The sequence below is a fragment of the Tachypleus tridentatus genome, chromosome 7, assembly GCF_004210375.1.
Source record: "Tachypleus tridentatus isolate NWPU-2018 chromosome 7, ASM421037v1, whole genome shotgun sequence".
Taxonomy (NCBI): Eukaryota; Metazoa; Arthropoda; class Merostomata; order Xiphosura; family Limulidae; genus Tachypleus; species Tachypleus tridentatus.
The window spans coordinates 108,432,604-108,502,328 of record NC_134831.1 but is presented as its reverse complement, the minus strand read 5'-3'; the positions used below and the strand labels follow the sequence as shown (position 1 = coordinate 108,502,328).

General features: G+C 32.6%; 2 long non-coding RNA genes across 9 annotated transcripts; one reads left to right on the top strand and one right to left on the bottom strand.

Annotated features, from left to right (window-relative positions):
- Positions 1 to 4,506: 4,506 nt before the first annotated feature.
- LOC143256365 (uncharacterized) lies at positions 4,507 to 7,861 on the top strand. Of its 2 annotated transcripts, none has more exons than XR_013031328.1 (2): positions 4,507 to 4,872; positions 5,930 to 7,861. It is a non-coding gene; the product is annotated as an uncharacterized LOC143256365 (long non-coding RNA). The 2 variants fall into 2 exon arrangements; XR_013031327.1 differs by having other exon boundaries at positions 5,824 to 7,861.
- Positions 7,862 to 39,747: 31,886 nt separating this feature from the next.
- Positions 39,748 to 58,090, bottom strand: LOC143256364 (uncharacterized). Of its 7 annotated transcripts, none has more exons than XR_013031321.1 (4): positions 57,724 to 58,089; positions 57,490 to 57,538; positions 48,651 to 48,796; positions 39,748 to 40,418 (listed from the first exon to the last, which is right to left on the bottom strand). It is a non-coding gene; the product is annotated as an uncharacterized LOC143256364 (long non-coding RNA). The 7 variants fall into 7 exon arrangements; XR_013031324.1 differs by lacking the exons at positions 39,748 to 40,418; positions 48,651 to 48,796 and adding exons at positions 49,904 to 52,230; positions 54,883 to 54,986 and having other exon boundaries at positions 57,724 to 58,060; XR_013031322.1 differs by lacking the exon at positions 57,490 to 57,538 and having other exon boundaries at positions 48,651 to 48,793; positions 57,724 to 58,090.
- Between the last annotated feature and the right edge of the window lie 11,635 nt (positions 58,091 to 69,725).

Below are 69,725 nucleotides of genomic sequence, written 5' to 3'. Positions count from 1 at the left end.
CAGGAGATTTGTCTTCAGTCATCAACCTGTCTATATCAATGCCTAGATTCTCTAAAGTTTACAAGTTACTCTTTCCTTAATCTGTTTTTTTTATTTTTCATTTCTTCTCTCAGCTGACTTACATCTTGTTTATTGCTATGGAATAGGATGCTTACCTCTCCATCTCCCTTTGCACAGATGATTCTTTCTCTTCTGGGAATGTAAGCATCATGCACATCCCTTACACTTTGGTACAAGAGCAAAGAGATCCTTTTAATGGTCTATATGTGACCTAGAGATCATGAATGTTGATTCAGTGAATTTCCCAGATTCCTTAGTTGAGATTGATCTTAAAGAGTTGTTAAGTCAAGACACTACTGCAAGACGGGTTCCTCTGCTACCATCTCATACAGAATTCCATCTCTTGATGAATAGGATTGGGTGCATATACCCAACAATCAGGAGTTTTGGAGTCTACGCACAGGTGATGAGACTTCTACACATGGCTTTAGTTTTTCTTGCTCTTCAGCATGCAATGGCTTGTGGTCTGAGGTTATTGATGGGTGTCTTATGTTTCTCACCAAGGAGGCATTTGGTCCAGTTCTCCTTGTTTTTAATTTTGTACCTTCTTTCTTAGAACTATTAATGTCTTATCACCCTACTAGCTTGTCATATTCCATGGATGATGCCTGCAGTAGCAGAACCTAAATCAGTTCTCCCAACAGAATAGATGCTGCATCACAAGATTCTCTTGGACTGTTTGATTGGTGAGTTTGCCTCTCATTGGATCATTTAACTACTAGCAAGTTGGTTTATGGTACTTTATCTTCAGGCTTTCACAATGGATGCATTCTGTCAGGACAGGATGAAATTACAACTCTAGGCCTTCCTCCAATTCATATGTTACAGTACCAGACATGATTTGCTCTAACTTACTGTTAGGTCCTGTTGATAGCACCAGATTGGCTGCTACATCTGTTTTCTGCATTTTGTGGTAGTTTTCAGTGTCCATTTTTTTCCTGATCTGGTATGGTTATCCCAGCTACCCAGAATATGAAGTGTCAGGCATGGAAGTTATACAATCTTTCCTACAGCATCAGGTTAAATTTTTAAGGTTTCCATAATATCTGTCTCAGTTTTTACTTATTTCCTACATAGATATTTCTGAATGGAAATGACAAGCACATTAGAAATGATGTATTAAGAGGAGGTTGAACCTGTTTTAATCAGAAGTAACAACCATAACTTGTTTTTTCACCTGGCCTTTTGGCACAGGTTTTTCATCTTCCACAGTTGCCTTGTTTAAGGCTACCATTAAATTATTGCAACTACACATTCTTTGAGTCCCCAGTCATCTCTGGATCCTTGATCCCACATGGCCATTTTGTGTACTATTTAACGTATATTAGGATTACATGCTCTTTCTGAAAACCTGTTTGAGTTCTTACTTTTATATACTGTGTATACTCTTTATGTGAAAGTTTATTTTCATGGGTGCTGATCTACATACATCACTGGTTGGGGAGTATTTCCACTGTTTGTCCAAAGATTGGTTTTTCATATTTTATGCATCCTCACACCAGTTCTTCATACTCAAGATATTGTCAGGAAGAGAAGGAGATTAATCCTTTTTTCACTTATTCATCTGATCACTAATATTTCACTTCTTTTTTTTGTTTGATCACGTTTCAATTGTGGTCATGTTCAGTGAGGGTCTTGAAGGTTTTATTGCCTGCACTAATGAATTTAGAGATGCTAGACAATGACTCTTTTCTGGACTCTCTCTGATAATAAAGAACTCATGAGTCATGTTGCGCGGAGGCTAAGCTTTGAATTATCACAGATTATTCCTATTGTATGTATATGTTTAACCACAACACTAGCTGGTGATTCACCTCCATGTTTACTTGGCTGAAGCCATCAGATCAGTATGTTTAACCACAGCACTAGCTGGTGATTCACGTCCATGTTTACTTGGCTTGAAGCCATCAGATTAGTATGTATAACCACAACTCTAGCTGGTGATTCACCTCCATGTTTACTTGGCTGAAGCCATCAGATTAGTATGTATAACCACAACACTAGCTGGTGATTCACCTCCATGTTTACTTGGCTGAAGCCATCACATTAGTATGTATAACCACAACTCTAGCTGGTGATTCACTTCCATGTTTACTTGGCTGAAGCCATCAGATTAGTATGTATAACCACAACTCTAGCTGGTGATTCACCTCCATGTTTACTTGGCTGAAGCCATCAGATTAGTATGTATAACCACAACTCTAGCTGGTGATTCACCTCCATGTTTACTTGGCTGAAGCCATCAGATTAGTATGTATAACCACAACTCTAGCTGGTGATTCACCTCTATGTTTACTTGGCTGAAGCCATCAGATTAGTATGTATAACCACAACTCTAGCTGGTGATTCACTTCCATGTTTACTTGGCTGAAGCCATCAGATTAGTATGTATAACCACAACTCTAGCTGGTGATTCACATCTATGTTTACTTAGCTGAAGCCATCAGATCAGTATGTATAACCACAATTCCAGCTGGTGATTCACCTCAATGTTTACTTGGCTGAAGCCATCAGATTAGTATGTATAACCACAACTCTAGCTGGTGATTCACCTCCATGTTTACTTGGCTGAAGCCATCAGATTAGTATGTATAACCACAACTCTAGCTGGTGATTCACCTCCATGTTTACTTGGCTGAAGCCATCAGATTAGTATGTATAACCACAACTCTAGCTGGTGATTCACCTCCATGTTTACTTGGCTGAAGCCATCAGATTAGTATGTATAACCACAACACTAGCTGGTGATTCACGTCCATGTTTATTTGGCTGAAGCCATCAGATTAGTATGTATAACCACAAATCTAGCTCGTGATTCACCTCCATGTTTACTTGGCTGAAGCCATCAGATTAGTATGTATAACCACAACTCTAGCTGGTGATTCACTTCCATGTTTACTTGGCTGAAGCCATCAGATTAGTATGTATAACTACAACTCTAGCTGGTGATTCACTTCCATGTTTACTTGGCTGAAGCCATCAGATTAGTATGTATAACCACAACTCTAGCTGGTGAATCACGTCCATGTTTACTTGGCTGAAACCATCAGATTAGTATGTATAACCACAACTCCAGCTGGTGATTCACCTCCATGTTTACTTGGCTGAAGCCATCAGATTAGTATGTATAACCACAACACTAGCTGGTGATTCACCTCCATGTTTACTTGGCTGAAGCCATCAGATTAGTATGTATAACCACAACTCTAGCTGGTGATTCACCTCCATGTTTACTTGGCTGAAGCCATCAGATTAGTATGTATAACCACAACTCTAGCTGGTGATTCATCTCCATGTTTACTTGGCTGAAGCCATCAGATTAGTATGTTTAACCACAACACTAGCTGGTGATTCACCTCCATGTTTACTTGGCTGAAGCCATCATATCAGATTCTTTTTCATGTTCTCTGGGGAGTATTTTTTGAACATTAACTTTTTGATATGTGTATATAATGGTGTAATTATTGTTGTGTAAAACTTTTCATTCTTATCCTTTGATGATATCTCTCTTAACATTTCAGGTTACATCTTTTGATGATATCTCTCTTAACATTTCAGGTTACATCTTTTCATGATATCTCTCTTAACATTTCAGGTTACATCTTTTCATGATATCTCTCTTAACATTTCAGGTTACATCCTTTGATGACATCTCTTAACATTTCAGGTTACATCTTTTGATGACATTAGCATCTTTTGACTTATAACCATAACATTCCACCACAATTTGGTATTACAAACTTTTGTTTTTAAGAGCATCATGTGAATCTCAACCTCACACCTCAAAAGAGAAACAATTTTGTATTTTTAACTCATTGTGATATAATTCAGTTTGGTTTATCTCACTTCAAATGTTCTGTTATGATGTTTTTAAGCAGTTCCAGAGACTTAAGTAAAATTTTTATCTGGTGTTCATTATTTTAGCTGTTGGTCTGGTAAATTATTAGTTGTGACATTCTGTTGTTAACATTTCTCAATGTAAGCTTATATTGTATACAGAAAAACTGTCAGGTCTCAGATTTGAAAAATAAAGTTCTTCAGAACTTGTATTTTCTGTATATTTATTGAACTGAGAAGAAATTGTATAATTTCTTTTCTATTACTATCAGTTTTAGTGACCAGCAGATGTTAGTGTCAAACATGGTAGTTGGAAACTTATAATAATGAGTTTTGTTTTCTTTTTTGTCAGCAGTTTTATCACAGTTTGTGAAGATTTAAACTCTGAGAATTCTTCTTTGATTGTGTTTTTTTTAAAGTCAATTCCTGCAGAATAATTTTAGCAAATATTGTTAGTTCTGTGTGATAAGTTTGTTTCTTTTAGGGAAGTGTTTCCAGGGAAGATACATGTATGTTTGTATATGCAGTCAGAGAAGTTTGCAGCTTCTGTGGTATTTTGAATCAATACACGTGAACATTAAAGAATTCTAATCGTGGTTTGGGATTAGTTTATTTGGTAAGAAATATAGTTCTGGCTTTTATAAAGAGCTTTAATTTCTCATATTTCATTACAGGTTTTTCTAAAGTTAATAATTGTATGGAGAATACTGTAAATTGGAAGAAAACTAGAAACTTTGTTGTTAAAGATCAAAATGTACAGTTCCATCAGAGTCAGACTGATTCTCTTTCTTTCTTTAGAAACAGCTTCTGGCCAGAAATTAACATGCAGAAGGCAATGAAAGCTGTGTTTCCTAACATGCAGAAGGCAATGAAAGCTGTGTTTCATAAACAGATGTCTTTAACAAAAGCTGCCACTACATTTAGGGTTCCTATATCTACACTTTGGTATAGCGTGCATCTGAAAGGAAAGAACTTGTAATTCATGTTATTATTTTTTTAAATAAACAATTAATTTTGTGTCTTATACAGAGCTTTACCTGATATTTTACATTGTTTTAAAAGTTTCAGTTATAAAGTTACAACCAGTTTTACTGCTTCTACTTACAGAATAAGACATTAAATCAAAATAATAAGTGATAGTGCAAATGAAGTTTGGACAGTGGCAACCATATAGAAGGTTAATCTAATATACAGCTAGGGTTAGGGATAGTGGCATCCATACACGAGGTGATCTAATATACAGCAAGGGTTAGTTACAGCTGTACACAAGGCTAATCTAATATACATTTAGGGTTAAGGATACTTATAACCATACAGGGATAAAACTGATTTACATCAAGGTTTGGGATAGTGACAGTTATACATAGGGTCAGTATAAATTTCAGCATACAGCTGATGTAAGTATAATACAAATAATCTAAATTTCACTATATAGCTAAGATTGGAGGTATTGACAACTTAGTAGAGGCTGATCTAAACTTGAATATTCTACTGGATTTGAGATTATAATAGTCATAGATAAGGCTGGTCATAATGTCATTGTATATGTCCTGTTGTCATGGTAGAGGAAATGTAGTAGTTTGGAGGAAATGACGTGGATTTTGATATAAATATTTTGTAACATGTAATTGTGAAAATTGAACTGAAAATTAATATAAGCTTTCTGGAAATGAGTACAATGTAACTGATACGTTTACATATTGTTTCTTACGATATTAAAAGTGTGAACTAGTTATAAAATAAAAAGCATGTTTATAATATTTTGTGTTGTCTGTGTTATTCAAAAGTAACTTGGGAATTTCCATTCCTCTTCTAATTTAATACATTTTTTCTCCTTATGTAAATGTTGTGTGATAAAATCACACCAGTTTTTCAATAAAACAAAGTTGGTTTTACTCCATATTTTATTTATCTGTATAATTCTAGAAGTCAAATAAAAGAATGCTCTTACTAAAAGCTGCAGTATCATTGGTTTTACCATTCAAAGGAATGTGGCGTTGTGCCTAACATCCTGAAAACCTTTCTACCTTAGAATGGCAAAGGAAATCAGCACTTAACCAGAACATGTGAAGAAAAGAACATGAAACTGAATCATCTTTAAAAAAGGAGAGAGAGTAATAATGAAGACAAACATAAATGTTTTCCATTGTTTCAGTAATAATGAAGACACAGATGTTTTCCATTGTTTCAGTAATAATGAAGATAATTATAAATGTTTACCATTGTTTCAATAATAATGAAGACAAACATAGATGTTTTCCATTGTTTCAGTGATATTTATATAAAGAGAAACATAGATGTTTACTATTGTTTCAGTAATAATGAAGACTCGTGACTAATAGGTTATGTGTATATAAAAGTTGCGTACTGGTTCTGTTTTAGTTTAATATTTCTAAACTTCCATGTAATGTTTTTATTTTATATAATTCTTTAATATCTTGAACAAAATGATATTATTATATTATTAAGTGTCATATTCTTGAATACTGTGTAGTAGAATATCCAGCACTTACATATAATGGTTGTTTATAAAGGTTCTTATTAAATTGAGTTCAGAGATCAGCTATATGTAATTATGTATGTGTGTTGAAAACAAGTGGACAAAACCAAGACATTCTGTGTTACTGTACATATGCAAAGTGATTATTGTAGTAAGATAAGAACTGAATTATATGAGACAGGTAGAATAACCAAATAGAATCCTTTTCTAACACACAAAAATATGGTGTTTCACTATCAAATTTAGACCAGATGTTAAAACAATAGAGAATTCTGTGAACTGTATTTACGTAAATATTTTAATATATGTTACTTTGTTTGTGGACCACTATTTGATGTTATTTATGATGGTTGAAAATGTTTAACACTGAAGTCCTTTGTTTTGATTCTAGGTTACTGGCAAAATAAAGATAAGGTCCCGGATGCCAGAGCAAGTCTTCAAGAAATATATAAAGATATTCCTAAAGCTGTAGGAATTTCTAAAGAAAAGTATGGTATGATAATCAAACATTTTTTCATTCAGGGTAAAGAAAGTGAAAATGTGGCAAGAGAATTAAATGTTCCAGAATATACTGTTAAATCTGCTGTTTCTTTCCACCTAAAATATAATCTTCCAAAAACTGGCATTTTTTCAACCCCAAATAAATCTAACTTTATCACTAGCAGCTCAAGGACAAATGCGGTAGTAGGTCAATAGTGTTAACTCCAGAACAGGAAGAAATTTTGGTCCAGTATAAAAGACACAATACATCTGCAACGTTAAAGGAGCTACAAAGTCTAGTTAGAGAAGACAGAGTTAGTTTTCCACAGATAACTAACATTGGTTTATCTACTTTGTATTACATCTTGAAGAGACATGGAATGAATACCAGTAGGAGAAGGTATAAATTTAACACAACTGTTTAGTACCTTACGTTACATGTTGAAGTGACGTGGAATGAGTACCACTAGTAGACAGTAAAACTTCACCCAACTGTTTAATTACTTATATTACATCGTGAAGATGTGGAGTGAATACCAGTATGTTACAGTAGTACATGTGCAGTGAATACCAGTAAGTATGTTACAGTAGTACATGTGGAGTGAATACCAGTAGGTATGTAACAGTTGTACATACCATAATTTAACTTATATATATTTGTATGTACTCCATAGTTTCTTCTGTTCTAAGGTTTTTAACTGTCAAACCTTGGGTAGATTCATGGAAATGTTTTGAACCAGTTCATTTTTTATGTACATCAGTCATACTTCTCTAGAGTGAGAAATACTTTTTGTTTCTCTTTATTTCTAGTCTAGACATTAACATATATTATGTTTTCTTTATCAGTAAAGTGAATTTTGTGATTTATCTTAATAGAAGATAATTGTTTGGATATATAATAATTTTGCATATATTTGGTAATTAATTTTGACATTGTACTCTATTTAAATAAACTGTTGGAAACTCAGTTACAAGAGGTGAAAACTTCTGGTCCATCGCCTGTTGGCCTGAAATACATAACTAAATAAACACTATTTTACTAACAAACAACTTCTGGTACATCCATCGTATGTTTGCCTGAAATATATAACTAAATAAATACTGTTGTACCAACAAACAACTTCTGGTAGATCATATGTTGACCTGAAATATATAACTAAATAAACACCGTTCTACCAACTTGTGATACATCGTATGTTGACCGGAAATATACAAGTAAATAAACACCGTCGTACCAACAAACAACTTCTGGTGCATCCATCGTATGTTGACCTGAAATATATAACTAAATAAACACTGTTGTACCAACTTCTGGCACATTGTATATTGACTTAAAATATATAACTAAATAAACACATCTGGTACATCGTATGTTGACCTGAAATGTGTAAATAAATAAACACTGTTGTACTAAATTATATATTTAAAAACGACTGATATGGATAGAGGAAACACAACTAAAATGAAAAAAAAAGCCAACACAATTTCACAAACACTTTATTTCTCCCTACGTAAAACCAACTCACGCACACCACAAATATAAGGCATCCCCAAACCTCATAAACCAGATTGTCCATTACGACCAATAATGTCCACAAATGAATCGTTTAATTACAATCTTGGTAAATACAAAGCATGAACATTCTCCAAATATGTAACATCAGCCAACTCATTCATCAAAGACTCCTTTAATTTTAAATCTAACCTTAATCAACTTAATCGTAAAGCCTTAATGGCCAGTTTCGATGTCATATCCCCCCTTTATAGAAGTCCCCTGAAACCTGCAAGATAGCCTTAGAACTCTACATCCGAAACCCTAACCCATCAACAAACATTCCCAGCAACGAATTAGTAACCCTTATAGAATTCACCACGATGAAGAGAAATTTCATGTTCAACAATCGCAACTATATACAAACAAATGGCCTAAGCATGGGCAACCCAGTATCACCAGTTCTAGCCAATATTTTTTATGACGCAAGTTGAAATACAAGCAATTAACACAGCATTACATCCACCACTATACTGGTACAGATATGTAGACGTCACGATTACGGGATTCACATCTACAGAACACACACCACTTATTTTTTTAATCACATTTGCTCTATACATCCCAAGATTAACTTCACATGTGAACAGGAAGAAAGCAATCAAATATCATTTCTTAAGCCCAAAATTACAAGAACCGATACACAATTTAAAACAAAAATCTACCGAAAAATAACCCATACTGGACTATACATTCCTTGGGACTCAGCACACTAAGAAACCAAATAAACACAGCCATAAAACTATGCTTACCAGATAAAATTAACGAATTAGACAAAATAAAACAATACATCATCAACATCAATAAATTTCCTCCACAAACCGTAGAAAACATTATATGCACACACCAAGACAGAAAGCAAAAATCAACCAACAAAAGTAAATATATCCCACGATTTAAAAATCATAAAACCATATACTGCTGCACACCATATATTCCCGACATCAGCAGAAAAATAACCAACATTTGGCAAAAACTGGTAAAAAAATAACATTCCAGTTAATATGAAATTTATTCAAAACCAGGCACAAAACTAAGGGTTATACTATGTAAAAACTACACTAACAAACACAACACCAACATATTTATAAAATACAATGTGATAACTGCCACGACTTCTGTATTGGAGAAACAAGTAGAAAATGGAAACCAGATTCAAAAAACACAAAAAGCCACCTTCTCAAGTTTTCGAACACTGGAAGTCAAATAAATACAGCATAACCATAGAAAACGCCCAAATACTAAACAAACGCAGAATTACAGAAGCCTTACTTGTACAACAACTCAAGCCCAAAATATATCAATACAAAGGAACACTTTTTATACCTATATTAATAAATATATCCAACATCTAAGCATATCCTCTACATTCCTACACTCAATTGTACAACCTCCTTCAAACGTGTGGTCAGCTACCGGTCAGTAACCTTTTCTTTCTTTGTGAACCTGACGATGACCGAAAAAGGTCGAAACGTTGTCCGCTCTACTACACAGTGCTTTCTCTAACTATACCAGCCGTTTTTAAATATACAATTCTTTACAAATGGGTTTTCTCGTCATCACGGACTGTTGTACAAGGAAACAAATTCTGGTACATCCATCGTATGTTGACCTGAAGTATACGAGGGCTGTTCAAAAAATACGCGGACTGTTTGAATTGCGCGGCTCCAGTTGGTTCCAGGGGAATCCGCTTGGTGTCGCTAGGTTTGCACAGATCAGCTGATTACGACGCCATTTCCCGATTGCAGATATCTTCATTTGTGTATTAGCTACGCGGTTTTAAGTGAAGTGCGATTTTTTCGTTTGGCGGATTTCAGAATGAATGACCTGAAGGAGCAACGACTTGCTGTGAAATTTTGTGTTAAACTTGGAAAATCTGCGACTGAAACTTTTGCTATGCTTAACACGGTTTACGGTGATGTTGCTATGAAGCGTACGGCATGTTTCAAGTAACATGAACGTTTTAAGGATTGTCGACAGTCCATTGAAGATGATGAGCGTCCTAGACGTCCTTCACGTCAACTGACGACCCACACGTCGACAAAATCAACACCCTGGTGCGGGCAAATCGACGTCTGACTGTCAGGGGAGCTTGCTGAAGAGTGTGGGATATCAGTTGGATCTTGTTACGAGATTTTGACCGAAACATTGAAGATACACCGCGTTGCTGCGAAATTTGTGCCTCAGAACTCGTGAGTTTTTGGCCAAACACTCGATCGCTGTTCTTCCCCACCCCACCCCACCCCCTACTCACCTGACCTTGCAATTTTTTCCTGTTCCCCAAACTCAAAAGACCCTTGAAAGGAAGAAGATTTGAGACGATTCCCGAGATTAAGGCAAATGCGACGAAGGAGCTGGAGGACATTACAAAAGAAGCGTACCAGGACTGTTTCAACAAGTGGAAACACCGTTGGGATAAGTGTGTGCGTTGGGGAGGAGAGTACTTTGAAGGAGTCCCAGACCTGTAACTTCTAAATAAAGTACATTTTGTTTTATGACGTCAGTCCGCGTATTTTTTGAACAGCCCTCGTATAACTAAATAAACACTGCTGTACCAACAAACAACATCTGGTACATTGTATTTTGACCTGAAATAAATAAGTGAATAAATGCTCTTGTAATGATATAATTTTTTAGTACATCATATGCTTACTTGAGCTATATCCGAATGTCATATGAGAACCATTAGATATAGTTTTTGCAAGTGTAGGAAAGTGGGTTGATACTAAATATTCATCCTGTATTTATATTTGTCTGGAATACGATGGTTTTATGTAATATTGTAGACATGATATATAAGCTGGTAGAGTCACGTAGTATTTTGTTTGTAATATCTTGGTTTAGTGTAAAAATATAAACATTAAAAATAATATTTTATATTGTAACTTGTTATATTTCTGTTTGTCTTGATGTCGTAAACATTTAAGTAACAAAACAAAATAGGTTATTATATTTCTGTTTATTTGGGATGTCAATATTTTATGAAGATATTTAAACATAATGAGATGACATTGGTATAATGTCATATTTCCGATACGGTACATTACCTGTAGTCTCTGGTGGGACAGTGGTAAATCTTCGTATTTACAATGCTACAATCAGGGGTTCGATTTCTTTTGGTGGACACACCAGATACCCAACTGTGGCTTTGCTTTAAAAAACACAAATAAACATTACTCCCCCCACCAAAAGATCATGGTAGGTATTTAATTTTGAAAGATTTTACATTTTTTAAACCTGGGTTGTACCACTTCACCATGCACGTGCTAGTGTTACGATCAAGGTGATTAGTAATTATAATTTTAATGATTCTTGATAGTTGTTAATTGAGGGAACGTCTGGCAGAGACAGAATTTGGTTTGGTTTGAATTTCGCTGGTGACTGGGATCTAGAGTCCAAAAGTGCTTGAAAATTTAATGTGGGGGGAAAACGGGAGATCCCAGAAAAGGATGAGTCATCCTTAATTTAGCAGTGAAAGATTAAAGGATGGAAGCTGTATACTCCTACCCCAGAGCTGGAAAAGAAACGACTTAAATATATTAGTAATGCCTTTCACGTGTGTTCGTTTCGTGGCTAGATACTCATTGTATGGCGATATTGCTTTGTAGGATGCACTTGTCATCTTATGGAGAGCAGCAGTTAGGAGATTTCGTATTTATCATAGTATTGAAGTGCAAGGGATGTTAGTCTTTCATTCATTGCTTGAATATTAAACATTTACCTTTATGCATATAAATAGCTCTTATCCTTGAGTGCTGCTCTCTATATGCAAAAACATTTTTTACGCATGCTACAAGCTTTCGATTTCCTCTCCTTCGGAACTGACCAATTCCAATGTATTCCCCGTACAATCATCAAGCAAGAACACTCCACCAGTAAGAGAACACCATACACCCATGACCAAACTATCACGGTGGTACTTGTGCTCGGACGTGTGTAATTTTTCTGTATCGTTATTTTGTTAGTTTAATTTAATTTCTTCATTATTATATTCTTTAAACTTTTGTTTTCACTCTCGCATATTTTACATCAAACACTCTTGTTCGATTTGCAAATTTCCACAATTATTTCTAAGGATTATGCTCCCATTCTGGGTGTTCTAACTTTAGAACTATTTTTACAGGCTGCACAGGAGGCAGTATGGACAGATAGGGCACTCGACTGGCAACCTGAGGATCTCGGGTTCGAATTCCCGTCCCACTAAATATGCTTGCTCTTTCAACCGTGATGGTGTTATAATGTTATGGTCAATTCCACTATTCATTGGTAAAGGATTAGCCCAAGAGTTGGCAATGCGTGGTGATGACTAGTTGCCTTTCCTTTAGACTTTCACTGCTAAATTAAGGATGACTAGTGCAGATAGTCCTTGTGTAGCTTTGTGAGAAAGTCAAAACAAAAGCAGGAGGGAAATGCGAGTACGGCAGTGGTGTTCTGTTGGTGTAAATGACGGGGACAGTACGGCAGTGGTGTTCTGCTGCTGTAAATGACGTGGTGAATGAGAGTATGGCAGTGGTGTTCTGCTGGTGTAAATGACGTGGTGTTATCCAATACGAAACAGAACAACAAATGGGAGTAATCTGTCAAAATTGCAGTTCAACCTTTTAACTGGGATCCCTCATCCTGTGGATGTCATTTCCCTGTGGCTAGATTTTGGATTTATAGTAGAACCAATTAACTTGCAAGTTCTCACACGTGTCTATATTCCTCTCTCATTTATACTCCGTCAGTGCTGTCGATTCCAGGATTAATGTAACAATCTATGAAATTCATTGTGCCCCATTAATGAATGGTACTATATTTCCTCTGGTCTATTAATCTTGAGGTGAAGACAATATGATCTTTCCTCCCTCTGTCAGATGGCTGGTTACTTTGTATGGTCCGTCTCGTTCTAGACACTACCTATGGGTACATCCTTTTCATTTCACCCACTTATATTATAATTTGTTGGATTGAGTTTCATAAATATTGCATCATTCAGATTACTTTCTAGCCGTAGTTCTTTCACAGTTGGATGTGCTCCTCTGTTTTCTGTCCATGTATGCCATAATCTTTCTACAAGTGGAGTATACCTATTTTAGAAGTGGTGCAGTTCCCCACAATAAATCTCACTCTCTCATTCTAGGGATTGTCTTTCAGGTACTTCTTCCTTTTCCTTCCACCAATTTAGTGTGGGATTCAAGCTATTTATATGAAAGTAAGAAATGTACCGGATCAATAGTTTTTTTCTAAACTAGAAATGTATCTCCAATAGCTACTCACTTCCTCTTACATTTTCTCCCCACCGAAAACCAGTGTTTCCATCTGCCAAAACTTGAAGTGATAATTCGATAGAATTGAACAGAGAAAGCCACATGTGTCATTAGACTGTGGAATTTTCATTGGTGGAGGGTTGTCGTATGATGATTTGCATGAGACACATTGGAATCAGTCAATTCGAATGGGAGATAGAAGGTTTGTGGCTTCTTTTTTCTACATACAGAAGGCAACGCTGAATAATAAGTTATTTATGTGAGAGGAAGTGAGTTCCTACTGGAAATACGTTTTCAGGCCAGAAAAACTGTAACCTCTGTTTGTTTCGATATCCTTCTTTTATGTTAAAAATTAAACAACAAAACAAAGTAGCACATACAGTTGCATGTCACATATCTGTTGCACATACAGTTGCATGTCACATATCTGTTCAAGTTTTATTTGAAAGTGTAAACAACAAGAAAGTAGTTCTTATATTCATGTTTTGTTTATTCGTACGTAATAACATTGTTTTATGTAAAATGATAAAGTGATTGGTATGGTCAAATTAATCTTGAATATCAGTGTGTGCGTTTTAAAGAAAAGTCACATCAGCCTATCTGCTGAGAACTCCGACAGGAATTGAAATGCTGATTTTAGCGTTGTAAATCCGTAGATTTACCGTTGTACTAGTGAGAGGTTTGAATATCACTATCAAGTGTCAAAACGTGATACAACAACAGTGATGTTATAATCATATATAACATCACAGCATCGAAGTATCATATGCCAACATTTATATTCGTGTGGTATATAACATGTTTGTTTGTTTTTGAAATTAGGCACAAGGCTACACGATGGGCTATTTGTGCTCTGCCCACTATATGTATAGAAACCAGGTTTCTAGTGGTGTGATTCAGTAGATATACTGTTGTACCGCTGGAGAGCATATAACACGTTATACCGTTGAAGTATCATATAAACACAGATCATGATGATATATAATACCTCAAGCTGTTAAAGAGTGATATACGAACACACATAATGAGGGTGTATAACATATTGTGCTGTTAAAGCATGATATATGAAGACACATTATGATGGTTTATAACACCCCAAACTGTTCAAGCATGATATATGAACACTGATAATTATGGTATGTAACACCTAAAGTTAATAATGTATGATATATTATCACAGATAATGATGGTAGATAATACATGATGCTCTTAAAGCATGATATATAAACGCAGATCGTGAAGGTATATAACACCTAAAGCTGTTAATGCATGATATATATATGAACACAGATCATAATTGTAAATAATTCATGATGCTCTTAAATTATGATATGTAAACACAGATCATGATGGTGTATAACACCTCAAGCTGCTAAAGCATGATATATGAGGGTATATAATATGTAATGCTCTTGAAGCATGATATACGAGTATGAACACGGTTCATGATAGTATATGAAACTTATGCTCTTGAAGCATGATATATGAACACAGATCATGATGATATAAAACCCCTTAAGCTGATAAAGAGCCATATATGAACATACATCATGATCGTATATAATACATGATGCCGTTAAATCATGATTTATGAAGGAATAATGATGGTATATAATATGATGCTGACAAAGCATAATTCATAAACACAGATCATAATGGTAAATAATACATGATGCTGTTAAAGCACGATATATGAACACAGACCATAACGGTATATGATACGTGATGCTGTTAGAGCGTGATATATAAGAAGAGATTATGATAGTATATAACACCTAAGGCTGTTCAAGTATGATATAGTAACACTCATCATGAAGGTATGTAACACATGATGCTGTTAAAGCATGACATCTGAGCAGAGATGATGATGGTATATGACATCTCACGTTGTTAAAGCATGGTATACGAATACAGATCATCATGGTATATAATATATTATGCTATTAAAGCATCTATATAAACAAGATAATGATTGTATCTAACAGATGAAGCTGTTCAAGCATTATATATGAACATAGAACTTGATGGTATATAACAAATGATGCTTTTAAAGCATAATATATGAATCCAGACCATGATGGTATACAATACAAAATGTTGTAAAAACATGATATTAAAACACAGATCATCATAGTGTATAACACTTCAAGCTGTAAAAGCATGATATATGAACACTGATAATGATGGTATATAATAAATGATGCTGTTAAAGCATAATATATGAACTCAGATTATGATGGTATCTAATACATAACACTTTAAAAACATTATATATATACACAGATAATGATGGTATACAACACCACCAGTTGTTAAAGCGTGATATATGGACACTGATAATGATGGTATATAATACATGACACTGTTAAAGCATGATATATAAACAGATTTTGATGGTATATAATATATGATGTTTTTGAAGAAATGATATATGAACAAAATCATGATGGTATATAACACATGATGCTGTTAAAGCATGATATGTGAACATAGATCGTAATGGTATATAACACATAAAGGTGTAAAAGCATGATATATGAACACTCATCATGATGGTATATAATATGCTGTTCGAGCATGATATATAAAAAAGAGATTATGATAGTATATAACACCTCAAGGTGTTAAAATATCATATAGTAACACTCATTATGAATGTATATAACACACTGCTGTTAAAGCATGATATATAAAATCAGATCATATTGGTATATAATACATGATGCTGTTAAAGCATGATATATCCAAACAGATCATGATGGTATATTATACATGATGCTGTTGAAATATTATATATAAATACAGAGCATGATTGTATATAACACCTCAACCTGTTAAAGCATCACTTGTAAGCACAAATCATATTGGTATGTAATACATAAGGCTGTTAAAGCACTATAGAGGAATACAGATTATGATAATAAATAATGCATGATGCTCTCAAACCATAATATATGGACACAGTTCATGATGGTATGTAATACAAGATGCTATTAAAGCATAATACAGGAACACCGATCATGATGGTAGATAGTGCTGTTAAAGCATGATATATGTACACAGATCATGTTGGTATATGACACCTCAAGCTATTACAAGCATAATATATGTACACTCATCATGAGGGTATGTAATACATGATGATGCTAAAGTATTATATATAAACAGATCATGATGGTACATAGCACCTTAAGCTCTTAAAGCATGATATATGAACATACATCATTATGGTATATTACACACGATGCTGTTGAAATATGATATATAGACAGATCATGATGGTAAATAATACATGATGCTGTTAAAGCATGGTTTATAAACACAGATAATGATGGAATATAACATATAAAGGTGTAAAAGCATGATATGTGAATGCACTTCATGATGGTATATAATATATGATGCTGTTAAAACACAAGACATAAACAGATCATAAATTTTATAATACATTATGATGTAAAAGTAGGATATATGAACACAGATCGTCATGATTGATAATACTGATGCTAATAAAGGATGATATATGAACATAGATCATGTTGGTATATAACACCTCAACCTGATAAAACATAATATATTTACACATATCACGAGGGTATATATTACATGATTAGGTTAAAACATTATATATAAACACTGATCATTATTGTATATAACACCTCAAACTCTTAAAGCATGATATATGAACACACATCATTATGTTATATTATACATGATGCTGTTAAAGCATGATATATAAGCACGGAAGATGATGGCATATAATACATAATGCTTTTAAAGAATCATATGTGAACACATATCACGATGGTATAAAATACATGATGCTGTTAAAGCATGATACATAAACACATCATGATGGTATATAATACACTATCATGTTAAAGCATTATACATGAACACAGCCCATGTTGGAATACAACACATCAAGCTGTAAAAACATAATATTTAAACACAGATCATCACAGTATATAACACATGTCAATGTAGAACATTACCACTAATACATACTTTCCCAGCAGAAAAATACCACTTACACATGTCTCTCTGTAAAAATATCCACTGACACATAGTCTCTCTCTACAACACTACCACAAACACCTACATGTGTCTCTGTAGAACACTACCACTAACACATATATATTTCACAGTAGAAAAATACCACTAATACATACATGTCTTGGCAGAACACTACCACTAATGCAGACATGTCTTCTGTAGAACCGTAATACTAACACAAACAGGTCTCTCTGTAGAACACTACACCTAACATATACATGTCTTTGTAGAACACTAAAACGAACACATACATGATACTTATCTCTGTAGAATACTGCCACTAACACACACGTACCTATGTAGAACACGACCACTAGCACTAACACAGGCATGTTTCTGTACAACACTAGCACTAACACATACATGTTTCCCAGAGGATACTACCACTAAAAATACTCGTTTTCTGTAGAAAACTACCACTAACGCATACAGGTCTCTCTGCAGAACACTACAACACATACATGATACTTATCTCTGTAGAATACTGCCACTAACACATACGTACCTATGTAGAACACGACCACTAGCACTAACACAGGCATGTTTCTGTAAACACTAGCACTAACACATACATGTTTCCCAGAGGATACTACCACTAAAAATACTCGTTTTCTGTAGAAAACTACCACTAACGCATACAGGTCTCTCTGCAGAACACTACAACACATACATGTTTCACTGTAGAACACTACAACTAACATATGCATGTCTCTGTAGAACACTACAACTAACACATACTTATCTCTGCAGAACATTAACACCAACACTTACATTTCCCCAGAGAACACTACCACTAACACATACTTATCTCTGCAGAACATTAACACTAACACTTACATTTCCCCAGAGAACACTACCACTAACACATACTTATCTCTGCAGAACATTAACACTAACACTTACATTTCCCCAGAGAACACTACCACTAACACATATGTCTCTATGTATAACACTACCACTAAGACATACATGTTTCTCGGTAGAACATTACCACTAACACATACATGTCTCTTTAGAACACTATCACATACATGTCTCTTTAGAACACTATCACATACATGTCTGCATGACATTACCACTAAAACAAACATGTTTACCCATAGAACACTACTACTATTACACACGTCTCTCTGTATAACACTATCACTGACACATACATTTCCCTGTAACACACTTCCACAAAAACACACGTCTCTCTGTAAAGCACAAGAACTTATACATACATGTTTCCCTGTAGAACACTACTACTAACATATGTATGTCTGTAAAACATTATCACTAACACATACATGTTTCCCTGTAGAACACTATTACTAACATATGCATGTCTCTGTAAAACATTATCACTAACACATACATGTTACTGTGTAGAAAATTACCATTAAAATGTATGTATCTCTGTAGAACACTACCACTAACACATACATATTTCCCAGCAGAAAAATACCACTAACACATACATGTTCCTGTAGAACTCTACCACTAATGCATACATGTCTCTCTGTAGAACACTGCAAGTTATACATACGTTTCCTGTATAACATTACCAATAACGTATACATGTCTCTATAAAACACTACAACTAAAACATGTGTTTCTGTAGAGCACAATCACTAACACATAAGTTTACCAGCAGAATAAAACCAATAACACTTAGATGTTTCTCTACAGAACACTACTATTAGCAGGTACATATTTCTGTAGAACACCACCACTAACACATACATGTTTCTCTGTAGAACACCACCACTAACACATACATAATTCTCTGTAGAATACTATCACTAACACGTACTTCTTTTTTCTATAGCTCACTACAACACTTAATGTCTCTCTTTAGAACACTACCAATAACAAATATGTTTCTGTAGAATACTACCACTAACACAAACATGTTTCCCAGTAGTACACTAACACATACAAGTCTCTCTGTAGAACACTACCACTAACATATACATATTTCTGTAGAACACTAACACAAACATATTTCAGTAGAACACTAACACTAATGTGAAGTAAGATATCCTTGTCTGCTTGTTATTGAGTTGTAGGAGTAGAGAATATACTGTAAGATACATACTCCTACCTTGCTGTATTGAGTTGTAGGAGAACAGAGTATATTACTAGATACATACCCTTACCTTGCTGTAGTGAGTTGTAAGAGTACAGAATATGCAACATAAGTGTTGTTTGACTTCACTCTGTTTTTGCCATAAATAATAGATGATTCAGAGCAAGGGCAGTATCTTTCTTTGTATTAAAAATACCAGATATAAACTACATTTATGTTGACTGAAAGCAATGAATGGCTTGTATAAAGTTGTAGTTGTTTCTGAAATTATAAGAATGATAAGAGTTACCAGTTATTGACCAGTTTGTATCCTGAAGGTGACATATAGAAATGCCAAACAATGGGTATTCTTATATTTTTTATCTGTGAGTTTAGGTTTTTAAAGTGTAGCTCAAGATGTTATGAATTATATCTTCATTCTTTATGAAATTTACAGGATTTATTTTGACATAATCATCAGGAAGTGTTCTAGGGATTGTACGAAAATAAGTTATCACTTGAAGTGACTTTTAAAACGTTTATACCACAATAATAAAGTAGCAAAACATACTTGGTTATGTTTGAAAAGTTAAAGTTTTGATGACAGTGAAATAAAACAGGAGTATTACAGATTTTAAAGTTACCAGTTAATAGATGTTGAGATTTTTATTTAAATTGCTTAGAATATTTCTGATGAAACTGTCTAAAGAGATTGCCACCTGTGGTGTAATTCTGTACAACTTTTGTTAAACTGATTTTTTACTAACAAACCATAAATGGATGAAGTACTAAAACAGTTTCTTATGTAATACAATAACTGTCCAATAATATATACAAATAATTTATCCATTTATTTGTTTTCACTATTATAATAAGACCCATGAGTATTTGGGGTATCACAGCATTATTGGTATAGAATTGTAAAACTTAAACAGAGAACCTCATGCATAAGTGTAGTAACATGATTTTAAACTATCCCTCATCAACTTGAAGTCTGTTGATGTAGTTAAAGTTAACCCCATGACTCTGTACTATCTATCATCAACTTGAAGTCCTGTGATGTAGTAAATGTTAACCTCATGACTCTGTACTATCCATCGCCAACTTGAAGTCTGGTGACTTGGTAAAAGCTAGAGTGGAACTTATTCACAGGAAGTTTGATCAGATATTGTGGACACTGCTGCGGTGGGTCTTTAGATTATCCTTTCTGGAATATTCTCGAAAACAGATGTCACAGGTGAACGTAGATCTTTGAGGATTGTGACACTCCATGTGTCTTCTAAAATTCTTCTGATTAAAGTTCAACTTGCACAAATGGCAATATTTCCGAATGGGGGCATTTTCACCAAGTTCAGCATCTGAAAAGATTATCATCAAAGTGTGGAACTATCATAACACAGGTTTCTTGGTGAGAAAAGATTATTATCAAAGTGTGGAACTATCATAACACAGGTTTCTCGGTGAGAAAAGATTATTATCAAAGTGTGGAACTATCATAACACAGGTTTCTTGGTGAGAAAAGATTATTATCAAAGTGTGGAACTATCATAACACAGGTTTCTTGGTGAGAAAAGATTATTATCAAAGTGTGGAACTATCATAACACAGGTTTCTTGGTGAGAAAAGATTATCATCAAAGTGTGGAACTATCATAACACAGGTTTCTTGGTGAGAAAAGATTATTATCAAAGTGTGGAACTATCATAACACAGGTTTCTTGGTGAGAAAAGATTATTATCAAAGTGTGGAACTATCATAACAGGTTTCTTGGTGAGAAAAGATTATTATCAAAGTGTGGAACTATCATAACACAGGTTTCTTGGTGAGAAAAGATTATTATCAAAGTGTGGAACTATCATAACACAGGTTTCTTGGTGAGAAAAGATTATCATCAAAGTGTGGAACTATCATAACACAGGTTTCTTGGTGAGCACCAAGTGTGGAGGATGTTTGAGAAGATAACTGAAAACATACTAATCTCTAGTATGATAATTTTAAACAATAAAATATTAATTATAATTTTAATATAATTTATTATATTAAAATGGAGAACATATTCTATATTACTCACTCATTTTCATGTTCGCTTGGCAAACAATAAAAAAAATAATTAATAAAAGCTGTGCCCTTTAGTAAATACATTTTAGTCTAGAACACTACATTGACAGTAAACCAGAAGTGTAGCTGGGGTGAAACCAATAAAAAATTACATAAATAATTATTATTCACATGCAAACACATTTACAAAATTTACATTTACATTCAAACAATCTCTTTCTTTACCAGAAGATAACCTAGAAAGGTGAAAACTTTGTTCTCTCCTTATCAATAAAAGTGTTAATACCCGTACCAGCAGATCTGAAATACAAATACACACACAGCCCCCAGTTAACCAAGAGTACACAAATTTACTAACAAACACTGAAGCAGCCCAGAATTGACTAACATTATACCAGTTCACAAACAAATACTAATACAACCCATGTGTGACCAGCATTATACTTGTTTACTCACAAATATGAATAAAGCCTACAGTTGACCAACAGTATACTAGTTTACTAACAAACACTAATACAGTTTAGAGCTGACCAACAATATGTAAGTTTACAAACTAATCCAGACACACTGCAGTTCTGAGATACATAATCAGATATCACATTACTAAGGTTAGAATATCACAAGAGAGCACACTACTAAGGTTAGAATATCACAAGAGAGCACACTACTATGGTTAGAATATCACAAGAGAGCACACTACTATGGTTAGAATAACATATATCATACTGATAAAATTAGAACATCATCAAATGTCACACTACCAATGTTAGAAGATCACTGGATATCACACTACTAAAGTTAGAATATCACAAGAGAGCACATTACTATGGTTAGAATATCATATATCATACTGCTAAAATTAGAACATCATCAAATGTCACACTACCAATGTTAGAAGATCACTGGATATCACACTACTAAAGTTAGAATATCACAAGAGAGCACACTACTATGGTTAGAATATCACAAGAGAGCACACTACTAAAGTTAGAATAACACAAGAGAGCACACTACTAAGGTTAGAATATCACTGGATATCACACTACTAAGGTTAGAATATCACTGGATATCACACTACTAAGGTTAGAATATCACAAGAGAGCACACTACTATGGTTAGAATAACATATATCATACTGCTAAAATTAGAACATCATCAAATGTCACACTACCAATGTTAGAAGATCACTGGATATCACACTACTAAAGTTAGAATATCACAAGAGAGCACACTACTATGGTTAGAATAACATATATCATACTGCTAAAATTAGAACATCATCAAATGTCACACTACCAATGTTAAAAGATCACTGGATATCACACTACCAATGTTAGAATATCACAAGAGAGCACACTACTATGGTTAGAATAACATATATCATACTGCTAAAATTAGAATATCATCAAATGTCACACTACCAATGTTAGAAGATCACTGGATATCACACTACTAAAGTTAGAATATCACAAGAGAGCACACTACTATGGTTAGAATATCACAAGAGAGCACACTACTAAAGTTAGAATAACACAAGAGAGCACACTACTAAGGTTAGAATATCACTGGATATCACACTACTAAGGTTAGAATATCACAAGAGAGCACACTACTATGGTTAGAATAACATATATCATACTGCTAAAATTAGAACATCATCAAATGTCACACTACCAATGTTAGAAGATCACTGGATATCACACTACTAAAGTTAGAATATCACAAGAGAGCACACTACTATGGTTAGAATAACATATATCATACTGCTAAAATTAGAACATCATCAAATGTCACACTACCAATGTTAAAAGATCACTGGATATCACACTACCAATGTTAGAATATCACAAGAGAGCACACTACTATGGTTAGAATAACATATATCATACTGCTAAAATTAGAATATCATCAAATGTCACACTACCAATGTTAGAAGATCACTGGATATCACACTACTAAAGTTAGAATATCACAAGAGCACACTACTATGGTTAGAATATCACAAGAGAGCACACTACTATGGTTAGAATATCACAAGAGAGCACACTACTATGGTTAGAATATCACAAGAGAGCACACTACTATGGTTAGAATAACATATATCATACTGATAAAATTAGAACATCATCAAATGTCACACTACCAATGTTAGAAGATCACTGGATATCACACTACTAAAGTTAGAATATCACAAGAGAGCACATTACTATGGTTAGAATATCATATATCATACTGCTAAAATTAGAACATCATCAAATGTCACACTACCAATGTTAGAAGATCACTGGATATCACACTACTAAAGTTAGAATATCACAGAGAGCACACTACTATGGTTAGAATATCACAAGAGAGCACACTACTAAAGTTAGAATAACACAAGAGAGCACACTACTAAGGTTAGAATATCACTGGATATCACACTACTAAGGTTAGAATATCACAAGAGAGCACACTACTATGGTTAGAATAACATATATCATACTGCTAAAATTAGAACATCATCAAATGTCACACTACCAATGTTAGAAGATCACTGGATATCACACTACTAAAGTTAGAATATCACAAGAGAGCACACTACTATGGTTAGAATAACATATATCATACTGCTAAAATTAGAACATCATCAAATGTCACACTACCAATGTTAAAAGATCACTGGATATCACACTACCAATGTTGGAATATCACAAGAGAGCACACTACTATGGTTAGAATAACATATATCATACTGCTAAAATTAGAATATCATCAAATGTCACACTACCAATGTTAGAAGATCACTGGATATCACACTACTAAAGTTAGAATATCACAAGAGAGCACACTACTATGGTTAGAATATCACAAGAGAGCACACTACTAAAGTTAGAATAACACAAGAGAGCACACTACTAAGGTTAGAATATCACTGGATATCACACTACTAAGGTTAGAATATCACAAGAGAGCACACTACTATGGTTAGAATAACATATATCATACTGCTAAAATTAGAACATCATCAAATGTCACACTACCAATGTTAGAAGATCACTGGATATCACACTACTAAAGTTAGAATATCACAAGAGAGCACACTACTATGGTTAGAATAACATATATCATACTGCTAAAATTAGAACATCATCAAATGTCACACTACCAATGTTAAAAGATCACTGGATATCACACTACCAATGTTAGAATATCACAAGAGAGCACACTACTATGGTTAGAATAACATATATCATACTGCTAAAATTAGAATATCATCAAATGTCACACTACCAATGTTAGAAGATCACTGGATATCACACTACTAAAGTTAGAATATCACAAGAGAGCACACTACTATGGTTAGAATATCACAAGAGAGCACACTACTATGGTTAGAATATCACAAGAGAGCACACTACTATGGTTAGAATATCACAAGAGAGCACACTACTATGGTTAGAATAACATATATCATACTGATAAAATTAGAACATCATCAAATGTCACACTACCAATGTTAGAAGATCACTGGATATCACACTACTAAAGTTAGAATATCACAAGAGAGCACATTACTATGGTTAGAATATCATATATCATACTGCTAAAATTAGAACATCATCAAATGTCACACTACCAATGTTAGAAGATCACTGGATATCACACTACTATGGTTAGAATATCACAAGAGAGCACACTACTAAAGTTAGAATAACACAAGAGAGCACACTACTAAGGTTAGAATATCACTGGATATCACACTACTAAGGTTAGAATATCACAAGAGAGCACACTACTATGGTTAGAATAACATATATCATACTGCTAAAATTAGAACATCATCAAATGTCACACTACCAATGTTAGAAGATCACTGGATATCACACTACTAAAGTTAGAATATCACAAGAGCACACTACTATGGTTAGAATAACATATATCATACTGCTAAAATTAGAACATCATCAAATGTCACACTACCAATGTTAAAAGATCACTGGATATCACACTACCAATGTTGGAATATCACAAGAGAGCACACTACTATGGTTAGAATAACATATATCATACTGCTAAAATTAGAATATCATCAAATGTCACACTACCAATGTTAGAAGATCACTGGATATCACACTACTAAAGTTAGAATATCACAGAGAGCACACTACTATGGTTAGAATATCACAAGAGAGCACACTACTAAAGTTAGAATAACACAAGAGAGCACACTACTAAGGTTAGAATATCACTGGATATCACACTACTAAGGTTAGAATATCACAAGAGAGCACACTACTATGGTTAGAATAACATATATCATACTGCTAAAATTAGAACATCATCAAATGTCACACTACCAATGTTAGAAGATCACTGGATATCACACTACTAAAGTTAGAATATCACAAGAGAGCACACTACTATGGTTAGAATAACATATATCATACTGCTAAAATTAGAACATCATCAAATGTCACACTACCAATGTTAAAGATCACTGGATATCACACTACCAATGTTAGAATATCACAAGAGAGCACACTACTATGGTTAGAATAACATATATCATACTGCTAAAATTAGAATATCATCAAATGTCACACTACCAATGTTAGAAGATCACTGGATATCACACTACTAAAGTTAGAATATCACAAGAGAGCACACTACTATGGTTAGAATATCACAAGAGAGCACACTACTATGGTTAGAATATCACAAGAGAGCACACTACTATGGTTAGAATAACATATATCATACTGATAAAATTAGAACATCATCAAATGTCACACTACCAATGTTAGAAGATCACTGGATATCACACTACTAAAGTTAGAATATCACAAGAGAGCACATTACTATGGTTAGAATATCATATATCATACTGCTAAAATTAGAACATCATCAAATGTCACACTACCAATGTTAGAAGATCACTGGATATCACACTACTAAAGTTAGAATATCACAAGAGAGCACACTACTATGGTTAGAATATCACAAGAGAGCACACTACTAAAGTTAGAATAACACAAGAGAGCACACTACTAAGGTTAGAATATCACTGGATATCACACTACTAAGGTTAGAATATCACAAGAGAGCACACTACTATGGTTAGAATAACATATATCATACTGCTAAAATTAGAACATCATCAAATGTCACACTACCAATGTTAGAAGATCACTGGATATCACACTACTAAAGTTAGAATATCACAAGAGAGCACACTACTATGGTTAGAATAACATATATCATACTGCTAAAATTAGAACATCATCAAATGTCACACTACCAATGTTAGAAGATCACTGGATATCACACTACTAAAGTTAGAATATCACAAGAGAGCACACTACTATGGTTAGAATATCACAAGAGAGCACACTACTATGGTTAGAATATCACAGAGAGCACACTACTATGGTTAGAATATCACAGAGAGCACACTACTATGGTTAGAATAACATATATCATACTGATAAAATTAGAACATCATCAAATGTCACACTACCAATGTTAGAAGATCACTGGATATCACACTACTAAAGTTAGAATATCACAAGAGAGCACATTACTATGGTTAGAATATCATATATCATACTGCTAAAATTAGAACATCATCAAATGTCACACTACCAATGTTAGAAGATCACTGGATATCACACTACTAAAGTTAGAATATCACAAGAGAGCACACTACTATGGTTAGAATATCACAAGAGAGCACACTACTAAAGTTAGAATAACACAAGAGAGCACACTACTAAGGTTAGAATATCACAAGAGAGCACACTACTATGGTTAGAATAACATATATCATACTGCTAAAATTAGAACATCATCAAATGTCACACTACCAATGTTAAAAGATCACTGGATATCACACTACCAATGTTAGAATATCACAAGAGAGCACACTACTATGGTTAGAATAACATATATCATACTGCTAAAATTAGAATATCATCAAATGTCACACTACCAATGTTAGAAGATCACTGGATATCACACTACTAAAGTTAGAATATCACAAGAGAGCACACTACTATGGTTAGAATAACATATATCATACTGCTAAAATTAGAACATCATCAAATGTCACACTACCAATGTTAGAAGATCACTGGATATCACACTATTAAGGTTAGAATATCATCACATATCACACTACTAAGGTTAGAATATCACAAGAGAGCACACTACTAAAGTTAGAATAACACAAGAGAGCACACTACTAAAGTTAGAATAACACAAGAGAGCACACTACTAAAGTTAGAATAACACAAGAGAGCACACTACTAAGGTTAGAATATCACTGGATATCACACCACTAAGGTTAGAATATCACAAGAGAGCACACTACTATGGTTAGAATAACATATATCATACTGATAAAATTAGAATATCATCAAATGTCACACTACCAATGTTAGAAGATCACTGGATATCACACTACTAAAGTTAGAATATCACAAGAGAGCACACTACTATGGTTAGAATAACATATATCATACTGCTAAAATTAGAACATCATCAAATGTCACACTACCAATGTTAGAAGATCACTGGATATCACATTACTAAAGTTAGAATATCACAAGAGAGCACACTACTATGGTTAGAATATCATATATCATACTGCTAAAATTAGAACATCATCAAATGTCACACTACCAATGTTAGAAGATCACTGGATATCACACTACTAAGGTTAGAATATCATCACATATCACACTATTATAGTTAAAAGATCATCAGATATCACACTACAGAAGTTAGGTCATCAGATATACTACTAAAGTTAGAATATCATCAGACATACTGATAAAATTAGAATATCATATCATACTGCTAAAGTTACAACATCATTAAATATTACATTGCAATATTTAAAATATCATCACACATCACACAACTAAAGTTAGAAGATTGTCAGATATTACACTAATAAAGTTTGAAGTTCATCAGATATGATATTACTAAAGTTAGAACTTAATGATATATTGCACTACTTAAGTTAGAAGATAATCAGATATCATGAAATATCATATTATTAAAGTTTGAAGATAATCAGATAACACACTACTGATATTAGATCATCAGATATGATACTACTAAAGTTAAAATATCACCAGGTATCACTCTACTATAGTTAGAAAACCATCAGATATGAAACTACTAAAGTTAAAAGATCATGAGATATCACACTACTAATGTTAGGAGATCATCAGATATACCACTTCTAAAGTTAGATCATCATCTGATATCATACAACTAAATTTAGAAGATCATCAGGTATCGCACTACTAAACCTAGATGGACATCAGGTATCACACTGTTAAGTTAGAATATCATCAGATATCACACTATTGAAGATCACATATCATGAGGTATCACGCTGGTAAAGTTAGAATATCATTGGATATCACAATACTAAAGTTAGATCATCATAAGATATCACACTGCAAAAATCAGAATATCACAGATATCACACTACTAAATTTAGAATATCATCAGATACCACACTATTAAAGATAGAATATCATAAGATATGATACTACTAATGTTAGATCATCAGATATCACACTGCAAAAGTTAGAATATCATGAGATATTACACTATTTAAGTTAGATCATCAGATGTAACACTACTAACCTTATAAGATCATCAAATATCACACTGATAAAGTGAGAATATCATTAGATATCACTCTACTACAGTTACAAAATCATCTGATATTACACTACTAATGTTAGGGGATCATAAGATATCACTCTACTAAAGTTACAAACTCATCAGATATCACACCACTAAACCTAGATCATCATCAGGTATCACACTGTTAAGTTAGAATATCATCAGATATTAGACTACTAAAATGAGATGATCATCAGATATCACACTATTAAAGTTTGAAGATCATTCGATATGACACTGCTAAGGTAAGAATATCATCAGATATCACACAGCTGAATTGAGAAGGTTATCACATATCACAATATTAGAGTTAGAAGATCATCAGATATCACAATTATAAAGTTAGAATGTCATCAGATATTACAATACAAAATTAAGAATATCATCAGATATTACACCACTTAAGTTTGAAGTTCATGTATTACACTGATAAAGTTAGAATATCGTCATATATGACACTACTAAAATTACGAGATCATCAGATATCAAACTACTAAAGTTAGAAAATCATTAGATATCACACTACTGATATTAGAATATCATCAGATATGAAACTATTAAAGTTAGGAGATCATGAGATATCACACTACTAATATTAGAAAATCATCACAAATCACACTGCCAAAGTTACAATATCATGATATATTACACCACCAAAGTTTGAACAACATCAGAAATCACACTACTGAGATTTGAAGATCATTAGTATTACAATGCTAATATTAAAATATAATCAGATATCACAGTTTGTGACTTGTGAAGGATGACACAAGTCATGTTCCTATTTACAGGAAGAAGGTTTTGTAAAGCTGACGGTTTAGTAATCTTCTATCACTTATATATCCAGAAAACCATGTTTGGTATCTACAGGATGAAAGTTTTTATAAAGCTCTTGATTTAGTAATCTTCAACAGCAATAATTATGGAAATATGAAGTGTTAAGGTTTTGTAAACAGAACAGTAAAAATGCTCAAAATGTTTTATGGAAATATGAAGTCTTAAGGTTTTGTAAACAGAACAGTAAAAATGTTTTCTAACAATGTTTAAGTACATGGAAATATGAAGTGTTAAGGTTTTGTAAACAGAACAGTAAAAATGTTTTCTAACAATGTTTAAGTACATGGAAATATGAAGTCTTAAGGTTTTGTAAACAGAACAGTAAAATGTTTTCTAACAATGTTTAAGTACATGGAAATATGAAGTGTTAAGGTTTTGTAAACAGAACAGTAAAAATGTTTTCTAACAATGTTTAAGTACATGGAAATATGAAGTCTTAAGGTTTTGTAAACAGAACAGTAAAAATGTTTTCTAACAATGTTTAAGTACATGGAAATATGAAGTGTTAAGGTTTTGTAAACAGAACAGTAAAAATGTTTTCTAACAATGTTTAAGTACATGGAAATATGAAGTCTTAAGGTTTTGTAAACAGAACAGTAAAAATGTTTTCTAACAATGTTTAAGTACATGGAAATATGAAGTGTTAAGGTTTTGTAAACAGAACAGTAAAAATGTTTTCTAACAATGTTTAAGTACATGGAAATATGAAGTCTTAAGGTTTTGTAAACAGAACAGTAAAATGTTTTCTAACAATGTTTAAGTACATGGAAATATGAAGTCTTAAGGTTTTGTAAACAGAACAGTAAAAATGTTTTCTAACAATGTTTAAGTACATGGAAATATGAAGTCTTAAGGTTTTGTAAACAGAACAGTAAAAATGTTTTCTAACAATGTTTAAGTACATGGAAATATGAAGTCTTAAGGTTTTGTAAACAGAACAGTAAAATGTTTTCTAACAATGTTTAAGTACATGGAAATATGAAGTGTTAAGGTTTTGTAAACAGAACAGTAAAAATGTTTTCTAACAATGTTTAAGTACATGGAAATATGAAGTCTTAAGGTTTTGTAAACAGAACAGTAAAAATGTTTTCTAACAATGTTTAAGTACATGGAAATATGAAGTCTTAAGGTTTTGTAAACAGAACAGTAAAAATGTTTTCTAACAATGTTTAAGTACATGGAAATATGAAGTGTTAAGGTTTTGTAAACAGAACAGTAAAAATGTTTTCTAACAATGTTTAAGTACATGGAAATATGAAGTCTTAAGGTTTTGTAAACAGAACAGTAAAATGTTTTCTAACAATGTTTAAGTACATGGAAATATGAAGTCTTAAGGTTTTGTAAACAGAACAGTAAAAATGTTTTCTAACAATGTTTAAGTACATGGAAATATGAAGCGTTAAGGTTTTGTAAACAGAACAGTAAAAATGTTTTCTAACAATGTTTAAGTACATGGAAATATGAAGTGTTAAGGTTTTGTAAACAGAACAGTAAAAATGTTTTCTAACAATGTTTAAGTACATGGAAATATGAAGTGTTAAGGTTTTGTAAACAGAACAGTAAAATGTTTTCTAACAATGTTTAAGTACATGGAAATATGAAGTGTTAAGGTTTGTAAACAGAACAGTAAAATGTTTTCTAACAATGTTTAAGTACATGGAAATATGAAGTGTTAAGGTTTTGTAAACAGAACAGTAAAAATGTTTTCTAACAATGTTTAAGTACATGGAAATATGAAGTCTTAAGGTTTTGTAAACAGAACAGTAAAAATGTTTTCTAACAATGTTTAAGTACATGGAAATATGAAGTCTTAAGGTTTTGTAAACAGAACAGTAAAAATGTTTTCTAACAATGTTTAAGTACATGGAAATATGAAGTGTTAAGGTTTTGTAAACAGAACAGTAAAAATGTTTTCTAACAATGTTTAAGTACATGGAAATATGAAGTCTTAAGGTTTTGTAAACAGAACAGTAAAAATGTTTTCTAACAATGTTTAAGTACATGGAAATATGAAGTGTTAAGGTTTTGTAAACAGAACAGTAAAATGTTTTCTAACAATGTTTAAGTACATGGAAATATGAAGTGTTAAGGTTTTGTAAACAGAACAGTAAAATGTTTTCTAACAATGTTTAAGTACATGGAAATATGAAGTGTTAAGGTTTTGTAAACAGAACAGTAAAAATGTTTTCTAACAATGTTTAAGTACATGGAAATATGAAGTCTTAAGGTTTTGTAAACAGAACAGTAACAATGTTTTCTAACAATGTTTAAGTACATGGAAATATGAAGTGTTAAGGTTTTGTAAACAGAACAGTAAAATGTTTTCTAACAATGTTTAAGTACATGGAAATATGAAGTGTTAAGGTTTTGTAAACAGAACAGTAAAATGTTTTCTAACAATGTTTAAGTACATGGAAATATGAAGTGTTAAGGTTTTGTAAACAGAACAGTAAAATGTTTTCTAACAATGTTTAAGTACATGGAAATATGAAGTCTTAAGGTTTTGTAAACAGAACAGTAAAAATGTTTTCTAACAATGTTTAAGTACATGGAAATATGAAGTCTTAAGGTTTTGTAAACAGAACAGTAAAAATGTTTTCTAACAATGTTTAAGTACATGGAAATATGAAGTCTTAAGGTTTTGTAAACAGAACAGTAAAAATGTTTTCAACAATGTTTAAGTACATGGAAATATGAAGTCTTAAGGTTTTGTAAACAGAACAGTAAAAATGTTTTCTAACAATGTTTAAGTACATGGAAATATGAAGTCTTAAGGTTTTGTAAACAGAACAGTAAAAATGTTTTCTAACAATGTTTAAGTACATGGAAATATGAAGTCTTAAGGTTTTGTAAACAGAACAGTAAAAATGTTTTCTAACAATGTTTAAGTACATGGAAATATGAAGTCTTAAGGTTTTGTAAACAGAACAGTAAAAATGTTTTCTAACAATGTTTAAGTACATGGAAATATGAAGTCTTAAGGTTTTGTAAACAGAACAGTAAAAATGTTTTCTAACAATGTTTAAGTACATGGAAATATGAAGTGTTAAGGTTTTGTAAACAGAAGAGTAAAAATGTTTTCTAACAATGTTTAAGTACATGGAAATATGAAGTCTTAAGGTTTTGTAAACAGAACAGTAAAATGTTTTCTAACAATGTTTAAGTACATGGAAATATGAAGTCTTAAGGTTTTGTAAACAGAACAGTAAAAATGTTTTCTAACAATGTTTAAGTACATGGAAATATGAAGTCTTAAGGTTTTGTAAACAGAACAGTAAAAATGTTTTCTAACAATGTTTAAGTACATGGAAATATGAAGTCTTAAGGTTTTGTAAACAGAACAGTAAAAATGTTTTCTAACAATGTTTAAGTACATGGAAATATGAAGTCTTAAGGTTTTGTAAACAGAACAGTAAAAATGTTTTCTAACAATGTTTAAGTACATGGAAATATGAAGTGTTAAGGTTTTGTAAACAGAACAGTAAAAATGTTTAAGTACAAATTTACCAGTTTACAAAATGTGTGGACATTTTTCAAATATGCCCAAAATTAAAATAAAAGTAATAACAACTGAACATCACACAATAAGTAATTTAAAAAGTAAAAGATATTGTGTAAATGACAACTAAACATCATACATTAAGCCATTTTATGAAGTAACTGATAGTGTAAATGGCAACTGAACATCAATCATTAAGTCACTTTAAAAAGTACCTGATATTGTCAGTGAAGATGAGAAAACACTTGTAGAGAAATATATGTATGTAAAAACGACTGGTTTGGGGTGAGAAAATTATGTAGAGCAGCGATCAACGTTTCGACCTTCTTCGGTCATTGTAAGGTTCACAAAGAAAGAAAAAAAGAGGTAACTGACCAATAGCTGACCACATGTTTGAAGGGGGTTGTGTAACTGAGTGTAGGAATGTAGAGGGCATGCTTAGATGTTTGATTATATTTACTAATATAGGTATAAAAGTGTTTCTTTGTATTGGTTTATTTTGAGCTTGAGTTGTTGTATAAGTAAAACTTCTTTAACTTCGCATTTGTTTATGTTTGTTGCTTTTACTATTTGGGTGTTTTCCATGGTTATGTTGTGTTTATTTCATTTGCAGTGTTCGAACACGTGTGAAGGTGACTTTTTATTTTCTTTGAATCTGGTTTATATTTTTTCTACTTGTTTCTCCAATATAGAAGTTGTGGCAGTTATCACATTGTATTTTATAAATAATGTTGGTGTGGTGTTTGTCAGTGTAGTTTTTACATAGTATAGACCTCAGTTTTGTGCCTGGTTTTTGAATAAATTTGGTATTAATTGGAATGTCATATTTTGTTACTAATTTTTGCCAAATGTTGGTTATTTGTTTGCTGATGTCAGGAATATATGGTATACAGCAGTATATGGTTTCGTGGTTTTTTTATTCGTGAGCTGTATTTACTTTAGTTGGTTGATTTTGCTTTCTGTCTAGGTGTGTGCATATAATGTTTTCTATTTGTGGAGGAAACTTATTGATGTTGATGAAATGTTGTTTTATTTTGTCTAATTCATTGTTAATTTTATCTGGTGAGCATAGTTTTGTGGCTGTGTTTATTTGGTTTCTTAGTATGTTGAGTTTTTGTTTTGTTTCATGTGCTGAGTCCCAAGGAATGGAATATAGTGCAGTATAGGTAATTTTTTGGTGGATTTCTGTTTTAAATTGTGTGTCGGTTCTTGTAATTTTTAGGTTAAGAAATGATATTTGATTGCTTTCTTCCTGTTCACATGTGAAGTTAATGTTGGGATGTATAGAGTTAATGTGATTGAAAAAATTAAGTATGTGTTCTGTAGATGTGAATCCCACAACCGTGTCATCTACATATCTGTACCAGTATAGTGGTGGATGTAATGCTGTGTTAAATGCTTGTGTTTCAACTTGTGTCATAACAATATTGGCTAGAACTGGTGATACTGGGTTGCTCATGCTTAGGCCATTTGTTTGTATATAGTTGTGGTTGTTGAACATGAAGTTTGTCTTCATTGTGGTGAATTCTATGAGGGTTGCTAATTGTTTGCTGGGAATATCTATTGATGGGTTAGGGCCTCGGATATAGAGTTCTAAGGCTATCTTGCAGGCTTCAGTAGTTGGGAATGCTGTAAAGAGGGATATAACATTGAAACTGGCCATTAAGGTTTTATGATTCATTTGATTAAGATTAGACTTGAAATTAAAAGAGTGTTTGATGAATGAGCTGGCTGATGTTACACATTTGGAGAATGTCCATGCTATGTATTTACCAAGATTACATATGTGGACATCATTGATTGTAATGGACAATCTGTTTTATGAGGTTTGGGAACACTGCATAGTTGTGGTGTGAGTGAGTCGGTTTTACGTAGGTAGGAATAAAGTGTTTGTAAAATTGTGTTGGCTTTTTTCATTTTTAGTAGTAATTTGTTTAGTTGCCTTTCATGTGTCTTTGTTAGATTTGTGTATATTGGTTTAAATTTGTTTCTGATCGGACGTTCTTCATTTATTGGATGTATTCATTCATGTTCGTTATGACTATAGTGTTTCCTTTATCTGCTTTTAGAATTTTTATGTTTTTGTCTTGTTTTAGGTTTTTAATGGAATTAATATTGCTTTTTGTAATAGTTTTTTAGTTTTTTGTTTTGTAAAATTATGTTGATAGTTTTATGAGAAAATTCTTTGAAAAAATCGTTTAAGATGTTGTTTTTAGGTGTTTCTGGAAAATATAAATTTTTAATTTTTTCTGGGAAGTTTGGCTGTTGGATGTCAATACAATTGTCAAATTTGTCTTCTTTCTGTTGGTTGTTTTCTTGTTTTTGTTTTCTGTGGGAAGTATCACAAGCCTCCTGGCTAGATCTTCTAAACATGTTTTGATTTCTAAGGTTGGAATGTACCTAGGTGGTATTGTGAAAGTGAGTCCTTTGCTAAGTAGATGTATCTCTGAATCCACCAAAAAATTACCCATATTGGATTATAAATTCCTTGGGACTCAGCACATGAAACAAAAACAAAAAACTCAACATACAAAGAAACCAAATAAACACAGCCATAAAACTATGCTCACCAGATAAAATTAACGATGAATTAGACAAAATAAAACAATACTTCATCAACATCAATAAGTTTCCTCCACAAACCGTAGAAAACATTATACGTACACACCTAGACAGAAAGCAAAATCAACCAATAAAAGTAAATATACCCTACGATTTAAAAATTCCAAAACCATATACTGCTGCACACTATATATTCCTGACATCAGCAGAAAAATAACCAACATTTGGCAAAAACTGGTAAAAAAAAAACATTCCAGTTAATACGAAATTTATTCAAAATCATGCACAAAACTAAGGGTTATACTATGTAAAAACTACACTGAAAAACACAACACCAACATTATTTATAAAATACAATGTGATAACTGCCACAACTTCTGTATTGGAGAAACAAGTAGAAAAATGGAAACCAGATTAAAAAAACACAAGTCAAGTCAGCTTCACACATTCTTGAACACTGCAAATCAAATAAACACAACATCACCATAAAAACACCCAAATACTAAGTAATGAAACAAACATAAACAAATGCAGAATTAAAGAAGCCTCACTTATACAACAAATTAAACCCAAAATAAACCAATACAAAGGCAGCTTTATACCTATATTAGTAAATATAATCAAACGTCTAAGCATGCCCTCTAGATTCCTATACTCAGTTATAGAAACCCTTCAAACATGTGGTCAACTACTGATCAGTTACCTATATCTTTCTTTGTGAACCTGACGATGACCGAAGAAGGTCGAAACATTGTTAAACTCCTCTAGATAAAAATTTTCTCAATCCAAACCAGTCATTTTTACATATATATTTTACCTGATGTAGTGTAAATGACAACTGAACACCATAAAATAAGACACTTTAAAACATAACTGAGATAGTGTAAATGAGAACTCATTAAGCCATTTAAAAAAAAAACTGATATATTGTAAATGACAACTAAACATTAAATATGAAGCTATTTTAAAATGTAACTGATAGTGTAAATGACAACTGAACATCATACAATAACTTAATTTTAAAAGTAACTTATATAATGTAAATGACAACTGAACATTATTCAATAAGCCATTTTAAGAAATAACTGATACTGTGTAAATCACATGTGGACATCATACAATAATTCATTTTAAAAAGCACTGATATAATGTAAATCAAAACTGGACACCATACAATAAGTCACTTTAAAAAGTAACTGATTCTGTGTAAATGACAACAGAACATCATACAATAAGTCACTTTAAAAAGTAACTGATTCTGTGTAAATGACAACAGAACATCATACAATAAGTCACTTTAAAAAGTAACTGATTCTGTGTAAATGACAACAGAACATCATACAGTAAGTGATTCTAAAAAGTAACTGATTCTGTGTAAATGACAACAGAACATCATACAGTAAGTGATTTTAAAAAGTAACTGATTCTGTGTAAATGACAACAGAACATCATACAATAAGTCACTTTAAAAAGTAACTGATTCTGTGTATATGACAACAGAACATCATACAGTAAGTGATTTTAAAAAGTAACTGATTCTGTGTAAATGACAACAGAACATCATACAATAAGTCACTTTAAAAAGTAACTGATTCTGTGTAAATGACAACAGAACATCATACAGTAAGTGATTTTAAAAAGTAACTGATTCTGTGTAAATGACAACAGAACATCATACAATAAGTCACTTTAAAAAGTAACTGATTCTGTGTAAATGACAACAGAACATCATACAGTAAGTGATTTTAAAAAGTAACTGATTCTGTGTAAATGACAACAGAACATCATACAGTAAGTGATTTTAAAAAGTAACTGATTCTGTGTAAATGACAACAGAACATCATACAGTAAGTGATTTTAAAAAGTAACTGATTCTGTGTAAATGACAACAGAACATCATACAGTAAGTGATTTTAAAAAGTAACTGATATAGTATAAATGAAAACTAAATATCATACAATAAGTCATTTGAAAAAATAACTGATATAGTGTAAATCACAAGTGAACAACATACAATAAGTCATTTGAAAAATAACTGATATAGTGTAAATCACAAGTGAACAACATACAATAAGTCATTTGAAAAATTAACTGATATAGTGTAAATCACAAGTGAACAACATACAATAAGTCATTTGAAAAATAACTGATATAGTGTAAATCACAAGTGAACACCATACATTAAGCCATTCTAAAAGGTAACTAATACAGTGTAAATGACAACTGAACATCATACAATAACTCAGTTTTAAAAGTAACTGATACAGTGTAAATGACAAGTGAACATCAACATTAAGGCTTTTTAAAAAGTAATATATATTGTAAATCACAACTGATTATACAATAACTCATTTTAAAAAGTAATATATATTGTAAATCACAACTGATTATACAATAACTCATTTTAAAAAGTAATATATATTGTAACTCACAACTGATCATACAATAACTCATTTTAAAAAGTAATATATATTGTAAATCACAACTGATCATACAATAACTCATTTTAAAAAGTAACTGATATCATGTAAAATACAACTGAACATCATACAATAAGTCATTTTAAAAAGTAACTGATATTGTAAATGACAACCGAACATCGTGTGATAAGCCATTTTTAAAAAGTAACTGATATAGTGTAAATAACAACCGAGCATTATACAAGAAGTCATTTTAAAAAGTAACTGATATAGTGTAAATCACAAGTGAACATCATAAGTAAGTTATTTTAAAAAGTAACTGATATAGTGTAAATCAGAATTGACATTTCACACAGTAAGCCATTTCAAAAAGTACAAACTTGTCCAAGATATTAGAACTAATGAATATGATTACGTCTTGAAAACCATAAAAATTCTTATATGAATGAGCAAGTGTGCACTTATGTATTCATATAATGATTACATATGTCTTGAAGACCATACAAAATTCTTATATGAATGAGCAAGTGTGTACTTATGTATTTATATAATGATTACATATGTCTTGAAGACCATACAAATTTCTTATATAAATGAGCAACTGTGCACTTATGTATTCATATCCTTGCATAATGTTTAGAATATTTTTGATTTCACTAAACTTTTAGTAACTGACAAATATTAAAATATCCATTTAAAACAAAGTGTGCAAAGTGATTTATGTACAACTGTTTTAATGTACCTTACTTAGTGGTAAATCTAACCTTCTACAATCATAATTAATGTCATAAGATTTAACAGTTAAATTTTGCTTATTCTGATCTCTAAAATAACTCCCTTAGGATCTTACATCTGGCAAATGTAATACAATAAAACAAAAAGAGGCAGTGACATGGAGCCATTTTGGTAATTTTATTTATTTATTGCTAGTTGTATTCAATAATACAGAAAATAATTTATGAACAACATTTACATATTTCTGTTTTAGAAGTAATAAAATACAAAATAATACTGAAAGAAATAACACATTAGGTTTACCATGTTTATATATATTAATATATGTTTATATATATTAATGGTGGATTTGAAAAAAATGAAATTAACAGTTGTACAACATTTGATTGCAGAACGAAAACTATCAGTTATACAATGTTCAAACTACAAAATAAAAATTAATTTAATACAGAATAAAAAAACAACAACAGTATATTACAAAGGTTAGTTTATCATCAGGTATCTTTGCTATTTAACAGTTTCAGATGATTAAGTCTGGTAAACCAAACCTTCACAACCTTGAGATACATATCTGTAGCTTTTGTAACAGCTATACACGTTTCTTAGCATGCCCATGCTGGACCCTCAGATGCGTCCTCACATCGCCAGGCCAACTGAAGTACTTTTCACACAAAGGACAATTGTATTTCTGTTTGCCTCTTGTGTGGATCAACATGTGACGGTTATAGTTTGATCGATTGGCAAAATTTCTGTTGCATATCATACAGAAAGTTACCAAACTGATTCTTCCTTGTGGATATGCCATCTGGGATGAGAGTCTTGGACAAATCCATTTATCTGAAACAAAACAACAATTACTGTAACTTCTTAAATATGTCAGCCAGTACAGAACTATAAAATACAATTAAAGTACTAGTCTATAAAAGTAATGTCTGTGGAAATTATAACTCTAACCTACTAGAATGTTGGTGCTACTTCCAATAGTGTTGTTTAGGAATTCAAATTATCTTTATACAGATTTTCTTATAACTGTTTATTTTGAAGACTTTACAGGTAATACACTTTCAAACAAATCAATTAATCTGAAATAAAAATAAAATTTAGTGTCACACACACCTGATGATAAAATTTCAATCATCAACAAAAGTTAACTCTAGAAAACTCAAAATAAAAAAGTGAGAAAACAAAAAAAGCAGTTCCTTACACCTTACAACATAAGTTGTACAAGTACAGTGAAACAGTTTTACATATAGAACTAGGAAATACACCTTACAACGTAAGTTGTACAAGCACAATAAAACAGTTCTACATATAGAACTACGAAATACACCTTACAACATAAGTTGTACAAGTACAATAAAACAGTTCTACATTTAGAACTACGAAATACACCTTACAACATAAGTTGTATAAGTACAATAAAACAGTTCCACATATAGAACTACGAAATACACCTTACAACATAAGTTGTATAAGTACAATAAAACAGTTCTACATATAGAACTACGAAATACACCTTACAACATAAGTTGTATAAGTACAATAAAACAGTTCTAGAACTATGCAGAACATATAGAACTCTGAAATACACCTTACAACATAAGTTGTACAAGTACAATAAAACAGTTCTACATACAGTACAAACTACAATAGAACTATGAAATACACCTTACAATATAAGTTGTACAAGTACAATAAAACAGTTCATATAGAACTATGAAATACATACAGAACAGTTTTACATATGAAATACACCTTACAACATAATTTGTACAAGTACAATAAAACAGTTCTACGTACATAACTATGAAATACACCTTACAACATAAGTTGTACAAGTACAATAAAACAGTTCTACGTATAGAACTATGGAATACACCTTACAACATAAGTTGTACAAGTACAGTGAAACAGTTTTACATATAGAACTATGAAATACACCTTACAACATAAGTTGTACAAGTACAATAAAACAGTTCTACGTACATAACTATGAAATACACCTTACAACATAAGTTGTACAAGTACAATAAAACAGTTCTACGTATAGAACTATGGAATACACCTTACAACATAAGTTGTACAAGTACAGTGAAACAGTTTTACATATAGAACTATGAAATACACCTTACAACATAAGTTGTACAAGTACAATAAAACAGTTCTACATTTAGAACTACGAAATACACCTTACAACATAAGTTGTATAAGTACAATAAAACAGTTCTACATATAGAACTACGAAATACATCTTACAACATAAGTTGTATAAGTACAATAAAACAGTTCTACATATAGAACTACGAAATACACCTTACAACATAAGTTGTATAAGTACAATAAAACAGTTCTACGTACAGAACTACGAAGTACACCTTACAACATAAGTTGTACAAGTACAATAAAACAGTTCTACGTACAGAACTACGAAGTACACCTTACAACATAAGTTGTACAAGTACAATAAAACAGTTCTACGTACAGAACTACGAAGTACACCTTACAACATAAGTTGTACAAGTACAATAAAACAGTTCTACGTACAGAACTACGAAATACACCTTACAACATAATTTGTACAAGTACAATAAAACAGTTCTACGTACAGAACTACGAAATACACCTTACAACATAATTTGTACAAGTACAATAAAACAGTTCTACGTACATAACTATGAAATACACCTTACAACATAAGTTGTACAAGCACAATAAAACAGTTCTACATATAGAACTATGGAATACACCTTACAACATAAGTTGTACAAGTACAATAAAACAGTTTTACATATAAAACTATGGAATACACCTTACAACATAAGTTGTACAAGCACAGTGAAACAGTTTTACATATAGAACTATGAAATACACCTTACAACATAAGTTGTATAAGTACAATAAAACAGTTCTACGTATAGAACCATGAAAACAAAGGAAACATTATAAGCTCTAGTTGAGTCATAAATCAACTACTGGTTTCAAACTTGGTATTGCAGCTTATCATATATTCAATGAGGATATCTTAGAGAAACAAATATCTGGGAACTATTGATTTAAATATTTATAGTTTTCTAAAATGTTAAGAAATGTCTTCAAGACAGTTCTTCCCTCTGTTAGAGATAATTTTATACTGTTCATCCCATCAGTGCATAGTAGAATCGCTAGTCTACCTCGCTGAGAGCAAGACGTAACAACTTTATGTTTAAAATGTTAAAAAATATGCATGATGTCATACAAGGAGATAAAAAGTGTGTGATTTACTCACAAAATAGAAACGTTTACCTTTTGTTATTTCAACTCAAAAATTATTTATGTTTAATAGAAAAATGTTGTTCGTATTTAGATACAGTAACACTTAGTGCAAATCAACACCTGAACTATGTTGTTTATTTCCATCTTCTTGGTTTTCCTTTAATTCCATTCCAGTGATGGTTTGTGCATGTCTAAAAACCAGAATCTTCTCATAAAATTTACTTTTCAGAAGAAATATAACACAGAGATGACTGTCTTATAAAACTGTATTTTATTAACCTTATATCTACACTTATTGGTGCACTTGTAATTATGATGCAAGACATTATAGATGACTTTAGAAAAATAAAACAATATATATCTCTAATATTGAAGGAATAGCATGGTTTAATAAATGTTGTAGTATTGTGAAGAAAAGTGAACACAAAATCAGTTATTCAAGTACAAGTGTATACATTTCCTGTAAGAAACATGTTTCCTACAACAGAACAGTTCGGCAAGAAATAACATCAAAATATGCTACATAATTATAACTAAGTGAAGTCCTTTTCAAGGACAGTAGACATTTGGACTGTAGTAGTAGAATGAATATGAACCTTGAACACTAAACATCTTTACAAGCAGTAGTTCTTTAAAATCTGAAACAAGTTCTCCACATCCAATTGTACTCACCCTCTTTAATTATTTTATATAGAACCAGTGCCATATTTGAAAAATATTACATAGTAAAAACAATTTATACAGCTAGCTTTCTTTAAATGGTATAACTTTATACACATGATTGATAAAAACAAATTTGTAAGTTATGATGTAAAATATTTTATGTACACATTGAATCTCAGTACTCAGGTGAATACTATAGTTTTATGTTATAATGTGACACATTAGCAGTCAGTATTCAGATGAATACTATAGTTTCACGTTATAATGTGAAACATTAAAGATCAGTACTCAATTGAACACTATAGTTTCATGTTATAATGTGAAACATTAAAGCTCAGTACTCAGGTTATGTTTTCTTTTAGCAAAGCCACATCAGGCCATCTGCTGAGTCCACTGAGAAGAATGTAACCCATGATTTTAGCATTGTAAATCCATAGATTTACCACTGGTACCAGCAAGGGACACTCAGTACTCAAACTGAATACTATAGTTTCATGTTATAATGTGAAACATTAAAGCTCAGTACTCAGGTTAATACTATAGTTTCATGTTATAATGTGAAACATTAAAGCTCAGTACTCAGGTTAATACTATAGTTTCATGTTATAATGTGAAACATTAAAGCTCAGTACTCAGGTTAATACTATAGTTTCATGTTATAATGTGAAACATTAAAGCTCAGTACTCAGGTTAATAGTATATTTTAACGTTATCATACACATTAAAATCAGAACTATAAGCCCCATTACTCTTCAAACCAAAAATCAAAATTAAAGCAAACAGTAAAACATTTAACAGAAATTAGGAGAAAACACAGATAAATGTGGTAAAGTATTATACACGTGTTTGTTTTCTGACAGATAAATGTGGTAAAGTATTATACACGTGTTTGTTTTCTGGAATAACTTATGTTCGTATTCTTGTAAGGAAAGGTGGTGTTGACAGTTTGTACTGTGTAAGATAAACATAAGGAAGCTTTTGTTGCAAAGTATTATCACTAATTTTAAACCCATCACAGATATTTCAAGAAGTCTATCTTAATGGTATGACCATCAAATTTGTGAAAAGCACTCGATATAATTTGATTCACATGTTCTTGACAGAAAATATTGATTTCCTATTGTTAATTTGTCAATGGAAGCAATTGGTAACAAAAATTGACAGCTGCTCCATTCATTTGGACACCTCCCCTTAAAAACCCTGGATCCATCCATGCCTATATCTTGATTTTGGTAAAATTACAAAGAAATGAAATGGTGCTATGATTTACCATCAGGGAAAAACTTAAGTTTGCAATTAGAAAATATATTTTGACACCACTGATAATGATGTGTACACAACAGACTTTTTGACAGAACTTGTTAAACTATCACTGTTTTATACAATTCATACAAGCCATAACTGTTACTTTGCCCTGTATATCTTTACAATAGACTGAAGTTAACATACCAATAAATATATACAAGCCATAAAAGTCACATTACCTTGTATATGTATTTACAACAGACTGAAGTTAACATGACAATAAATATATACAAGACATAATTTACTTTGCCTTGTATATCTTTACAACAGACTGAAGTTATCTTACCAATAAATTTATACAAGCCATAAAAGTCACATTACCTTGTATATGTATTTACAACAGACTGAAGTTAACATAACAATAAATATATACAAGCCATAATTTACTTTGCCTTGTATATCTTTACAACAGACTGAAGTTATCTTACCAATAAATTTATACAAGCCATAAGTCACATTACCTTGTATATGTATTTACAACAGAATGACATATTGAAGTTAACATATCAATAAATGTTTCGAAGCTATAACTGTTACTTTGCCTTGTATATCTTTACAACAGACCAATGGACGATAACTTCAGTCTGTAAGCAGTAAATTCATTTCTTTTTCAACATGAATACATCAACAAATGTGCTCATAAAAATTTAAAAGACAACAGAACATATACACTCAAGATACAGGTGAGCACAGAACATATACACTGAACACACAGTTGACCACAGAACATATACACTGACTACATAGCTGAACACAGAACATATACACTGAATATACAATTGAACACAGAACATATACACTGAACACACAGTTGAACACAGAACATATACACTGAACACACAGTTGAACACAGAACATATACATTGAAGATACAGTTGACCACAGAACATATACACTGAATATACAATTGAACATAGAATATATACACTGACTACATAGCTGGGCACATCAACCCAACACACCAACTGTACTTAAACATTAGTGTTATTAAATAAAACACACCAGATCAAATTAAACATTAGTGTTATTAAATAAAACACACCAGATCAAATTAAACATTAGTGTTATTAAATAAAACACACCAGATCAAATTAAACATTAGTGTTATTAAATAAAACACACCAGATCAAATTAAACATTAGTGTTATTAAGCAAAACACACCAGCTCAACCTCAACAATGTTATTAATCAAAAATGTTTTTCAAGGTTGAAAATAAGACAGAGTATTTTCATTCCAAAAAAAATATATGATAACATTAAACTCATCAGATTTGATAAATCTCTTGCAATTTGGATTTTTAAAAAGCCATTACTGTGGCTTGAGATAGAATCTATGAGAGGTCTTCGTCATGACTTGAGATGAAAGGTTTTGTACTTTGCCTGTTATTACTTATCAATAATTACTATTAATTGTAATGAATTACTGAATGACTTTGACACAGATAGGACATGAATGTTATTTTCTTACAAAAGTTATTACATAATTGCATTACAGTCTGAAACTTCTGAATACTATTGATATGACATTTAAACAAATCTCACACAATCTTGTTAGACACAGATAGGACATGAATGTTATTCACTTTCTCATGAATTCTACTGATATGACATTTAAACAAATCTCACACAATCTTGTTAGACACAGATAGGACATGAATGTTATTCACTTTCTCATGAATACTACTGATATGACATTTAAACAAATCTCACACAATCTTGTTAGACACAGATAGGACATGAATGTTATTCACTTTCTAATGAATTCTACTGATATGACATTTAAACAAATCTCACACAATCTTGTTAGACACAGATAGGACATGAATGTTATTCACTTTCTAATGAATTCTACTGATATGACATTTAAACAAATCTCACACAATCTTGTTAGACACAGATAGGACATGAATGTTATTCACTTTCTCATGAATACTATTGATATGACATTTAAACAAATCTCACACAATCTTGTTAGACACAGATAGGACATGAATGTTATTCACTTTCTAATGAATTCTACTGATATGACATTTAAACAAATCTCACACAATCTTGTTAGACACAGATAGGACATGAATGTTATTCACTTTCTCATGAATACTATTGATATGACATTTAAACAAATCTCACACAATCTTGTTAGACACAGATAGGACATGAATGTTATTCACTTTCTAATGAATTCTACTGATATGACATTTAAACAAAACTCACACAATCTTGTTAGACACAGATAGGACATGAATGTTATTCACTTTCTAATGAATACTATTGATATGACATTTAAACAAATCTCACACAATCTTGTTAGACACAGATAGGACATGAATGTTATTCACTTTCTCATGAATACTATTGATATGACATTTAAACAAATCTCACACAATCTTGTTAGACACAGATAGGACATGAATGTTATTCACTTTCTCATGAATACTATTGATATGACATTTAAACAAATCTCACACAATCTTGTTAGACACAGATAGGACATGAATGTTATTCACTTTCTCATGAATACTATTGATATGACATTTAAACAAATCTCACACAATCTTGTTAGACACAGATAGGACATGAATGTTATTCACTTTCTAATGAATTCTACTGATATGACATTTAAACAAAACTCACACAATCTTGTTAGACACAGATAGGACATGAATGTTATTCACTTTCTAATGAATACTATTGATATGACATTTAAACAAATCTCACACAATCTTGTTAGACACAGATAGGACATGAATGTTATTCACTTTCTCATGAATACTATTGATATGACATTTAAACAAATCTCACACAATCTTGTTAGACACAGATAGGACATGAACGTTATTCACTTTCTAATGAATACTATTGATATGACATTTAAACAAATCTCACACAATCTTGTTAGACACAGATAGGACATGAATGTTATTCACTTTCTAATGAATACTATTGATATGACATTTAAACAAATCTCACACAATCTTGTTAGACACAGATAGGACATGAACGTTATTCACTTTCTAATGAATACTATTGATATGACATTTAAACAAATCTCACACAATCTTGTTAGACACAGATAGGACATGAACATTATTCACTTTCTAATGAATACTATTGATATGACATTTAAACAAATCTCACACAATCTTGTTAGACACAGACAGGACATGAACGTTATTCACTTTCTAATGAATACTATTGATATGACATTTAAACAAATCTCACACAATCTTGTTAGACACAGATAGGACATGAACGTTATTCACTTTCTAATGAATACTACTGATATGACATAAATGTTATTCACTTTCTAATGAATACTATTGATATGACATTGAGTTTAAACATTAAAACTCTTCTTGTTACACACTGCTTCAAACTTATATTTACATAAAATGTGCCATTGAGATATTTAGTGTGTATAAACTTGTGATGGAAGATTTATCACGAGATACATTTTTTGAACACTACAATTCCTTGATATATCTATGTGTAGTAAAAATCAGATTTTAAGAAATACATAACTCATTACATCTTGTAAATAAGTTAACATCTTAACATAGTAAATACCAAAGGTTGCTCATTGTGACATTTGTTTTCCAAGATACACATACACAAACTATACACTTGAAGTACTGAATTTTTAAGACATTTAATATGTGCAAAGTAACAAGGATCCCTTCTGTCTAGATTACAGTGAATATACAAACCATAATGTTAGGGTTCTTAATACAAACATAGTCACTAGCATCCTACATCCTTCCTCCGTCTCCCGGTACAGACATTTCGAAGATGGCTAGCTATACACTTTTTCCACTTAAACTTTACTGAACAAAAGGGACATTGGTGTACCTTTTGTCCATGACTTGTCATGTGTTGTTTAAGAAGTTCCTTCATTCTGAATGACTTGAAACAGATGTTACACTGAAACTGAAAGGTAGAGTCTTTAGAGCTATCAGAAGGCTCTTTAGTTGTCGTCATCCAGTGCTGGTAACCTGCTGAAAGTATACAAACTTACATCATGAACAGAGTACAACATTCAAGAAACATTTTACTTGAAAGAGTGTGTAGCAATCAAACATGAAAGGTTAAGACAAACAATTAAATACCTGAATTAACCACACAATAAAAGAAAAATATATTACAACTTATACATACTTCTAAATATTTATATCATGTTCTCAGTTGGTACTTTCCTCCCAGAACTAAGTGAATGTCACATGTAAACACTAATGTTAACTGATACATATATCAATCCTCTCTTACAAATCAGTATAAAACAACATGGATGGTGTTCAGAAGGTTAACTCTAATTTGATAACGTTATACCATACATTCAGTATCTTTAGTCAAAGCCTAACACTGAAGATAAACATACTAAAAATGATAATTAATTCATAATATATGCATAAAAAATAATTAAAATGAACTTTACACATGAATATCTATTATGCTAAAAACACTTTTGTAAATATAATCATAAATATATTAATCAAATTTATATTAAATGATCTCTCTCAATTTTTAATAAACATTTGTTTATCCTTGTAGAAAATGGCACTAAACCATCAGTAATCTTGCATGCTACAGCCTGAATAAAATATATATTTTTTAATTTCATACAAAGATACTCAAGGGCTTGCTGTTTTTAATTTAGAAATTGTATACTAGCAGTATACTAGTCACCACAACCCACTGCTTATTCTTGGGTTATTCTTTAAAAACAAAAAGTGTGACTGACCATCACATTATAGCACACCCAGAGCCACAAATAAGTGTTTAATATTTAAACTGGTAACATGCAGGTTCATCTCATTTCAAAACTGATGTACGTTAATACAGAAATCATTTTTAAGAGAGGTTAACAATCTGTTTTAAGTCTGAGTAGAGTTCTAGTTTATATGTATTTTTATCACATAAACATGCAATATTATCTGTGTGACAGAACACAATGTAGCATAGTTAAGTAACGGTATTGTTCTAGAAACACTTATATTTTATGATTAGTGAAGACTTATTGTATTTCAAGTGTTACCAGTCAAATCAATACAGATAAATACATGGTATTAAACTTTGCAACATGAAGAACAAAAAAATCAATACTATTAAAAGAAATCAATGTTTATTTTCCAATCCCTTCATTAATACAATTCTTTTTTTTAAAAGTTATCAAATTGTGGCTGTAACAAATACTGTTTCCTTCAGAAAAATCTTACAACCTAAATAAATTAGAAGAAAAGAAATGAAACAAACATCAAAAAAGGAAATAAAACTTATAAAAATCTGTGTAGGATTTCATGCAACACTATAAATAACAACAACAAGATAACTCTTGCATTTAAAATAATGCCAACAACAGAGCTCTTGATTTAAAATAATGATAAGAGGATAACATGATTTAAAATGACATCAAGAAGATAACTCTTGAATTTAAAATAACACCAAGAGTATAGCTCTTGAATTTAAAATAACACCAAAAAGATAGCTCTTGGTTTAAAGTAACACCAACAAGATAACTCTTGACTTAAAATAATGCAAAGAACACAACTACTGATTTAAAATAATACCAAATAGATAACTCTTGGTTTAAAATAAAGCCAGAAAGATAATTCTTGAGTTTAAAATAACACCAACAATATAACTCTTGACTTAAAACAGTACCAAGAAGATAAGTCTTGAATTTAAAATTATGCCAAGAAGATAACTCTTGGTTTAAAATAACACCAACAATATAACTCTTGAATTTGCAATAACATGAACAAGATAACTTCCAAATTTAAATTAACACCAAGAAGAAAACTCTTGATTTAAACTAATGCCAATAATGCCAAGAATGTAACTCTTGGTTAAAAATAACACCAACAAGATAACTCATGTATTTAAAATAATGCCAAGAAGATAATTCTTGCTTTAAAATAATACCAAGAAAAAAATCTTGGTTTAAATTAACACCTAGAAAATATCTGTTGACTTAAAGTAACACTAATATAACTCTTGATACCTTCCCTCTAGCATCATCAACAAAAGATTAAATTGACTTCCACATATATAGGCACAAATTAAGTCTTAAAATCATTTTAAATTAAAATTCCATTCTCATTTTCAGTTCTAACTTTAGTCATAACAGAAATTGGTCATAATACTCTTCTTATAATTGTGAAAAGAAAGACAAGAAGAACTATATTATGAATGCCAATGCAAGTTTAAAACAATAAGTACAAAAATTCCATAACTATTATGAAAATAATTCTAAACAAAGCAGTAACAAGGTAACGAATGAGCCATTGTTCAAACACTATTACTCATGAGGTTTATTGTACTTGAAGCACGTATTGCTGTCCACTCAGTGATGGCATACAGTCCACGTAAATACATTTAAGATTTGTGGCATGTGCAAAAATATTTTTCCTAGTGGTAAAAGCTCTTAGTTGTATTAAGACTGGACACAATAATGCAACTGGTAATATGCAGCTAGCTATTACATGGAAATAACAAAAACAATTATACTTCATTAAGTGAAAAAGACTTGTAGAACAATTTGTAGACATAAGTGTATTGATTTAGAGAAAGACTTGTTTAAACTGACTGTTACAAAACAAAGAGTGAAACACAAGTGAAGGCATGTGATGAAACACCGATACTCATTAGTATTATTACAAACACCCTCAAGTCCACCAAAATATTTACATTTTATTAACCAGCTATTAAATCTCACAATGATTAAAACTGTGAAGACAAAGTGCAGTAGTCATGGTTTATCTAACACAGACCTATTTGAAAAAACTTAGAATCATCAAAAGTGAAATAAAATGGAAATCAATCAATTTAAATGGTTATTGAAGAAGAAATAAAAATAATAAATAAGATTTTAGGCTTAATGAAAAGGCATTAGATATCAAATGAGGTGAAATTATAATTACACAAAAACAACAGTGAGAACTGAATGAATTCGGAAAATACTTCATAAAACACAGTTTGAAAATATTTAGGTTCAAAGCTTTCTGCAGAAAAAACTGAAAACAACTTATTTTTATTTGTCATATTGTAGAATTAAACATAATTAACCACAACGAATAAAAATTTAATACAATCAGCACTGTTAAGTATGATAATTTCAAATTTAATACAATCAGCACTGTTAAGTATGATAATTTCTACATGTAGGACAATATACAGTTGTCTAGTATCTAAAACATATCTTTATTCATCTTTGAAGAAAATACAAGAATGCCATTGTAAAACAGGAAAACATTCTGGGAAAGAACTAAATTGAACACATCAACTCCAGTTGACATTTAACACTTAAATCAAAATTTTGTCAGAATGAGTTTTCATAGTAGATCACATGGACATCCAGGCGCTCTATGTATTTGGCACCACAGAAACTGTTTGTCTTCCTAACCAACCAGTACAATTGACTTTCTCAGAACATCTAATGAAAAAAAAACACGAAAAAAAACAGTTACCTGTGTTTTAGGTTGTTTACACTAATTACCTGAGACAGTAAGCAACTTCACACATAAATAATTCCAAATGTACATATATAAAACTAAATTAAGCTCTTATCTCTAACGGAGTGGACAAAGGACAGAATTTAGTTACTTACTCAAGAACTACAAATATTAAGTTAACTTAGATCAATCTGTAAAGGACAGGACAAACAGTTTAGAATAAAACTGACTGTGCTCTATCTGGTTACATATATAAAACTGACTGTGCTCTATCTAGTTATATACATAAAACTGACTGTGCTCTATCTAGTTATATACATAAAACTGACTGTGCTCTATCTGGTTATATACATAAAACTGACTGTGCTCTATCTGGTTATATACATAAAACTGACTGTGCTCTATCTAGTTATATCCATAAAACTGACTGTGCTCTATCTGGTTATATACATAAAACTGACTGTGCTCTATCTAGTTATATACATAAAACTGACTGTGCTCTATCTAGTTATATACATAAAACTGACTGTGCTCTATCTAGTTATATATACAGGGTGTTCGGAAAGTCACTGTGCAGTTTTGTAATCATATTTTATTCAGTCTATTTCAAGCCAGCAACTGATAGCGGTGTTTAGAAACAAAATAAGAAGGATCCAGGCCTGTATTGATGCCAACGAGGGTCACTTTCAACATTGTTTATAATTGTCATTCATATTTACCTCCTGTATTCTATATTGAAACATATCTGTTAATAAATATGTAAGTGCACAGTGACTTTCCGAACACCCTGTATAACACTGACTGTGTTCTATCTGTTTACACATATAGCACTGACTGTGCTCTATCTACTTACACATATAACACTGACTGTGCTCTATCTACTTACACATATAACACTGACTGTGCTCTATCTACTTACACATATAACACTGACTGTGCTCTATCTGCACGTACACATATAACACTGACTGTGCTCTATCTGTTTAGACATATAAAACTGACTGTGCTCTATCTGTTTAGACATATAAAACTGACTGTGCTCTATCTGTTTAGACATATAAAACTGACTGTGCTCTATCTGTTTACACATATAGCACTGACTGTGCTCTATCTACGTACACATATAACACTGACTGTGCTCTATCTGTTTAGACATATAAAACTGACTGTGCTCTATCTGTTTAGACATATAAAACTGACTGTGCTCTATCTGTTTAGACATATAAAACTGACTGTGCTCTATCTGTTTAGACATATAAAACTGACTGTGCTCTATCTGTTTAGACATATAAAACTGACTGTGCTCTATCTGTTTAGACATATAAAACTGACTGTGCTCTATCTGTTTAGACATATAAAACTGACTGTGCTCTATCTGTTTAGACATATAAAACTGACTGTGCTCTATCTGTTTAGACATATAAAACTGACTGTGCTCTATCTGTTTAGACATATAAAACTGACTGTGCTCTATCTGTTTAGACATATAAAACTGACTGTGCTCTATCTGTTTAGACATATAAAACTGACTGCTCTATCTGTTTACACATATAAAACTGACTGTGCTCTATCTGTTTACACATATAAAACTGACTGTGCTCTATCTGTTTACACATAAAACTGACTGTGCTCTATCTGTTTACACATATAAAACTGACTGTGCTCTATCTGTTTACACATATAAAACTGACTGTGCTCTATCTGTTTACACATATAAAACTGACTGTGCTCTATCTGTTTAGACATATAAAACTGACTGTGCTCTATCTGTTTAGACATATAAAACTGACTGTGCTCTATCTGTTTAGACATATAAAACTGACTGTGCTCTATCTGTTTAGACATATAAAACTGACTGTGCTCTATCTGTTTAGACATATAAAACTGACTGTGCTCTATCTGTTTACACATATAAAACTGACTGTGCTCTATCTGTTTACACATATAAAACTGACTGTGCTCTATCTGTTTACACATATAAAACTGACTGTGCTCTATCTGTTTAGACATATAAAACTGACTGTGCTCTATCTGTTTAGACATATAAAACTGACTGTGCTCTATCTGTTTGCACATATAAAACTGACTGTGCTCTATCTGTTTAGACATATAAAACTGACTGCTCTATCTGTTTAGACATATAAAACTGACTGTGCTCTATCTGTTTACACATATAAATCTGACTGTGCTCTATCTACTTACACAGATAAAACTGACTGTGCTCATCTGTTTAGACATAAAACTGACTGTGCTCTATCTGTTTAGACATATAAAACTGACTGTGCTCTATCTGTTTAGACATATAAAACTGACTGTGCTCTATCTGTTTAGACATATAAAACTGACTGTGCTCTACCTGGTTACACATATAAAACTGACTGTGCTCTACCTGGTTACACATATAAAACTGACTGTGCTCTACCTGGTTACACATAAAACTGACTGTGCTCTATCTGGTTACACATATAAAACTGACTGTGCTCTATCTGGTTACACATATAAAACTGACTGTGCTCTATCTGGTTACACATATAAAACTGACTGTGCTCTATCTGGTTAAATATATAAAACTGACAGTGCTGAACCTGGTTACATATATTAAACTCTCACACCAGAAGGATGTTCAGTATCACCTTTTAAAACATGTCTTCTTAAACAGATCTGGAATGTCACACCTGAAGATGTACACTATGAGATTTATAAACATGTCTTATCAAAGAGGTCTGGAATGTTGCACCTGAAGGATGTTCAGTATCAACTTTATAAACACATCTGGAATATCATGCCTGAATGATGTTCAGCTTTAAAAACATTTCTTAGAAAACATATCTGGTGTGTTATACCTGAAGGATGTTCACTATGACATTTATAAACATGTCTTATTAAACAGATCTGGAATATCAGATTTTAAGAATGTTTCATATCAGTTTTATAAACATGTCTTATTAAACAGAGCCAAAATGTCACATCTGAAGAACATTCAGTATGAGCTTTATAAATGTATCTTATTAAACAGATTTTGAATGTCACAGCTGAAGGATTTCGAGTATCAACTACATAAACATCTCTTATTTAACAGATCTAGAATGTCACACCTGAAGAATGTTTAGTATCAGTTTTATAAACATGTCTTATTAAACATATCTGGAATATCACACCTCAAGGATGTTCAGCATCACCTTTATAAATATGTGTTACTAAACAGATCTGGAATGTCACACCTGATAAATGTTCAATATCTCTTTTATAAACATTTTTGTAACCCAAGAAGGACTGCAGAGATTTAAATTTGTTTGTAACTTCTTATAAAGTTCTGTAAGCCTTACAATAAAGACACATTTAAACACGAAAAACAACTTCATTTACTAATTCACTGCTACTATTCTAATATGGTGATTACCCTAATGGATAGGTTGTTTTAACGTTAAACTTACAGTACAGTAAAAGCTCTTACTAACTTTGAAATAAGACTGGGGATGTATTTTACAGAATTTTTGAGTCAGAGTTGGACACAGAAAAATGTTTTCTCTACATACTACATACAAGTTTGGCAGTAGGAAATACACCCTAACTGATCCAAGTTTCACTATACTTCACTGCATTTCATGTTGTATTAAGTGCTAAGAATTTATCACTAGTAGTGTAACTTCTATAATTTACAGGATGCTGGCCAGCAGATATAATTTTTAACTAAATTTGAATTTATGATTTAACTTATAAGTATAACTAGTATTAATAACAGTACATGCATGCATATATATAATTTAAATACAACAATCTGTTTGCAACAACTATGATATAGGTTCTCATTAACTATTAGGTCATCCCATAAGTAATGTCCGAAAACTTAATACAGAAAGTGCATCATCATTTCTGTCTTTGTATAAGACTTTATTGACTGAAATATGTGGTAAGATGTTTATAAAAATGTTCAGACAAATAAAAGAAACTCCATTTTTTCAGATGATAAATCAAATAAACCATTATGAAGATGGATGTGTCTGATGAGCATATTAGGCATATAATGCTTTATGAGTTTAAAAAAGGCAATAGTGCAGTAGAAACTACACGAAACATTCAAGGTGTTTATGGTGTGGAGTCTTTCAATGAAAGAAAATGTTGAAGGTTGTTTCAGAAGTTCAGATCAGGTGACAACAGCTTAAGTGATGCGTCACGTTCAGGTTGTCCTGTTGAGTTTAATGATGACTTGCTGCTGGCTGCACTTGATGAAGGTTGTGCTGTAACAGTTGAAGAACTAGAACAGAAGCTTAATTCAACCCATTCAACAGTTCACCATCATCTGAAACAGCTTGGAACATTATCAAAACCTGGAAAATGGGTCCTCCATCATTTGACAAAAGCCAACCTTAGAGCAAGAGTGGACATTTACACTTCTTTGCACTCATGTAAACATAACTCACCTTTTTTGGGCAGATTAGTGACTGGAGAAGAAAATGGATATATTATAGAAATGTTAAGAGCTGCAGGCCTTGGCTCAGTGCAGGAAAACTGGCTAAAGCACAACCCAAACTGGACCTCAACCCTAGGAAAGTCTTGTTAAGCATTTGGTGGGATATTGTTGGTGTGATCCACTTTGGGTTGCTGCCACTCAATGTAACATTTACATCAGACTTCTATTGTCAACAGTTAGAGTGCTGAATGTTACACTGAAAGAAAAGAGGCCTGCATTCATCAATCGTAAAGGTGTCGTGTCACACCAAAATAATGTATGGCCTCATACAGCAAGGATCACATCTGCAAAGACTGAAGAGCTAGACTGGGAAAATCTTCCACATCGTCCTTATTCTTCAGAATTTGCTCCATCTGATTATCATCTATTTCAAAGTTTGCAGAACTATCTTCATAGAAAAGAGCTTGGACTACATGAAGATTTTAAAACTATCCTCGCTACATTATTTTCCTTCAAACACCAAGAATTTTATAGAAGTGGTATTAAAAGCTTGTAAATCGTTGGCAGAAAGCAATTAATAATAATGAAACATATATTATTGATTAAATAACATTAAAGGCGTTTCAAACCCTTTCTCTTTTCTGAACCTAAAATCAAACATTACTTAAGGGATGACTTGATACATTAAATTTAAAAATAAAATAAAACTCTCAAATCCAAAGCCAGCCTTATCATTCAAATATTATTTCTATATTCCATTAATTGTTAAACTGCACCCACCACATTTGAACTTTGAAAACAACTCGTTAGAAAAATTTAGCTCTCTTACCTGGAGACGATTTCTACACTGCCAAAGTTTACATTTCTTTCCATTTGTCCTATTATTTTCACGAAATACAAAACGTACTAGTAGAACAAACTTAACTTGAAACGTTGAGTTTATAATTTTCTTTAATAACTGATAACATAGACAGTTTAAATAAACATAGTAAAAAGAAATTAACAATATACTGATAACTACTTATATACATACAGAGATTTACAATCTACATAATTCAACTACCTTTTAATACTTCCTCCTTTCATTTCAGTCAGTTACACGTTAGGCTTAAAACTTAAATGTTTACTGCACTTATCACCAGAGAGAGAAACAGAATAAATTATATTACGCCTTAATTGGTGTGATAAGAATCAATTGCAAATTGTATATATAATTCCGCATTTATTATATAATCATAAAAACAGTGTTCATTGGTATACAAGGGATAAAAGGTTAATGCATAATATATATACATAAGTTCATAACCATAGTCATATTAAAGTTAACGTACACTGGACATTTATTCCCAGTATTATACATAAAATGTGGCACATATAAAGACAAGCATTTAAGCAACATATACTACATAACAACTCAAGAAAGATATATTTTATAACTAAATGCAAAGCTACATAACATGCTATCTGTGCTGTGCCTATTGCAAGTATCAAAAACTGATTATTAGTGTTATAAGTCCTCAGAATTATTACTGAAATATCAGGAATATTGGAATACTTATTTGTTATAAATAAAATTTGTTGTGATAAAACGTAAGTCAATTCTAGCGCGTTTTAAAACTATTGTTCCTTCTTTAACTTCACATGCAACCAGAGGAAAGTGAAAAAAGTGTGAACACTAATTTTAAATTTAAAATAACGATAGTTATTTATTTACTAGAATTTTATTCTGACAAAATAACGTGTATTTTCCCTACTTTGAATACAATCCTTTTCATATCTGCATTGTTTTATTTATATTCTCCTCTTTGTTTGGATTGTTTGTTTGGAAATTTCGCACAAAGCTACTCGAGGGCTATCTGTGCTAGCCGTCCCTAATTTAGCAGTGTAAGACTAGAAGGAAGGCAGCTAGTCATCACCACCCACCGCCAACTCTTGGGCTACTCTTTACCAACGAATAGTGGGATTGACCGTCACATTATACACCCCCCACGGCTGGGAGAGCGAGCATTTTTAGCGCGACGCGGGCACGAACCCGCGACCCTCGGATTACGAGTCGCACGCCTTACGCGCTAGGCCATGCCGGGCCTGATATATATTCTCCTCAATAAATTGTTATTATATAAGCAAATACTTGTTTGTTTGTTGTTGAGCGCAAAGCTATACAATGAGCTTGATATCTGTGCTGCGCCTACCATAAGTATCAAAAGCAAGTTTTTAATGTTATAACTATTAAAATATACTGCTGAACCACTGTAGGGGCTGTAAACAAGTAAAAATGTAAAGAAAAAAGGTAAAGGTTTATCAACTGACACGGAACAAATATTCATTCTGTTACACACTCACATCCATCTTAAATTAGCCATTGACGTCTTTGTGGTATTGTGTGATGTTTTCTGGCCTTGACTGTTATATCAATTTGGTAAAAAAAGAAAGATAGCTGGTGATGTTCAGAAACGTTTGCTTTCTTTTCATCCCACGTACGTAGGGTTTTATATTAATCAGCTCAGTTAAATGTGACAGCATGGGGGTACACTTGCCCCCCTGAAGAAAAAAGAGAAATATAAATATTTCTTTATACATTCAACGTATACATACATATATGAATTAGCAAATGTGTATTCACTTCTAAATTTCACACTACTATTATACTTAATTTTCAAAATCGAATGAAAGTTCCCAGCAGTTTTACTTACAATATACCGTGGCGGCCTCTTAAGTATTGTACATGGTAATTCTCACCCAGGTCATCAGAGAGGCTGACATGGTCTTGCTAACATCCAATGAACCCTGCCACAATGTGATCGGTTTGAACCTGATCCTACCTGCCGATAATGAAAACATTCCATGGTCGGGTCAACCAAAATAAATAAATAAATCCATTAAAGGTGGATGTGATAGTTTGACTATTCTCTTGTTTATAACTTCAAAACTATGAAAAACCGGAAAATTTTCTCTAGAGAAAACGAGAGATTTAAGTTAGTCAAAAACAGAAGCATAAACTAACACATCTGTAAACTAAAAATTAAAAGTGACAGACTGCTAAGTTCATAACTTTTAATACTGACCGAGAAGAGAAAAACGTGAAGATACAGGTCAATCCTTAACCTGTGACCATCATATCAGTTCCAAGGAAAAATGAACAGACCTTATGGGCATATTCAAAAAATTCCTACTGGAATATACAAGTCTAATCACTAAGTTGCAATCCGAGGACGAAATGTACATTAATTAGATGTGGGGGTAACGGCAGTAACCCGGGAAAATTCCCTTTCACTGATCAGGCACTGAAAAATTTTACCTGATCAGTGACCAGAACCCAAACTGCACAACAAAAAATGGTTAGTAAACATATTACTTGTGATATTTGTATGTTTCCTACTTAAAGGTGGTATAATGAAAAAGGGATTGGTTTAAATATTATTGTTGTTTTCAGATTCACAAGTGACAAATAGTTTTGCCACAAGAGTGGAGTGGCGGCTAATTTAGATATTTTTTAGTTTGACGGTTGTTTGTTTTGAAATTTCGCGCAAAGCTACACGAGGACAATCTGCGCTAGCTATCCCTAATTTAGCAGTGTGAGACTAGAAGAAAGACAGTTAGTCATCGCCATACACCGCCAACTCTTGAGCTACTTTTTTACCAACAAATAGTAGTATTGACCGTAACATTATGATACCCCACGGTTGAAAGGGCGAGCGTTTTTGGTGTCATAGAAATTCAAACCCACGACTCTCAGATTACAACTCGAGGGCCTTAATCACCTGTCCATGCTGGGCCCTTGAAAGTTGTAGTTGGATACTCATTCAGAAAAATGAGTAGCTAATATGAGGAATCGCTCTTTGAGGAGAAGAATATAAGGAGATTTGAATAGTATGGAAGTCACTTCATCTGATTTATCTTATTCTTGAGGTTTCTTCAAGAGGTTGCCTAACGTGTTATACTGATTTGTTTTGTTGTTGTTAAAGTTTTTGAACAGGTTGCCTGACATGTTATACCGATCTGTTTTCTTTTTGTTGAATGTTTTGGAACAGGTTGCCTATTGTGTTATACCGATCTGTTTTCTTTTTGTTGAATGTTTTGGAACAGGTTGCCTAATGTGTTATTCTGATCTGTTTTGCTGTTGAAGTTTTTTTTGAAAAGGTTGCCTAAAGAGTTACTTATCTATTTTATTGTTGTTGAACATTTTTGATCAGGTTACCTAACATGTTATTCTGATCTGTTTTTCTTATTGAATGTTTTTGAACACGTTACCTAATGTGCTATACTGATCTGTTTTATTGATGTTGAAAATTTTTGAACAGGTTGTTATACTGATCTATTTTATTATTGTGTAAGGTTATTAGACAAGTAGCCTAACGTGTTATACTGATGTTTTTTTGTTGTCGAAGTGTTTGGAAAAGATTGCCTATCGTATTATACTCATCTGTTTATTTGTTGTCAAAGGTTACTGAACAGGTTAACTGACGTATTATACTGGTTTGTTTCGTTGTTGTTGAAGGTTTTTAAACAGATTCCTTGACAGTTTATACTAATCTGTTTTCTTGTTGTTGAAGATCTTTAAACAGATTACCTCACATATTAGAGTGATCAGTTTTATAGTTGTTGAAGATTTTTGAACCGATTACTTTACATGTTATACTGATAATGTTTTGTTTTTGTTGAAGGTGTTTGAACAGGATACCAAACGTGTTTTACTGATTCGTTTTGTTGTTGTTGAAGATTTTTAAACAGGTTACCGAACATGCTATACTGATCTGTTTTATTGATGTTTAAGGTTTTAAACAGGTTACCGAACATGTTATACTGATCTGTTTTATTGATGTTTAAGGTTTATAAACAGGTTACCGAACATGTTATACTGATCTGTTTTATTGATGTTTAAGGTTTTTAAACAGGTTACCGAACATGTTATACTGATCTGTTTTATTGATGTTTAAGGTTTTTAAACAGGTTACCGAACATGTTATACTGATCTGTTTTATTGATGTTTAAGATTTTTAAACAGGTTGCTTAACGTTTTATACTTTCTGTTTTTTGTTTTGAAGTTTTTGAAAGAGGTTGCCAAACGTATTATTTTGATCTGTTTTGTTCATGTCGAAGTGTTTGGAAGAGATTGAATAACGTGTTATACTGATCAATTTTCTTGTTGTTGAAGGTTTTCGAACAGGTTACCTAGCATCTTATGCTGATCAGTTTTCTTGTTGTTGATTGTTATTGAACAGGACACCTAATATTTTATACTTATCTGTTTTGTTATTACTGAAATTTTTTGGACATGTAGTCTAACATATTATACCGATTTGTTTTATTTTTTGAACAGAATGCCTTACGTGGTATACTGATTTGTTTTGTTGTTGCTGAAGGTTTTTAAACAGATTACCTAACATATTATACTGATTTGTTTTGTTTTTTGTGGAAGTTTTTTGAATAGGATGCCTTACGTGGTATACTGATTTGTTTTGTTGTTGTTAAAGGTTTTTAAACAGATTACCTAACATATTATACTGATTTGTTTTGTTTTTTGTGGAAGTTTTTTGAACAGGATGCCTTACGTGGTATACTGATTTGTTTTGTTGTTGTTAAAGGTTTTTAAACAGATTACCTAACATATTATACTGATTTGTTTTGTTTTTTTGTGGAAGTTTTTGAACAGGATGCCTTACGTGGTATACTGATTTGTTTTGTTGTTGAAGGTTTTAAACAGATTACCTAACATATTATACTGATTTGTTTTGTTTTTGTGGAAGTTTTTGAATAGGATGCCTTACGTGGTATACTGATTTGTTTTGTTGTTGTTAAAGGTTTTTAAACAGATTACCTAACATATTATACTGATTTGTTTTGTTTTTGTGGAAGTTTTTTGAACAGGATGCCTTACGTGGTATACTGATTTGTTTTGTTGTTGTTGGAGTTTTTAAAACAGATTACCTGACATGTTATACTGAACTGTTTTCTTGTTCTTGAAGATTTTTCAACAGGTTACCATATGTGTTGTACTTGTCTGTTTTGTTATTGTTGAATGTTATTGGAAAGTAGTCTATCTTGTTATTTTGATCTGTTTTTTGTCCGTTGAACATGTTGTATAACGTATTATTCTGATCTGTTTTGTTGTTGTTGACGTTTTTGGAAGAGATTACCTTACATGTTATATTGATGTTTTTTTGTTGTCGAAGTGTTTGGAAAAGATTGCCTAACGTGTTTTACTGATCTCTTTTCTTGTTGTTGAAGGTTATTGAACAAGTTACTTACGTATTATACTGATTTGTTTTGTTGTTGTTGAAGGTTTTTAAACAGATTACTTGACATATTATACTGACCTGTTTTCTTGTTGTTGAAGGTTTTTAAATAGATTACCTCGTATGTTAGACTGATCTGTTTTATTGTTGTTGAAAGTTTTTTAACATGGTACCTAACGTGTTATACTGGTGTGTCTTGTTCTTGTTGAAGGTTATTGGATATTTGACAGGTTACCAACCGTATCATACTGATCTGTTTTGTTGTTGCTGAAGTTTTTCGAAGAGATTGCCTCACGTGTTATACTGATCTGTTTTGTTGTTGTTGAATGTTTTCAAAAGGTTGCCTAACGTGTTAGAAATTTCACATTGTCTTCAACTAATCTGAATATTATAGTGCCACTTAATAACAACTACATTTATAAAGAACTAAACAAACCCTAATTATGTGAGACAAAACACGTTACTAAAACGAAACTTCCATCCTAGTCATCGATAATATAAGAGTAATTAATTTATCAATTATATATTTCATAACTAAGAACTTACCATTTTTATGAAGTATTGTCTGTATTATCTGCCATCAGGGAAGTCCCGACAAGTACTGTATTATCTGCCATCATGGAAGTCCCGACAAGTACTGTATTATCTGCCATCAGGGAAGTCCCGACAAGTACTGTATTATCTGCCATCAGGGAAGTACCGACAAGTACTGTATTATCTGCCATCAGGGAAGTCCCGACAAGTACTGTATTTTCTGCCATCAGGGAAGTACCGACAAGTACTGTATTATCTGCCATCATGGAAGTCCCGACAAGTACTGTATTATCTGCCATCAGGGAAGTCCCGACAAGTACTGTATTTGAAGTGATAGTGGCCAGGAATTTTGGTGTGCGTGCTATCTACACATTCCATTAGGACGTGCGAGCCAAGTAACTCATAAAATGTCTTCAACAGAGGTAACCAGGATTTGGTCAGTTGAGTAAGTGTGTTATTAGTTAGTGTAACTATTGGAATGTTTTCAACAGAAGTATCTAGGATGTGTTGAGTTAAGTGGTTAGTTGTTTAGAATTTACTGGCACAAAGCAACTAGGCTATCTCAGCGAAACAACCGGTAAAAATTAAACATAAACGTAAAATTATTAAAATATATAAAAATGAATTATGTTAAAACAAAACAAAGTCCAATTTTTGAATTAAAAACTTAAATGGAGTTGAGAAGGCCAATGGCCCTTTAAAATTTAAAAAACACAAATGAGGTTGACGGTGTCATTGGCAATAGTGAACCCATGGTAAAAATATGTCTAAAAATGTGTTGTCGCTCGTGACAGTAAAATGTGGGCTATTGTGATTTCAGTCCCAGATAAAAGAAAACATGGAGTTAAAAACATGTGATCAATGTGTAGCCTCTCCGATTATTACAGAAGCAAGAGTAGAATAAATTTGATCTAGACTTGTTGTTCACTCCTAGTTGACTGTCAACTGGCAAGTCTTGAATACAGATCTGTAGACTATATTTGGGAAAGGCACAGCCGTGATAGCACAAGGGCAGACAGACTCACTCCTAGTTGACTGCCAACTGGCGAGTCTTGAATACAGATCCGTAGACTATATTTGGGACAGGCACAGCCGTGATAGCACAAGGGCAGACAGACTCACTCCTAGTTGACTGTCAACTGGCGAGTCTTGAATACAGATCCGTAGACTATATTTGGGACAGACACAGCCGTGATAGCACAAGGGCAGACAGACTCACTCCTAGTTGACTGTCAACTGGTGAGTCTTGATACAGATCCGTAGACTATATTTGGGACAGACACAGCCGTGATAGCACAAGGGCAGACAGACTCACTCCTAGTTGACTGTCAACTGGCGAGAAGCCGAGTCTTGAATACAGATCTGTAGACTATATTTGGGACAGACACAGCCGTGATAGCACAAGGGAAGACAGACTCACTCCTAGTTGACTGTCAACTGGCGAGTCTTGAATACAGATCCGTAGACTATATTTGGGACAGACACAGCCGTGATAGCACAAGGGCAGACAGACTCATTCCGAGTTGACTGCCAACTGGCGAGTCTTGAATACAGATCTGTAGACTATATTTGGGACAGGCACAGCCGTGATAGCACAAGGGCAGACAGACTCAGCTGTAGTGTCAGCAAGCTTGTTCCCGGTATCCAAAAGAACTGGATAGAAATAGATGATAAAGAGAAACGGGCCAGTCAGTTTTGAATATCGACGATAACAGGGTGAGAACTAACATGAAGTGATAGCAGAGTGCTAAGGGAATCAGTATAAATAATACAGTTCGTGTAATGCATAGCTTCTGCGTAATCCAGGGCAAGACAGATGGTGTAGAGTATGGTAGTGAACACAGAAACTGTACAGTGGATCTTGTGCGCAACTACTAAACCACAACAAACCATGGCAGAGTCTTTAGAGTCACCTAATTCCGAACTATCTCTATAAACAGAAATCGAAGAATTGTTCAAAAGATGTTTGACAGATAGAAGACGATATTTCCAATCGGAAGAATCTACTTTCTTCAGATGATTCAAAGAAAGGTCATATTTGGGGAGCGTAATAATATCCACCGTAATGGTGAGATGGGTTGATCATTGGAGACAACAACGTCATATAAGGACAGACCTAATTCAGCCAAATGCACCTTGACACAAAGGCCAAAAGGATCAATGGCAGACAATCTATTCTGAAAAAGCGTGGCCTACTGAGAAAGGAAAACACAACCCCAGGTAGGATCCTGTGGTAAGGACTGAAATTTTACAGTGTATAAACTATGGACTGGAGAAGTGTGGAAAGTCCCTGTACAGCCGAAGTTCCTGATGGAAAACAGGATCCATCATCTTCAAGGCCGAAGTCCTGACACAACCATGGACCAGAGACCCATAGTCCAGTTTTGATCGAATGGGGGCACAATAGATTTTTAGCATACAACATTGATCTACTCCTCAAGAGGTGGAAGAGAGGACACAGAGGATATTCATTGTCCTTGTACACCTGACGCACAGTTGCTTGATGTGTGTAATGAAAGTTAGCTTATGGTGAAAAAATAACCCCCAATAAATTTGACTCAGGGACCTTAGGAAGTACAACTACTCCAAGATGAAGCTCAGGATCGGAGTGAATACTCTGATGGCGGCAGAAGTGCACGCAAGTCGTTTTAGAGCGAGAAAAGGTAAAACCGTTTGTTGTGGGGATTTTGTCATCAAGGATTGAATGCCGTTTGTAGCTTCCATTCAATAAACCTCATGCTTGATGATTGACACGAAATATGGAAGCCGTCAACATAGCGACTATTTGCAACTGTAGGGGAAAGTCATCCATTGATGACATTAATCTTTATAATGAGAAGTGTGACACTCAAGACATAGCCTTAAGAGACTCCAAGTTCTGTGGTAAAGAACGGGAAAGTGTCGAACCCATATGGACTTGGAATCGCCGGTCCAGTAAAAAAATGCTAAATAAAAATTGTCAAATGGCTATGCATCCCATATGAGTGGCGGTCTCGCAGGATGCTTTACCTTCATATAATATCATAAGCTTTTTAAGGTAAAACATACAGAAAAAAGATGTTATCACTTGAAAAAGGCTTTCATAATTGATGTTTCAAATCGAATCAGGTGGTCCATGATAGAGCGCTGTTGTCAGAACCCATACTTGGTGGGTGACAGGAGGTTGGTTGTTTTGAGGAACCAAATAAAACGAGCATTAACCACCATATCTAAGACCTTACAGAGACAGCTCATCAAAGTAATTAGACAGTAGTTGGAAGGAATCTTACGACCCTTCCAGGCTTAGAAAAAAAGGAGGACAATAGCATGGCATCAAGAATTAGTAAAAGCATTCTCTTGCCACATATTGTTAAAAATAACTCATAATAAATATCATCAGGTCCGTTTGATGTATTGCAATACTGATAAGGAGCAAGCTTGAGTTCAACCAATGAAAAGTGGTGATTATACTCATAGAGACCATCAGCCTAAAAGGAAAGAAGTGATGCTCGAATTTTGATGGTTAAGAAGGTGGGAAATGAGGAAAAAGTGCTAGATGAAAGGGAAAAGCTTTTGCCGAGAGTACTAGAAATGCTCTACGCATCAGCAACTTCCTGGCCATTGGAGAACAAGATCGAAATGGGATGGAAGTATAATGCTCACTAACGTTCCAAATCTTTTCTTTATGACTAGATGCTAGTTGTGAACTTAATCCAAAATTCCTTTTGGCTTTCACGTTTTATCTGCTCAGCATGTGCATAGGCCCACTGGAAATCGATGCAGTTTGAAAGTGTGGTATACCTATAAAAGGTATCCCAGGCCCGTTTTGGAGCCTTATGTGCCATATGGTAGGCAGGATTCCACCACCAACGAGGATACCATATAAAGCCTGTCAATGTTTTAGGAATAGATTGAGCAACTGCTTGGATAAAACAGGCAGTTACTGCTGTCATAAAGTCATCTGTCAACGTCTTACAGACGACAGCTGGATCAAGTTATGAGAGAGCAGAGAAAGAGGGTCAATTTGTCTGGTCCAGCTTCCACTGTGGCATGCAGTTCAGGTGGCATCAACTACTGCCAGTTTCCTTGAATATGATAGGAAAATTATCACTGCCCCTTGAGTCACTGTTAAACCCCCAAGATAAATAAGATAAAAATGAAGAAGAGCAAATAGAGAGATCAATAGCAGTAAAAGACTGACTAGGTGCATGAAAATAGGTATAAGTACCAGTACTGAAGAGAGAAAGGTTATGATCCGAGAGCATATGCTCTACAGAACGATCCCTCTCATCAGTATCAGTACCATCCCAAGAGAATTATGTCCTTTAAAGTATCCCAGGATTGAAAATGAAGACAGAAGTAGTTTAATGAGACATCAAGAACTGTCTGATTATAGGTCTATCCAGGAAACAAACAGAGACAACAAACTGGTGGTTTGAGTTTCGCGCATAGCTAAACAAAGGCTATCTGCATTAGCCGTCCTTAATTTAGTAGTGTAAGCTAGAGGAAAGGCAGCTAGTCATCACCACCCAACGCCAACTTTTGGGCTACTTTTTTATCAATGAATAGTGGGACTGACTGTCACATTATAATTTCTCCACGGCTGAAAGGGCGAGTATGTTTGGTGTGACGGGGATTCGAACCCAAGACTCTCATATAACGAGTCGAGTGCCTTAAACACCTGGCCATTCCAGGCCACAAAACTGATGGTATAACCCAAGAAAACACAGATGGCTCCAAAGGTATATTGAGTAACAAAGACAGGCATATGCTGGTCAACCATCAGTGCCACGCCTCCATGCACTCATTCATCACGCAACCTATTGTTTCTCTACAAATAAAACTACTAAAATGTGACTGTAATGGAAATGTTTCCTGTAAGGAAGACACACAGGATGGTAAGAATCAATCAGCACTTTGATGTTATTCAAATCAGAATGCAAACCTCGACAGTTCCACTGTTTAAAAGTGGCCATTTTTACTTATGTGAAGAAGAATTGGGCTAAGATCCCTTCTGTTTCCAACCATGTCATTTCTCTTTATTAGAAAGTCTATCAACATCCATAAATCCTGCCCTGGGTCAAGTGGACAGGTCGCTGTTGGTAGATGAAGATTCCAGTGACTGAGGGCATGAACGAATAATCGTTCTCGAACTCGGGGTCAAAGAAGAAGATGGACACGAGAAAATGCCAGAAGCCAGAGCCAAATGAAGTGGATCCGGGAAGACACTGGAACAAGTGGTGAGGATAAAGATAGATACTGATGTTAATTTGTCATGTTTCTTAACCCCAGAGGGAAAATAATCTTCACGTAATTTGAAAATGACTCTTTTGGAGACACTGAGAAATTTGTTTGCACTCCCAATGTACAGTGGAATGGAGTGGTAGATAATCCGTGATGTCTAGAAAACCCACTTGTAGAGAAAATATATATGTAAAAACGGCTGGTATGGGTTGAGAAAATTCTGTGTAGAGGAGTGAATGGTGGATAGTAACTTAGAAGGCTTAGGGTAATAAGTGTTGAAAACCGTTTTCAAACACTGTATCTCTTTCTCCTCTACCCACCTAGGTCAAGAACGAAAGTAACAGGTGATCAACTACAATTAACACAATAATGGTCCATTTTGCACTCATAGGCATCGTGGTCCTTGCCACTGCAAGAAGCATACATCAAGGAACCGCGACAGGATGTCTTGGAGTGAGCAAACCAATGATGACATTGAAAACATTTGAGAGGGTTCGAAATTTATGGCCATACCTTGCAATTTAGATAACGTCCTTTGATGGTGGCAGTTGGACGTGGTGTGGTAAACGTCAAAATTAGGTCAATGGTCAGCATCATAATTCCATCTGCAAATATCGTTAACTTTCTCATCATTCTATTATGTTAAACGTTGTTATCTTTCTTATCATTCTATTATGTTCAACATTGTTATCTTTCTCATCATTCTATTATGTTCAACATTGTTATCTTTCTCATCATTCTATTATGTTAAACGTTCTTATCTTTCTCATCATTTTATTATGTCAAATATTGTTAACTTTCTCTTTATTGATATCATGCAAAAAATTGTTAACTTTCCAATCATTCTGTTATGTTAAATTGTGATAACTTTCTCATCTTTGTATTATGTTAAATATTTTTAAGTTTCTCATCATTATGTTATGTTAAATATTTTTAACTTTCTTTTCATTCTATTATGGTAAATATTATTGACTTTGTCACCAATCTATTATGTTAAATATTATTGACTTTCTCATCATTCAATTATGTGAAATATAAATAATTTTTTAATCATTCTGTTTGTTTGTTTGTT